Source organism: Lotus japonicus, chromosome 1 (assembly GCF_012489685.1).
Source record: "Lotus japonicus ecotype B-129 chromosome 1, LjGifu_v1.2".
In the NCBI taxonomy this organism is placed as follows: domain Eukaryota; kingdom Viridiplantae; phylum Streptophyta; class Magnoliopsida; order Fabales; family Fabaceae; genus Lotus; species Lotus japonicus.
The window spans coordinates 32096802-32168890 of NC_080041.1; the positions used below are offsets into that span (position 1 = coordinate 32096802).

Sequence of the window (72089 nt, forward strand, 5' to 3'; positions counted from 1 at the left end):
AAATTTACTATTTTTTAATTAACTAGTGTTTTTTACCCGCGCGTTGCACGGGGAATATGTCTATTATATTTGATACATCAATTAATCCCTTGATTATTAAAAATATATTAAACAACGGATGAAATAGAAGAGTCTGAAATGCTAAGTAAAGTGGACATAAAGACTTCTCTTCTAAGTTTGATTGAGATCAACAGGAACTCGTTTCACATTCTTCGTGAATATGAAGACAATAGCACAAATCATAGATATAAGGAATTACTAACATATTAATCTTAAAAAAAATGAATGTGATAGTAGCACAAATCAGGATTGTAAAAGATAAATCATAAAATATGACATTATTGTATTTATTCCAGGTCATCCAAGTTTGAGGTACCTACAAAATCAAATAATAACACAACTTGATATCTTTATAATATCATGATAATCAATACTCACTTGGTCATTGTTGTGGTCTTGCTCAGACAATCTAAATAAGACCACATATCCCCATAGGCCATAGCCCTGACCACCCACAAACTTCATTAGACACATCAACAATATCACTATCATACCATTTCAATGTTAATTTTAAATGAAAAGTTCATTGGTCTAGCTAAAATTAACAGTAAGTTTAAAGAGACACATTTGACTAAAATTATCGAAAATCGAGAAACCTCTTCCTCCACTTCCTTCTTCTTCCATCAGATATAAACATATTTTTTGTTGCTTTCAACTAATACATATTAAATCATCATGCCATATTATGTCTAAAAAAATATCAGCTACAAAGCCAACTATCCAACACTTCAAAACTGAGAATTTGTTTCAATTCAGAACAATCTTAAAGAATTCATTCTTGACATTTTTAGACAATTCAGTTTCATTACAGGAAGCTCCCCATCTTTGCCAAAATCTAAATCTAAAGGTCATTGTGACTCATACTCTTATATCTACATTCCACGTGTCATTCTCGTGTTAATTCTCATAAAAAAATACATTTTTTAATTTTAGATTTGATTAGGATTTAGGTTGTTTATTTCTTGATTTGATCTTAATTTATTTTTGATTTATTTTTAGAGTATTAATTAATTTTTATGGTATTTTTATTGAATTGTCGGATTTTTAATTAATTCAGGATTTTATGAGTTTTTATTGTGATTTGCTTGATTTTGGTAGTTTTTATCTATATTTATTTAGTACCTTTTTAAATTTTAGATTTGATTAGGATTTAGGTTGTTTATTTCATATGAATTTATCTTAATTTATCTTATTATTTATTTTTAGAGTATTAATTAAATTTTATGTTATTTTTATTGAATTTTCGAATTTTAATTTAATTAAGAATTTTATGAGTTTATATTGGGATTTAGTAGTTTTTAATTCAATAAAAATACCATAAAATGAGGAAAAAATTAAAAGGCTACACACAAGTGAAAATCCTCTTCTCTTTCATTGAGAATTTGTGATCTATGGAAAAGTCCTTCCTCTTTGCTTCCATTACCGTCGAGCAAGAGAGTTGACGTCTCTCCCCCTCCTCCCTACTTCCAATTGTAGAGCCAAACCAAATCATGGTGGTAACCATCAAAACCCCAATCTTTATTAGCCCTGACAAACACAAATTAAATCAACTCATAATCAGTTCATACTCCATGAAAATCTTGCTCCTTCAAGTTTTTCGGAATTTTTGATAAAAAAAAAAGTTTTCGGATTTTTGTTCTTCATGTCTTGCTCACTTGCCACACATTGAGGCATCACAAGTTCGTGGTATGTATATTAATATAACTATATTCTTTTAATTACTTCATATATATATATAGGCAATTGAAATCTTTTTTCTATTGTGAACATGTTCGGTTTCCGTGAACCCACTCAAAACAGATTCCAAACAGTTTGGTAAAGAATTTTACTTGTATTTTAAGGGGAAAATGTAAATCTGGTATGTATAAAGATTCAGGAATTTATTTCAAAAGCATTAGAAATTAAAAAAGTGACTTTTTGGAAAACCACTACATTTTTATCATCGTTAATGATAAGAAGACATAACCTTAAGCTAAATAGTGTGTCCATTCATTGAGAGAATAGGAAGATAGTGTGTTCACACATACTGGTTCCAACGACAGTGCTAGTACAACAAACTTACAAAGATAATTGAAGCTCTAATACTCATTCCCTTCAAATATTTGAAAACAGCCACGTTCTCCACGCAATATGCCTGTAATGGAAAAAACAGAGTGAAAGACTGACACTTTCTTTCCAACCAAGAGGATCAATGTAGCAATCCAAAATGTGAATCCTGCAAAATAACAGTTAATTTTAAAAAAAATTATAGTCTAATATTGTTGAATGTAAGCATATCCAAATTTGTTTAAACTAAAGAAACAAAAAGTAAAAAATTATGGCAATAACATACTACAGAACTACCCCAAAGCATCACTGCACAGTCCCAAACCGAAATCAGTTATATCGATTGTCAGAGTGATATCATGAGAAAGAATAAAAGGAGAAATTAAGTGATTCCTTTAAATATGCAGAAGCAAGTTGCATACTCGAGTGATCTTCCTCATTTTTCCTCCATGCCAACCGGTTCACATTAGAGGCATATAGGGGAGGAGATGGCTGATGTAGTATTAGTACGGAGTAATCTAGGAAAATCTTAGATAATTAAGGCAAATATTTTAAAATTTTATGAAAAGTTTCTCAGATTTAAAATTACCTTTAAAAAATCGGTTTCAATATTTGTTATGAGAATAAATTTTAGGTGAAGAATTTTTTTTTGTAATAATTAAATTATTTTTATTTTATTTCAGATTTTTATTTAATTAAGGATTTTATGAGTTTTTATTGTGATTTGCTAGTTTTTATTAATTAATTTTTATGGTATTTTTTATTGAATTTTTATTTATTATTTAATCTAGGTAAATCTTAGATAATTAGAGCTAATATTTTAAAATTTTATGATTTTTTTTCATATTTAAAATCATGAAATAAACAACCTAAATCCTAATCAAATCTAAAATTTAAAAAGGTACTAAATAAATATAGATAAAAACTATCAAAATCTACCAAATCACAATAAAAACTCATAAAATCCTGAATTAATTTAAAATCCGAAAATTCAATAAAAATACCATAAAAATTAATTAATACTCTAAAAATAAATCATAAATAAATTATGATAAAATCAAGAAATAAACAACCTAAATCCTAATCAAATATAAAATTTAAAAATGTATTTTTATTATGAGAAATAACCTAAGAATGACACGTGGAATTTTTTTTTATGAGAATTAACGTGAGAACGACACGTCACCAAGAATTAACGTGAGAACGACACGTCACCAAATCAGCATGATGAAAGTTCTTCTTTTCTAATATATATTGATATTGATTGATGGGTCTTATATTTTATTTCAAAACTCACTAAATAACATTCTTGAGCTCTTTTGAGAGAGTTTCGTAACAAATAACAGCTCTCTACATATTATAGATATAATACTTTATAAAAGTAGTAGTTTAAAATCTATATCTATATACTATAGAAAAGAATAACATTGTGATTAAAACACTTAACATTCCATGACTTACTCTCACCAAACCCCCTTCATTAGATGACAAGTGTCAACCTCTCCTTCATTCAGACCACCTCATTGAAGCCCATTTTTCTTGGACTTTTGTTTTGAGGTCTATCATTGACAACTCATCTATCTCAAATCATGAGAGAGAACCTAGAGAGAGAAAGAGAGAGAAAGGGGAGGCGAAGCGTGGGTGCAAATGCAGTATGGGCTAAGAGGGATGGAAGCGCCGATGCAGGGTGGCAGAGGGTTGTGGGAAGAAGACGGAGGAGTGTCACTTCTTATTTTTTCTCTCACTTTCCGGATAACTTCGATGCAAAAGCAATGCATGGAGTCTTTGGTAGGTATGGTAGGGTGAAGGAAGTGATTATCCCAGCGAAGAGGAGTAAGGAGGGGAGGAGATTTGGGTTTGTGAGATTTTGGGATGTGGTTGATCCTGTTGAACTGGGGAAGAAACTTGACCGTATACTTATCGGGTGTGAGAAAGTCTATGTAAATATCCCCAGGTTTAGAAAGGATGATGTTGGAGGGGTTGGTCCAAACTTCACGACTTTACAAGGGCAGAGGAAGGAAGTCAAAAGTGGGACTGGTAGACAGACAAAACAACTGAATGAGTCTGGTAACAACAAGGAGAACAAGGGAGCAAATTGTAGTACAGGGAGGTCCTACAAAGAGGTGCTGGCAGAAGGAAATAGAATCACCCGAAATGCCCAGACACTTGGAGAGAATGAGAGAATAATTGAAGTTGTAGATGAGGTGGCTCCATGGCTTAGGAACAGCATGGTTGGGAAACTGAAGAAGGTGGAATTGATGAACTCTCTTCAAGATATGTTTATACTTGAAGGACTCCAGTTCATTCGGGTCCATTATATGGGAGATAATTATGTCTTGTTAACAGGAGAGGAGGGGCTCAATATTAGGGAGGTCTGGAACCAAAATGAGAACTGGCTTAGTGAAACATTTGAAGCAATATATCCATGGTCCCCGGAAGTAATGCCTGAGCATAGACTTATTTGGCTCCGCTGTGAAGGTATTCCCCTACATGTATGGAATGAGAGTTTCTTCAAGGAAATGGTGAAGGAGGTGGGTGAGATATGCGATTGCGGGTGAAACAAGCGATTTTTCCAGGGTGGATGCTGCCAGACTTTGCATTCGTACTAACTCTATGGTACCTATCTTTCTGCATTACATGGTGAAATTGAAGGGTAAAACTTTTAACATTCGCTTAATGGAGGAACTGCCGAGCTTGGATTTCGGCCATGGACGCGGCTCGCCAGAATCTAGTGGCTTAGAAGAGAGTGATGTTCCTAGTTGGTTTGATGATGGTGAAGGCTCTCCGCCGGCGACTCCACACAGCTCCGGCGGGGGTGGCGGGGATAGATGAGTCGAGGAGGCAGCAATTTTGGGGAACGAACCGTTAGTTGAGAAGTCTTTATTGCAGCAGAAATTTCCCTCTAGGGTTGCGGAGAAGAACGACGGCAATCATGAGGAGTTATTGGAGGGTGAGGATACAAATGCAGTGGATAATGACCTGGCTCAAAATTCAAATGTTCAAGAAGTAGTGGGGACCACTGAGTTGTTAGTTAACACTCACGTGGGAAACAATGAGTTGTTATATAACACTCACGTAGGAAACAATAATCTGGTGGTGGGAAATATCCATTGTCCACATAATGGGCCTAATTCCTCTGATGGGTTAAGCCCAAATTCTTTTCACCATCCCAACCTTGTTGGGCCATTGGACAGCAACAGCTTTGCTGGAAACCCACATCTGTCGTTGAATCAAGATGAGGGTGGGGAAAATAGGGATGAGCATGTAGAGGGATTAGAGGAAGGAGAATTTAGATCCATCAACTATCACGAGGAGAGCAGATCGGGTATTCACCCATATCCAGAAACTGGAAACACCAACCAACAACATCTTGCATCCCCGTTGTCAGGTGAGGGCTATATTGAAGGCTCGTCAAACTGCAGGACTCCATTCGAATCAAGCCTGATGAGGAACTCAGAGGGCCTAGCAGTAGCAATTCGAAACACACCAGGGAGGTTGGGTACGGGTTCTTCTTCGAATGAATCAAGGATGAGCTCATTCACTGACTCAAAGTTCAGTATCTTGAGCGCAGCGGCGAGGAAGATGTTAAGACAAAAGATGTATTCTTTAGAAAATTCAGTGCATGACTCTGGAATGGAAAATTGCAATGGGCTTTTCTGGTTGAGACACAAAGAAGGAGAGACAAGGAGAATTTGGCAATTGGGAAAGACTTTGGGAGTTTGCTATCAAGGGGATGAAGAATCTATTGTCAACAGACTTATTACAATGGAAAATAGGGATGAGCAAGGCAACAGAGGTGATGCGATTCAGGCTAGGGGGAGACTACATCAGTGAATCAATGAAGTTGTTAACCTATAATACAAGGGGACTTGGGAGCAGGGCTAAAGGTCGTTCAATCAGGAACCTCATACAGAAGGAAAAAATCGATTTTGCCTGCTTTCAAGAAACAAAGTTGGAAGGGATGAGCCAGTCAGCATGTCAGTTAATTTGGGGGAATGAGGAAATAGAGTGGATTCATGTCCCGGCTGCTAACCTTGGGGGTGGACTACTCTGTATTTGGTGCAAAAATACTTTCATTGCTGAGGAGGTCACATGCAATCAGAGGTGGATTTGTATTAGAGGGAAGTGGAAAGATCGGGTAGAAGAATGGATGATTTTGAATGTTTATGCACCTTGTACTGTGGTTGGAAAACGCCAGCTTTGGGAGGAAATAATTGACTGGAAAAGGAGGAGTAATGTGCACCATTGGTGCGTGGTTGGCGATTTTAACTCAGTTCGCTGTGCTGAAGAGAGGAAAGGAATTGGGGCAGATTCTAATCAGTACAGGAGGGATTCAGAACTGTATAATGAATTTATTGAAGCAATGGAACTTGTTGATACCCCGTTGACAGGAAAGAAATTTACTTGGGTGAGGCCAAATGGATCGGCTATGAGTAGATTAGATCGCTGTTTGGTCTCTTTGGTTGTTCTTGATGTATGGCCACAATGTGTACAACAGGTTCTTGATAGAGAATTTTCCGACCACCGCCCTGTCTTGCTGAAGCAGTTAAATTATGAGTGGTAATCAATTGTTGGCAGAGTGATCCGCGTTTTGCCCCGTTTGTTAGAGATAGTTGGAAAGCAATTGATGTCCAAGGGCGGGGGATATTCGTCATGAAGGAGAAATTGAAGTTAATGAAAGCCAAACTGAAAAAATGGAATGCTGAGGAGTTTGGAAGCTTGAATGCTAAAAGGAGGGAGATTATAGACAACATGAATTTGCTGGATTCAAAAGCAGAGGAAGCTGATCTTTCACCACGAGAAGTCGAGGAGAGGAAGGAGCTTATGGGGGAATATTGGCGAATTTCAAATCTGAATGAGTCGTTATTATGCCAAAAATCAAGAGTTAGATGGCTGCGTGATGGGGGTGAAAATTCCAGTTTTTTTCATGGAATGGTGAAATGGCGACAGCGGGCAAATTCTATTAATGGACTCCATCTTAACGGTCATTGGGAGGAGGAACCAACAATTGTAAAAGAAGGGATCCGGCAGTTCTTGGAACTGTAAGACCCAAGTTTTTAAGCCTATGCTAAGTGAATAAAATCCTATTCACGATTAGGGTTGATGTATCGTGAAGGGAAACCTGAACTAGAGTTTACCAAACGGAAAAAATATATGAAGGAGAAAGTTCAGGAAAAGTCTGAGGATCGTACCGAAGTCGATAAAAGTTATAGCACGATCGTTATACGCTTAGACCTAGGTGAGAAACCCTAGTATATAGCTAGTTTTCACTTTTAGGCACGATGGAAGTTAATTCCAAAAATCTTCAGAGAAATGTTAGAACTTCTCTTTTTCCATATATCACAATCGTTTCGAGGCGAAACTCTAGGATCTACGAACGTCTGATTCCAATCATCGGAAGTTTGCCGAAACCGAAACCCTGGTATTTCAAAACCCTAGAAATACTCGACAATGAAGACTTTTTATATTCAGAGCTTCAAATGAATATTCTACACGCGTACACCCATTTCTCTTGATGATTTCAATCTTTCTTCCGAAGGAAATTTTCTATTCCGACATTCGATGCAAAAAGCAACTTATCGGGTAAAATAGTTTTACACCGACTATGCATTAGTTGCCAAAAATACAAGGAGACATCTTTTTAGTTTTGGAATTCTTTCGCCAAAACATATCTTAGAATTCATGGAGAATGACGCCGGAAAAATCAGATTCGCGAAACTTTCATTTTCCCGCGTTTTGCCAACCCTTATATATAGCAAAGAAAGGAAGAAAAAAATCAAAAAAACTACCAATTTCCCCACCCAAACCCGCGGCCACAAAGAAGAAGAAGGAGGAGAAGATTTTCTTCATCGCTTGCTTGATCGTCGATCAATCAGTTGCTGCTTCAAGGCTTCGAGGTATAGTCGCTAATCCTTACCTCCGATCGCTTTTTCCATAGCTTTTCTGTAGACTTTTCTGAGCTGATAGTTTTGAGGTTTTTGCAAAACTATCCTGAATATTTCATTTCTGATTCTAAACCTCTTCCTTATGTGCCCAAGATCACTTCTGCCGGGTTATATTTTCCGTTATGTCGCCGGAATTCCGCCGGAATCAATTTTAGCCTTAAATACCCATTTTTGGAGTTTTTGGAGTAAAGCTTCAACCTTTAGGCTAAAAACTATCGCCTTAGCTTAGTGCTAGTAGGATTAGTTGTCATAAACGTCGTCGGTGACGTCCCTGTCAAATTTGGTTTTTGGGATTTCAGTTTTGAAAATCCTAAGTTAAAAATCATGAACAAAATACCCCTGCGACAGTTTTTGATCCGATAATTTTTCCGAGTTCAGAATACCCTTAGTTACGGCTAATGATAGCATAGGAACCAAGTTTGATCGAAGAAAAATCGAGTCCCCTAATTACCTAAAGTGGCCGAACCTATTAAGGGGGGAGGAGGAAAATTTCCTTTTCCGAAAACTTGTCTTTCGCGCTAGATTATCGTACCTTAGAGTATAGATTACTTCGAGTAACCTTAGTAAGTATCGATAGCTTAGTTTCCGATAGATTCTGATAGTATTTCTGTGATTTTGTTTTAAAGGAACTTTTGAGGAATTTCCTGAGGAACAACACTTTGATTGTGAGGAAGAGTTGGAAGTCCATCCTGGAGAATCTACAGGTGAGGGCTTCTCACTGAATCTCTAGTTAATACTTAGGGTCGATGCTTTCGACATTGTTTACTGTTTATGCACTGGATTGTGTGTGATTGGAAAATGTTTTCTGAGGCTTCGGCTGACAATGTAGATGATGCATCTACTGAATGTTTTTGATGAGTGAATTTCATGCTAAGTGCTAATTGGGTAATTTAGGATGTGTGGTGCATGCCTTATATGCTAAGTGCTATGTGGTTATTGCTTAATATGTTGATATATGACATGTTGATTGGTTGTGCTGAGTTATTTATACTTATGCAATGAGATCTGAGATTCTGAATGGTGAGAATAGCGGGCAGGTCATGCCGATTTTATTTTGAGAGTTTTGAGAAAGTTTGATAGGACGAATGAGATTCGGACCTTCTAATGATGTGTATGGATCGAGACATTCTCTGGAGTCATTTGGGGATTAGGAGATCCCGAGAACTTATAGGAATTGCGATAAGACTAAAAAGGATATTATTTTGAAAAGAAAACTCATAAGACATTAAACAACCTCTAAATCTTCAAATAAGGATAATAAACTCGAAAGGAAGCTTCGGATGAAAATCTTAGTTTCGGAAAAATGAGAAGTGTCGTCGGATCCAAGTGTTGAGTATGTTGATGTTCTTGTGCTGTTGGAGCAGCTGTTGTTGTTGTGCTGTTGGAGCAGCGTTCGTTGTTGTGCTGTTGGAGCAGCTATGTTGTGGGGCTATCCTGGGGATAAGTCCTGGAAACCGTTAGTTTCCGAGAGTGTGATACTCTGTGCTCGTTGAGCAGTGTGACCATCGGATTGAGATGAGTCGGATGATTTGGAGATCATCATGAGTTATGTGTTGTTGTGAAGAAATGTCTTTTGTCGCAGAATCGACTGTTACCTTAGGGTAAGTTTTTAGAGACATTAATTTAGCTAGAACACGTGGCGACGTGTCGTGTGAGATTCGGAGACGTTGTTTGACTAATCATCTTGCATTCATGCAACATTAATGAGGTATTAACACAGGACGTACTTTGGACCTCGTCGGTTTCCAAAATGGTCATAAGACCCGGAATGCCGTGTAAGAGCGTTTGTAGACGACTCTTGTAGCAGACCGAAATGGCAGACCTACGGGTTTACTGCTGATCTGGCTACCTTGGTTTGGTGTAAGAGACACGCGGGCAGAAATGGTCCCACCGTTGCTGGTGCTAGGATTGACCCGTTGATGCCCATCCTAGAGGCACGCGAGCGGAAATGGTCCCACCATTGCTGGTGCTAGGATTGACTCGTTGTTGTCCATACCTTTGTTTGGTGTAAGAGGCACGCGGGCAGAAATGGTCCCACCGTTGCTGGTGCTAGGATTGATCCGTTTGATGTCCATCCGTTTCCGGATTGCATATTGGTTGACTGGGTTAACCTGCATATCATTTCATGCAACATGCATACTGACTTAGTTGATGAGTGTGTGTGATACTTGTTAGTTCTATTTGAGGCATGTTAACTGTGATTTACTGTCGTTTATGTTCATTGATAAATATGCAACCCTAGGATGTTATCCCTAGCTATAAGCCTAAGTGGCTATTTCCTTATCTGTATCTATCGGTGGTATTATTTATATAATTCTTTGGAGTTGACCCTCGCGTCTTCTGTGTGTGCTTTGGCGGACAAACGCCCATTGTCAGATGTCTTTGGCGGGCTAGTTCATGATGGTTCACCCTTCGGGGGGAACTAGGTTGGGATGCTGGAACAGGAGCACGCAGCGGTAGCGAGAGGATGACGGATGGTGTACATAGACTAGGTCGTTCTGGATTTCGAATTCGGACGACGATCATGCTAGCATGTAGGTTTTAGTGCTGGTGTGAGCTCCTCAAGATGAGATTAGTGTAGTAGTAGAGTCTTAGCTCTGAACATCATTTGTTTCTTTTGGGACAGGGTAGTTTCCCACCTATAGCTTTTTGTGTGGTTTCTTTACAGGAATCACAGAGAGTTGGTTGGACTTAGGAGGTCTTGCTTCAGGCCGATGGGCCAGCTGATTCTCAGTTTTGAGGGATGGTGTTGCGGATACTTCACCTTTACTTTCAGTCTGTACATATTGCCTTCGGGCGCTACACTTTTCTTTCCGTCACTGGAGGTTACTCGTGACGAGGTTGTTACTTACAGCGGGGGCTGTATTATATATTGTACATTAGTTCTGTTGCTTGTCGCTTTTGGGTTTGATTTAATTCAGTCTTGTCTTAGTTATTATCGAAAAAAAAAATATTCACGTTTTTCCGCATTAAGTTTACTTTTGGTTACTAAAGTGACACCACCAAAATCGGGGTGTTACATTGTGGTATCAGAGCACGGTCGAGTCTTTCGGGAGTTGTTGGGGAATAGGTCTTCTGTGCTAGGTTGTGTGACTCTGTAAAGAGTGAAAATTGATTGTCTGCAAGCGATTTTTCGCTTAGAATTGATTGAAGTTATTGCTTAATCATATTGTATAGTTATACTAGATGCTATCTATGATGAGTACTAACTGTTTGTTTAACATAACAGAACATGGTGAATACTAACCAGCTAGCTGCGATGATGGCCACTATGGCCCAAGCCGTGACAGCGCAAGCAAACGATAGTGCGATGAGGCGTGCTGCTGAGGAGGCACGTGAACAGCATCAGCGCCAGAGGGAAGTAACTCTGGACCAAAACAAAGGCCTCAATGATTTCAGGAGGCAAAACCCACCAAAGTTCTCTGGTGGTACTGACCCAGACAAAGCGGATCTCTGGATCCAGGAAATCGAGAAGATTTTCGGCGTTCTGCAAACTGTTGAGGGTGCCAAGGTGGGCATGGCGACTTATCTTCTGCTAGGAGATGCTGAGTACTGGTGGAAGGGCACCAGGGGAATCATGGAAGCCAACCATGAAGAGATTAACTGGAACTCGTTCCGGACCGCATTCTTGGAAAAGTATTTTCCAACAAGTGCTCGGGATGAGAGGGAGGCACAGTTTCTGACACTCCGTCAGGGAGGTATGTCTGTACCGGAATTTGCTTCGAAGCTGGAATCTTTGGCGAAGCATTTTCAAATTCTTCCATGATCACGTGAATGAGCGCTACATGTGCAAGCGCTTTGTAAATGGACTGAGGCCTGATATTGAGGACTCAGTGAGGCCGCTGGGAATCATGCGTTTCCAATCCTTGGTTGAGAAGGCCACGGAAGTGGAGCTGATGAAGAACCGGAGGTTGAACCGTACCGGAACTGGAGGGCCGATGAGATCAGGTTCTCAAAATTTTCAAGACAAGGGGAAGTTTCAGAGCAGGAAACCATATCAGCGTCCTGCTGGAGGAGGGATTACTTCAGGATCTTACAGACCCATGACGGGTACTGCTGGTGGTTCTGGAGATCGGACTTTGAACAGGGAGGTGACCTGTTTCAGATGTGAGAAGCCGGGGCACTATGCTAATGCTTGTCCCGACACGAGGCCCAAATGATTTAATTGTAACAGAATGGGGCATAATGCCGGTCAGTGCAGAGCACCCAAGACGGAGCCAACCGTGAACACTGCTCGTGGAAAACGTTCTGCTGCTAAAGCAAGAGTTTACACCATGGACGGTGAGAGAGCTGAAGGATTTGTCAGAGGAGAGCGCAAGAACGATGGTAACCTTCTAACCATTCTTTCTTATTCCAGTATAATATGTTCCATTCCTCTCGTAGTGTGTGCAAACACACCTATCTTGCTTATAACATTTAAGCTTTGACCTTATAGTTATTACGCCTATTAATACCTTACTTGACCGTAGCTCGTATTTTAGCTATAGAAGTTATACGAGGTTTAGAATGACACGCTAAACCTAGAAAGTAGTATTCTACCGATGCGTTTAAAAGGATGCTAGAAGCTGAAGAATGAATCTCATAGAGATTTCTTATGGAGTATACGTATGATGTTGAGGGCGTGTAGTTCCGTAGCGGAATCATTGAGGATTTAATATCAAGATATTTGTGACTATTGGATGATAGGAACTCATTGACTGTTCCAGTAGGCTTTTTCTAGATTTTCACCTTCGATGTGTTAGGCCTGATCAACTTAATATTGAGGGGGTGATATTCGGAATCACAGCTGGATATGGACTTTGATATAAGGACTGGTAAGATTAACTTGAGATGATCGAAGAGTAGTTGAGTTTGGGAGAAAAAAATTCTCATTAAGTATTTGTTTTCCTTGCGAAGGAGTTGTAGCCTTAAGAGATGAATATTCTTTTAGGAAATGTTGAAGAGTTACAGAGCATCAGAGATCCAAACTTGGAAAAGGTTTAGGTTTTAAGTCTATTAATTCTTGTCATAAGTGTGTAGGACTTGAAGTTTTGTCATAATTTGATTGGGAGATTAAGAAGTTTATCGACGAGATGGTAATCAAGTTACAAGAAGGAAAGTGTTAGTATTAAGATGAATACTTGAAGTTATCATATTTGGACAAGCTACTCAGAGTCTAATAGTGAATGGAACTTTGTTATGGATTTCGGTGATGCATGATAGAGTTAGCAAGTGAATTTTGCTCAGTTGAATAAGAATCCTATGATTAAGATTGACTTGGGGAATTGAAAATCATGTGTGAGTAAGGGATGTAGTGGTGATAGCAGTTACGATAGTAGTTAAACCTGAGAAGGTTTGAGGATCGGATGACGAAATGACTAGTTAAGTCCCTTGAGGTATAGTTATGATTTGATCTTCTAGAGGATAAATCTCGATTTATGCGAAGTGTTAGGGATTTCAGTAAGTTTGAGTTGGTTTCAGTGAGGAAGGTTTTGAGGACGAAGACGATAATAATGAATTGTTAGATATTAAGATGAAGGTTAGCTTATAAGTTGTTGATAAGTTAATGTTAAAGGGAATGAGTCTTGTGATGCACAAGGTATTAAGACTCAAGTTGAGCATTCACTCCGGAGCATAGAGATGTACCGAGTTTCTAATCAGTATTTTGGACGAACACAAGCAAAGGAGCAAGTGGTTAAGGTTGTGCGATTGCACGAATGCCAACAAGTACTATTTCCAACGGAGACCCGACGCAAGTGGTCAAACCGGATAACAGAGAGTTAGAAGACGATATGTCTTTTGAGACGCCGTCGGTCAGCATTGAGACTAAAAGAGTGAAACAATCGAAGGGAAAGAAGAGTGCTTTAGTGCAATTGTTTGGGACAAAGACACGGACGGTGCTATATGGGAGTTAGAGGAAAAGATCATGGAACAATATCTAGAACTTTTACTGACCCTAAGTTTCGAGGACGAAACTTTCTTTTTGGAGGGTAGTAATGTAAGACCCAAGTTTTTAAGCCTATGCTAAGTGAATAAAATCCTATTCACGATTAGGGTTGATGTATCGTGAAGGGAAACCTGAACTAGAGTTTACCAAACGGAAAAAATATATGAAGGAGAAAGTTCAGGAAAAGTCTGAGGATCGTACCGAAGTCGATAAAAGTTATAGCACGATCGTTATACGCTTAGACCTAGGTCAGAAACCCTAGTATATAGCTAGTTTTCACTTTTAGGCACGATGGAAGTTAATTCCAAAAATCTTCAGAGAAATGTTAGAACTTCTCTTTTTCCATATATCACAATCGTTTCGAGGCGAAACTCTAGGATCTACGAACGTCCGATTCCAATCATCGGAAGTTTGCCGAAACCGAAACCCTGGTATTTCAAAACCCTAGAAATACTCGACAATGAAGACTTTTTCTATTCAGAGCTTCAAATGAATATTCTACACGCGTACACCCATTTCTCTTGATGATTTCAATCTTTCTTCCGAAGGAAATTTTCAATTCCGACATTCGATGCAAAAAGCAACTTATCGGGTAAAATAGTTTTACACCGACTATGCATTAGTTGCCAAAAATACAAGGAGACATCTTTTTAGTTTTGGAATTCTTTCGCCAAAACATATCTTAGAATTCATGGAGAATGACGCCGGAAAAATCAGATTCGCGAAACTTTCATTTTCCCGCGTTTTGCCAACCCCTATATATAGCAAAGAAAGGAAGAAAAAATAAAAAAAAAATACCCAATTCCCCACCCAAACCCGCGGCCACAAAGAAGAAGAAGGAGGAGAAGATTTTCTTCATCGCTTGCTTGATCGTCGATCAATCAGTTGCTGCTTCAAGGCTTCGAGGTATAGTCGCTAATCCTTACCTCCGATCGCTTTTTCCATAGCTTTTCTGTAGACTTTTCTGAGCTGATAGTTTTGAGGTTTTTGCAAAACTATCCTGAATATTTCATTTCTGATTCTAAACCTCTTCCTTATGTGCCCAAGATCACTTCTGCCGGGTTAGATTTTCTGTTATGTCGCCGGAATTCCGCCGGAATCAATTTTAGCCTTAAATACCCATTTTTGGAGTTTTTGGAGTAAAGCTTCAACCTTTAGGCTAAAAACTATCGCCTTAGCTTAGTGCTAGTAGGATTAGTTGTCATAAACGTCGTCGGTGACGTCCCTGTCAAATTTGGTTTTTGGGATTTCAGTTTTGAAAATCCTAAGTTAAAAATCATGAACAAAATACCCCTGCGACAGTTTTTGATCCGATAATTTTTCCGAGTTCAGAATACCCTTAGTTACGGCTAATGATAGCATAGGAACCAAGTTTGATCGAAGAAAAATCGAGTCCCCTAATTACCTAAAGTGGCCGAACCTATTAAGGGGGGAGGAGGAAAATTTCCTTTTCCGAAAACTTGTCTTTCGCGCTAGATTATCGTACCTTAGAGTATAGATTACTTCGAGTAACCTTAGTAAGTATCGATAGCTTAGTTTCCGATAGATTCTGATAGTATTTCTGTGATTTTGTTTTAAAGGAACTTTTGAGGAATTTCCTGAGGAACAACACTTTGATTGTGAGGAAGAGTTGGAAGTCCATCCTGGAGAATCTACAGGTGAGGGCTTCTCACTGAATCTCTAGTTAATACTTAGGGTCGATGCTTTCGACATTGTTTACTGTTTATGCACTGGATTGTGTGTGATTGGAAAATGTTTTCTGAGGCTTCGGCTGACAATGTAGATGATGCATCTACTGAATGTTTTTGATGAGTGAATTTCATGCTAAGTGCTAATTGGGTAATTTAGGATGTGTGGTGCATGCCTTATATGCTAAGTGCTATGTGGTTATTGCTTAATATGTTGATATATGACATGTTGATTGGTTGTGCTGAGTTATTTATACTTATGCAATGAGATCTGAGATTCTGAATGGTGAGAATAGCGGGCAGGTCATGCCGATTTTATTTTGAGAGTTTTGAGAAAGTTTGATAGGACGAATGAGATTCGGACCTTCTAATGATGTGTATGGATCGAGACATTCTCTGGAGTCATTTGGGGATTAGGAGATCCCGAGAACTTATAGGAAATGCGATAAGACTAAAAAGGATATTATTTTGAAAAGAAAACTCATAAGACATTAAACAACCTCTAAATCTTCAAATAAGGATAATAAACTCGAAAGGAAGCTTCGGATGAAAATCTTAGTTTCGGAAAAACGAGAAGTGTCGTCGGATCCAAGTGTTGAGTATGTTGATGTTCTTGTGCTGTTGGAGCAGCTGTTGTTGTTGTGCTGTTGGAGCAGCGTTCGTTGTTGTGCTGTTGGAGCAGCTATGTTGTGGGGCTATCCTGGGGATAAGTCCTGGAAACCGTTAGTTTCCGAGAGTGTGATACTCTGTGCTCGTTGAGCAGTGTGACCATCGGATTGAGATGAGTCGGATGATTTGGAGATCATCATGAGTTATGTGTTGTTGTGAAGAAATGTCTTTTGTCGCAGAATCGACTGTTACCTTAGGGTAAGTTTTTATAGACATTAATTTAGCTAGAACACGTGGCGACGTGTCGTTTGAGATTCGGAGACGTTGTTTGACTAATCATCCTGCATTCATGCAACATTAATGAGGTATTAACACAGGACGTACTCTGGACCTCGTCGGTTTCCAAAATGGTCATAAGACCCGGAATGCCGTGTAAGAGCGTTTGTAGACGACTCTTGTAGCAGACCGAAATGGCTGACCTACGGGTTTACTGCTGATCTGGCTACCTTGGTTTGGTGTAAGAGACACGCGGGCATAAATGGTCCCACCGTTGCTGGTGCTAGGATTGACCCGTTGATGCCCATCCCAGAGGCACGCGAGCGGAAATGGTCCCACCGTTGCTGGTGCTAGGATTGACTCGTTGTTGTCCATACCTTTGTTTGGTGTAAGAGGCACGCGGGCAGAAATGGTCCCACCGTTGCTGGTGCTAGGATTGATCCGTTTGATGTCCATCCGTTTCCGGATTGCATATTGGTTGACTGGGTTAACCTGCATATCATTTCATGCAACATGTATACTGACTTAGTTGATGAGTGTGTGTGATACTTGTTAGTTCTATTTGAGGCATGTTAACTGTGATTTACTGTCGTTTATGTTCATTGAGAAATATGCAACCCTAGGATGTTATCCCTAGCTATAAGCCTAAGTGGCTATTTCCTTATCTGTATCTATCGGTGGCATTATTTATATAATTCTTTGGAGTTGACCCTCGCGTCTTCTGTGTGTGCTTTGGCGGACAAACGCCCATTGTCAGATGTCTTTGGCGGGCTAGTTCATGATGGTTCACCCTTCGAGGGGAACTAGGTTGGGATGCTGGAACATGAGCACGCAGCGGTAGCGAGAGGATGACGGATGGTGTACATAGACTAGGTCGTTCTGGATTTCGAATTCGGACGACGATCATGCTAGCATGTAGGTTTTAGTGCTGGTGTGAGCTCCTCAAGATGGGATTAGTGTAGGAGTAGAGTCTTAGCTCTGAACATCATTTGTTTCTTTTGGGACAGGGTAGTTTCCCACCTATAGCTTTTTGTGTGGTTTCTTTACAGGAATCACAGAGAGTTGGTTGGACTTAGGAGGTCTTGCTTCAGGCCGATGGGCCAGCTGATTCTCAGTTTTGAGGGATGGTGTTGCGGACACTTCACCTTTACTTTCAGTCTGTACATATTGCCTTCGGGCGCTACACTTTTCTTTCCGTCACTGGAGGTTACTCGTGACGAGGTTGTTACTTACAGCGGGGGCTGTATTATATATTGTACATTAGTTCTGTTGCTTGTCGCTTTTGGGTTTGATTTAATTCAGTCTTGTCTTAGTTATTATCGAAAAAAAAATATTCACGTTTTTCCGCATTAAGTTTACTTTTGGTTACTAAAGTGACGCCACCGAAATCGGGGTGTTACAGGAACAGAAATTTAAGGAGGATGAGGGTGATGATCCGAATTTGGATGGTATTCCTTTCAAGAAAATTTCTGCAAGTGACAATAAGATGCTAATGGCAGAGTTTAGTTCTGAAGAAATTAAGGATGCTGTTTGGGAGTGTGAAGGAAATAAAAGCCCCGGGCCCGATGGCTACAATTTTAGATTCCTCAAGGAGTTTTGGGAGATACTAAAGCATGATGTGAAGCTGATGTTTGATGATTTCTATCGATCAGGGAAATGGCCAAGAGGTATGAATAGCTCTTTTATTACTCTTATCCCAAAATGTGACTCCCCTCAAGGTTTGAATGACTTCAGGCCAATTTCACTGGTTGGGTGTATATATAAAATAATTACAAAAGTCCTAGCTGCTAGAATGAAGAAGGTTCTGCCCAAGGTAATTGATGAAAATCAGTTTGCTTTCCTTGGAGGGCGTGGGATGCTTGACAGTGTAGTTATAGCCAATGAGGTGTTGCATGAGGCAAAATATTCGAAGTCCCCATCTTTCATCTTCAAGGTGGACTTCGAAAAGGCTTACGATTCTGTCAAATGGAAACTCTTATTGTATATGCTCCGAAGGCTTAATTTTGGTGAGAGATGGATTAAATGGATTGAGGGTTGTCTAGATTCTTCCCAAGTTTCTGTTTTGGTGAATGGAAGCCCCACCGGCGAATTTAAAATGGAGAAACGAATTAGACAAGGGGACCCCATTGCCCTTTTTCCTTTTTTTAGTGGTGGCTGAGGGATTAAATGGGTTGCTCAAGCAGGCTATAGCAATAAGCAAATTCTTCCCTTTCAAGGTGGGTCATGGCGCGGGAGTAGATGTTGCCCTTCTTCAGTTTGCTGACGACGCTTTATTCATTGGGGAAGCCAGTATCCAAAATGTACTGACACTCAAATGTATACTGCGATGTTTTGAATTGGTCTCTGGGATGAAAGTTAACTTTCATAAGAGCAAGATAGCAGGTGTTTCTATTCCTGAGTCTGATACGAATAGGTTTGCAGCGCTGCTGAATTGCAAGACTATGTCGACTCCTTTCACCTTTCTGGGGTTGCCCGTGGTTGCCAACCCAAGAAGACTTGGCACCTGGGACCCTGTGGTATCTAAATTTAAACAGAAATTGTCTTCATGGAAAGGGAAACATCTCTCTTTTGGAGGTAGAATATGCTTATTAAAGAGTGTACTGACATCTCTCCCTCTATATTTTATCTCTTTTTTCAGGATGCCAAAAGGAGTTCTTAAAAAATGCCAACAAATCATGACGAGATTTCTTTGGGGTGGCTCTGAGGAGGAGAGAAAGGTTGCCTGGATTGCTTGGAACCAGGTTTGCAAGAGAAAGGAAGAAGGTGGATTAGGGGTGAGGGACCTTGAGAAATTTAACATTGCACTACTGGGGAAATGGAGGTGGCGAATTCTCTTTGAACGTGACAAAGTATGGTGCAAGGTTCTGTATGCCAAATATGGTAATAATCGAAATGCTAAGCACTCTGCCTGGTGGAAAGATCTAATTAAATCCTGTGTTGGAGCTGAGTCTGGCATGTGGTTTGAGGAAGGGATTTCTAGAAGAACTGGAGAGGGAGATAATACATACTTCTGGAGTGAGGATTGGCATGGGAAAGGTAAATTTGTGGAGACATTCCATGATTTATACTTGATTTCTGATCAGCAGGATAAAAATCTAAAGGATATGGGAGCTTGGATTAATGATAATTGGACTTGGGACCTACGTTGGAGGGAAGAGGTTGTGGGAGAGAATGTGTTGAAACTGGGGATGCTAAAACAAATTATTTCCTCAATTAGGCTAACCAGAGGGAGGAAAGACACATGGATTTGGGCTAAAGAAGGAACTGGCTGCTACTCTGTAAGGTCAGCCTATGAACTACTTATGGGTGTGGATGCTACATCAGAGGTGCCTGCATTCAAGTGCATTTGGAAGGCTTGTGCCCCATCAAATGCAGTGGCACTTGGCTGGAGGGTACTACATAACCGAATTCAAACAAAGGTAAACTTGTTCCGTAGGAATTTAAATCTCACTAATACCACTTGTCCGTTGTGTGACTCTGACGAAGAAACCACAGCTCATCTGATTTTTAATTGCAATTTTGCTTGGAGGATCTGGGCGTTGATGCTAAAGAAGGTGGGGATATATTTTGTAGTCTCTGAAGCTCCTTGTGATCAGCTTATTCAATTCTACAACTGTACATCTGGAAACACAAAGTCCAAATGCGGCCTTCTCTCAATCTGGCTTGCAATTGTTTGGCACATTTGGATTGCTAGGAATGTTAAAATCTTTAAGGAGGAGAGCTCTACATGTGAGGAAATTTTCGACCAAGCAAGAGTGAAGGCGTGGTACTGGCTGAGAGCCAGAAACAGAAGCTTTCAACATTCTTTATGGGAATGGTTTAATGAACCCTTGGCATGTCTCGAAGATATGTAAAATAGGTGCTTTAAGTCAATATGGTGAAGGATTTTGATTTTCCATTCTGTCAGCATTGGTGGTAGCAGGGTTTGTGGCTAGCTTGGTTTTTTGTTGCTCTGAAGGCTTGAGGAGGTGAAAGGATTTTGTAAATTTGTACCCTGGGTCTGTGCCTTATGGAGATTTCGTAGAAGGTGTGGTAACATTGCTGGAGGTGCTTATTTGTGATATTGTTGGAATTAAAGCAAAGTGCTTTAACAGTAGGAGGATGCAGAAAATTGATCTATCTCTTTGGGCCTTGTTTGCTTCTCAGCTAGTGGGATCTATTTGCAAGATTGACATTGCTGCTCAAATAGTTCCACAGCATGATTTCGTTGGTTGGTACACTAGCTTCTGGTGGCATGGCATTTAGGGTGGGTTATTAGACTTTTTGTAAACCCCCTTGAAAATTTCATTTTGACTTTGCAAATTGGGTACTCTTTTTCCTTTTTAGGTTTTCCCATGGGGGTTTTATCCTAGGAAGGTTTTAATGAGGTCTGTTTTGTTAAGTCTATTTTCAAGGGGGTATTAGGTGGGGTAGCTTCGGCATTGGTAGGATTTTACTTTCGCTCTTGTTCATTAGTTTTCTTTTCTTCTCTCTTCTTCTTATCATCTCTTGTATTGGGTTGAAGTACCCCTTGTACTTCTATTCAATATATGTCTAATTGCCTATAAAAAAAAATAACATTGTGAGACCCACTTAAAACACTTGGCATTCCATGACTTACTCTCACCAAACCCCCTTTATTAGATGACAAGTGTCAACCTCTCCTTCATTCAGACCACCTCATTGAAGCCCATTTTTCTTGGACTTTTGTTTTGAGGTCCATCATTGACAACTCATTTAATGATCATTATAAATTTCATTAATAATAGATTTTTAAAATCAAATCTCCCTTATGAATTAACCCTTTCTAAATTAAAGCAAGAATGCAAGATAGGCCAGAAATTTATAGTTTCGTTTTTTTTTCTCCCTTATGAATTAGTTTGCCTTTACTTTTTTCTACAAAGGTTTACCAATGAAAATCATTTATTTGACCTCTCTGTTTTTTCCGTTCAAAAAATTAAATATTAACCGTATTTAAATCATATTAATCCGGCACAGCCTAAGAGATGTAGTATCATAATTTTGTTTGACAGCTACTATACCATAATTACATACCATATCTATTTTCTAATTTTTATACAAATATTTTTCTTCTTATACTCAAATTCACCTATAATTAGTTTTCCCAATAAAAAAAACAAAGATTCACCTACAAATCTCACTATTATTTGTTTCAGGTTAAAAAAAATAAAAAAAATCTACATCGGAGCTTCATTAAGGAAAATCAATGTGTCAAGTTTTTTTAAAAAAAGTTTTATACCTGAGTATCACATTAAAAATACTACCATTTTTTAAAAATATTCCAAATTTGACATTGTCAAAATTTGGTGAGTCTGATTAGAAGGAAAAATTAAGGTTGAGTAAATGCATTTTCTTTCTCAAACGGAAAAAAATAAAAAATCAATATTTCTCATTTAATTTAATTTTCTTATTTAATTTATTTGTCTTATTTCATTTAATTTTGTTATTTGAGTTAATAGTGTATATTTTAACCCAACCCTCAATATTTTTTTTTTAAAAATTATGTGAAATATTGAGTGTATATATCTAATCATTATTAAATTATTCCCAAATTAATCATTGCATGAACTGATAAATGCTATTAATTTTCAGTTTTAATTTCGTTAAAAAATATATAGTGATATTCCATACATTTTTAAATGAAGTTATGAGCATTAATTATTTATTATGAGTAGCATCATTCTCTCCATTATCAAATATTTTTCAAACTTATAGATCAAAGAAAGCATTAAATGACTTTAAAAATAAATTAATACTAGAAGATTCATCTATATACTTTAGAAAAGAGGAAGGTTGTGAGCCCCACCTCCATGGTTTGGCACTCCAAGAATGACTCTCGCCCACCCCCTCTTTGCATGACAAGGGTCACCTTCTGATTGTTTTGGACCAAAATAGTAGAAGCCCATTTTAATTTCAGTTTTTTTATGGAGGCCCATTATTCAAAGTCATTTAATGATGATTTTGTTTTTATTTTTTTATAACCCCTAATTAATTGTTAACATAAAAGTTGTATACATATACCATTATACCATTTATTATCATTTTTCAAAAAAAATCGAATTTTTGGTAGGCATGAAAAAGGTAATTTAGTAAGGTGAAAACATTCTCAAATTCAACGTTCAGGCTGCAGAAACTTTTTTGTTTGAATCTGAATCTTCAAACTATTTTTAAAACGAATATTCACAGCCTTGAATTTGACATTCAGCACCTGCACTGAATGAAGAATTAATGGTGTTAATTATGTTAAGGAAATGAAGTCAAGAATTAAAAGGGTGTTAATTCTGCTGAGCAAGTCACGGGTTAATTTCTTTCAAGCATTCACACCATGTTAATGTTGCTTTACAAGTCAAACCTTAAAAACTTAATTTTGAGAACCATATTAATGACCCGTTCTTGAAAGAAATACACACTGCTTTTTTTTTGGTGCGAAAATAAAGAAATTAATTCTTGAAAGAAATTAATATGACTTGCAATAAAAGTCAAACCTTAAATACTGTAATAACACCATGTTAATCTTAATTCCTATTTTCCTTTAATTGCTCATCAGCATGAGTAATTCACGTGTAACACATGGTATTTGGTCCATAATAATTAATTTCAATAGTGAAAATTGACCTAGAAAAAAAAAATTACCTCCTTGCAATCAGATTTGTATTATCGTCCAACCTTTTTTTTTCTTTCCTTTTTTAACATTCATTGACCAGTAACCCTAATTCTCAAATTCATATATAAATCATCTCATGCTATTCTTTAACTTCATCATCCCTTCCCACCAACTATTAGCTTTGAAATATACTTTGTTCTAATGGCTATCGACGATCTCGCCACCATCGATGCCTCAAAGGAGAACTGGTCTGTTGTTGCAAAGGTGAACCAGTTGTGGCTTAGTCCGAGCTTATATGGCTCCAAGCTTCCATTTTCCATGTGTACTAGCATTGGGCTTACAACCTTTGTAATTTAGTGGGATGTCGAAGCAGGTAGAGAGTGAGACTTCAATTCTTTCTACTTTTTCTGGCAAAGGATTAGTTGTTTTCTCCTTCGCCCTCATTCTGATTATCATCTTCGCCCTTGTCATCATTTTCTTCTTCTTCTTCTTCTCTTTCTCCTTCTTCTTCTTCTTCAAAGTTGGGTATGATCAATTTTCCATCAATGATCCTGGCATAGGGATCAATGCCTTCAGTCTTAAGGGGTAGGTTGGGATTGAGGAATAAAATTTGTTTTTTGGCTTTGTCAAAGCCGGCTTCAAGTTGTGACAGAATGGAGAATTTCAGGGAGGCAACATCCGCAGAGAGGTCGGCAACCGACTTCTTCAGATTCTCATTTTCGGAGGCTAAAAGGCTCGCCTCCTCTTTCAGTTTTTGGGCTTCTTCTTCCTTCGCCTTCATCAAGGCTTGGTTCTCTTCGAATGTTTTCTTCAATTTTTCAAGTTCTAAAGCCAGGTGCTTGGCTTTCTTCTCATTAGCTTTGTTAGACTTTTCCATCAACTTCATCGCCGATTTTAGTTTGGTGTTCTCTTTCTCCCGATCTTCAAGTTTTTTGGCGGAAGGGAGTTCGTCAAAGCCGTTTGATTCAATCTCTATCATTTTGGAAATCGCAGCGATTTCCAAACTCTTGGTCATGACAGCTTGACATGCCTCTTGAAGGCCAATTTTTCTTATCTTCTCTCTGTCCGCCACAAACACAAGATTTGTGTCTACCAAGGAGTTGAAGTTAATCCTGGAGTCCCAAAGCGATGTGACTTCCTCTAAAGTCATGTCTTCGAATTCTTTAAGTTCATATTTCCAAGAAGGGGGTGGGGCGCTGGAAGACCCATGTTGATTTCCCCCCTTCGCCATAAATGCAGTGCCCATTGTAGATTGAATAACAATTTTTTCTGCAGGCTTCTCAATGCTCTGCTTCATTCTCTTTCTCATTGGGGGAGGGTTGTTTTCGGTTTCAGAGTGGCTTCCTTCAGGTTCAGTCAAGGTTTTGGTGGGCGTAGCTTTGTTCTTCAATGCCTGCTGTTCCCGGCGAAAGCGGAGGATATCATCTTCAGAGAGGCGAGACATCTTGGCTGAAAGATCACAGAATACAAATCAATGTTAGAATTTTCTTTTGAAGAAAAGTTATGAGTTGAGGGAGGACAATTCGTGATTCTTACCAACAAATTGTGCCAGTTTCTTTCTTGAAATGCAAGGTAAAAATCAGAGAGATTTAAGTGGATATTTGACAGAAAATCAACTTCGAATTTCTCATCGGCTGTTAATGAGGATTCGACCACTTTGTAAATAAGTTCGGGCTTATCAGTCCAATAGAAGGGAAAACGTGGGGTGCGATCGTCAAAATAGAAAATATCCTTGCAGTGCTCTGTTTCTTTCAATCTGAAAAATTCCTTTCCAGTGTTTGTAATTGCTCCTAAACAGAGTGAACAATCCACTTCCCCTAGCGGAAGAAAGGGAGATATATTCACCTTTCACTTTCATCCTGGAGGTTTCAACAAAGGAGAAAAACTTTTTGCAAGTTGGTACTATGTCTAGGCAGATGCACAATAACTCGAACGCCCTAAGGTAAGCCCAGCCGTTGGCAGAGAGTTCGGTTGGGGCGATGTTCATTAGAGATAGGCTAGAGCAGGTGAAGTCAGACAGGGGGAGTTTGTATTCTAGGTCAAAAAACAAGGTTTTGAAGAAATAAGTGTGATTTTTTCCATTGTTATCGGGTTTTCCGAAACAACAGGGCTTGTCTGGGGCACATGCAATTGTGTCTAAGTAAGTATCATCGCCATCAGCCCTAAAGGTGTACTCTGTTAGCAAATCCATCACCTTGGGGGTGGTGCAATAATCGCTGTATCTAGTAGCGATTTTCCGAGAGATCCAGAGAGAATCAGCAGCAGTCTATGAGGCACGGACACTGATACGGATACGGATACGATACGAACACGAATACGGCGATACGGCTAAAATAAAAAAAGTAGGATACGGGGATACGACATATATATATATATATATATATATATATAAACTCATAAAATAAAGAGAGCATGTCATATAATATATTATCAAAAGTAGGATACGGGAATACATTTTTTTTTCTAATAGTATAAGTGTCTTTTTTAAAAAAATATTGGAACATAAAATATGATTACATATAGCCACACTTTTTAAAATATATATATTAACTAAATATTATAGTTATTTTTTCTAAAAATATAAACAAGTTTAAAATATTTACCCGGTCATTGTTTTTTTGTTTACCCAATTTGAAAATGTTTTAAAAGAAACATCAGTCCACTTTAAAGTTGACGAGCCCAACTCTTTTTTTAGGAAAGCCCAAATACCAAACCCTAGTATCCTTTCTTTTACCTTCTGCCTCTCTACTGTTCATCCTCCACAGCCGTCAACTACAACTACCAGGTATACAGCGTAATTGCCTCTCTTTTTTTCTCCCTCTCCCACTCTCTTCTTTCTCCCTCCCCTGCTCCGCCACTGACGAGACGCGTATCCGCCGCTCCCCACCGTGTCCGATACGGCGCGCGCGACGTATCCATTATCGCCACCGTATCCGGAGCTGCCCTCACGTATCCGACACATTTCCCCGGCGTGTCGCACGCGTTCCCGTATTCGGGGCGTGTCGACACGCCGATACGGTGTTCTCAGGCCGTATCCGTGCTTCCCAAGGCAGCAGTAGGGTTCTTACGATTCCTAGGTGCTTTACGAGGATTTTTAGCAACCATTTTGACGGAAACCTTCCTGAAATTAAAAGGAAATGGGAACTATGAGGGTAGTGATTAGTGTGAGAAGCTTTTTTGGGTCATGAATTTTGGGGTGTGCTAAGTAGATCGACAGTCGGTTCTGGGTAAATCTTGGGTAATAAAGAGTTCAGTTCGATATTAAGATTTTGATTTGTAAAAAGGAATATGAACGAGGAAGAGATAGAGAAATTACCAGGAGTGTAAGTGCAAAGTTTTGGAGATGGAGAATGCGTTGCTTGTAAATCCCAGAAATGCTTCAAGTGTCGAGCGCCAGCACAGGTTGTGTTTCAAGTTTTAGAGAGGATTTTTGAAAAGTTTGGAAGTACTGAGAAGGAGTATGGGTGGTGTTTTTATAGGCGATGAGAGGAAGATGAAGAGGTAGAAATTAGGAATAAACGTGTGCTTCCACGCGTCGATTAGAGTTGTAAGCTTGGAAACGTGTCCTTTCGAGGGCCGGAAATTTGTTCTTCTTGAAACGTTTTTGGGGGGAACGGTCGTGTCTGTAGTTTTTGAATTGAATTCTTCGTATCTAGCGTGTGATGGAATTAAGTCAGTGGGTTTTAAATGCTGAGTGGAAGCAAGCATTGGGAATGGTCAGGCTTTGCTTCACCATGTGATAAAGTTGGTAGTTTCGAGTTTCAAAATATTTGCATATCTTGTTTATGACTGTGACAGGGACGTGACATTGAAATGACAAATAAAGATTTTGGCCAAGATTCTGCAAATGGAGGCAAGTGAAATAGTTTCATCCTATTTACATAGGCGAAGCTATGAAGTTATTGGCGAAGTTATTTCTCTGGTTATTTATTATAAGAATTAATGTAATGGTAGTGTAATCACTATGTTGAAGCCTGTGAGCTCATTTCAGATTTAGTGTTGTTACTTTTATGCTTTACAGGGCGAAGGAGTTATGATGTGGGCTCTGTTAAAAGACACACTACATCTTAAAAGGATTTTAAGATTAGGTGTCTTGTGGGCTTGTTTACTAGCATTGGGCTTACAGCCTTTGTAATTTAGTGGGCTCACCAACTTTGTAATATTGGGCCAGGCGACCCATGACTCGCACGGGTCAAAACCAGCATATAAATAAAGGACACCGCCCAAGCGGTGGGGGATCCAACACTTTTTTACTCATTTCTTACTTTGTCTTATTTTGTTACTGTCTTCTAATTGCTTAGCCCTGACCGGAAAGTTCTAGACCGGAACACCATGGACATGATTCTTATGGATGACAAGGTGTTCCGTGCTAGAACATACAATGGGAAGGTAGTACCCAAAATGTGAGGAAAGTGATATGAATGCTTAGAGAGAGAAACTCTAACCGCTTAGAGAGAGAACATGTAACTGAATTTCAATGCTATTATTTCTCAAATGAGCTAAAAGTCCCTTACAATTGGTATTCCCCTCCTATTTATAGAGGTGGAGTTGGGCTTTGGCGCCCTTAATCTATCTAAATGGGCCAGTTAGGCCTCGGGAAGGGAGGCCCAAGGTCCTGATGCGTCCCACGCCTAAGGTTGAGTCTCCTGGGCGAGGGACCCTGAGGTCTCGCCTAGTCCACAAGTCCACAAGACACTGAGCTCGAAGCATGAGAGCTAAGTGTGTCTTTAAGTAAGAACTAAGATGACAGCCCTAAGAAATCTAACTGAAACTTAGAACTTAAGATTCAGAAATGAGGAACAACGGCCAACATGGCCTAATAAACGAAGCTTTTACAATCAACACTTTGGACTTCCAGCTGCTTCCTCTTCTTCCGGGCGAACCAAGTCCACAGGCAGGCTCGCGACGATAGCATCTAGTCCGCCCGCTTCATCATAGTTATGCATGTGCCCTAAATCGTGACGTTTTGTCACGTGTTGCGTCCTTTCCACGCGTCACACCTTGAGGCGATGTTTGGATCCATAAATCCACAGAATCTCAACCGCCACCTTTGAAATGTCTTTTCGAATCATGTCAACACCTTGTCAATTTTAAATTTGAACCAACCAGCTTCAACCGCCACAGCTTTCCACTTAATGCGCTGCCCCTGCTCTCCGGAATCCACGTCACACCTTTTGTGTGATGGCCCCACCTTTACCATGATGATTTACCATGATGAGGCACGACTTTCCAACCTTTATCACACCCAACCCTTGAGTTCTTTTCCCTCACATCATTCATCATCTTCTATTAACTGCTCCCATATTCGCTCCCGACTCTCGCTCCGGTCTCCTTTGCTAATCTCACGAATCCCCACTCCGGCTCTCGCTCTTCTTCTCACAGTTCCCTTCCTGGTTAGTTTTCATCCCTTCCTTCTCCCCTTTCTGTCTTTTCTTTCTTTGATGTCTTTAACAGGGATCTTGTCCTCCATTGAGGAGATCAAAGCCCATCGCTTGGCGACCTTCGCCCCTCTGCCCTCCCCTATTTCAGAAGCCCCTGATCAAGGAGTTCTTGATCAACCATCGAAACTGTTAACTAGCAAATCCGTCTCTGACCTTGCTCGTAAGGTCGGTGGGCTCTGCCATTCTTTGTTATTAGAGGGCCTTCTCCGAACCACTGGACGTCGGGGACGGGACCGCCCCTGGCAGCATCGTGGGCTTAACGACCCCAAATATTCCCATTTTTCCTTTGCTTATGAATACCTATTTCTTGACCCGAGCATTAAACTTCCCTTCTCCTCCTTTCTTACTCAAATGTTGTGCGATATCTATTTTTCTCCTTGTCAACTCCATCCCCGCTCCTGGGCCTATCTGCGGTGTTTTGAGATTCTTTGCCATAGCGTTGACGTAGCGCCCTCTGCTACCCTTTTTTCCTTCTTTTTTGAAGTAGATTCTCGAACTCGAGGGTCTCGCGGCTGGGTTGCCCTGGCCCCTCGGCCAGGCCGAGAACGATTTGCTCCTTATCAAGTGGGGCCGTAATCTTATTTGGCTCGCCGGTATTTCCGGGTTCTTATTCATCCTGCGTATCCTTCCACGTTTACTCAGGAAGGGGGAGAAGCCTTCTTTCCGCTTTACTGGACGCTGTCCCCCAGATCCTTATCCGACTTCCCAAAAATATCTTTCTCCTCCAGAGAAAGCTTCGCCGTTGAGGTCTTATCTCGACTCCCACTTTTTAGTTGTATTGAACTGCTTGGTGTCTCCCCAGGATCCAAACTGCTTCCCCGACTAGGTCCTTTTTCTTACTCCTTCGTCGCACCCCCTTTTTTATATGATCTTCATCTCTAACGACTGCTCTCTCTTTTTCTTTTCAGGAAAAATGAATTTCTCTTCCGACGAACTGCTGAAGGCTTTCCTCTCCAGGGGCGTTAAAACTCCTCCCTTCGCTCATACTGGGGAGAAGAGACAAAGCTCGCCGTTGGACGACGGTGTTTCCAAGAAGAAAAAATTGGACGAGCTGAAAACACTTTTCGTCTCTTCAACCGTCCCTGGCGAGGGGGGCACTGCCTCTGGCTCTCCCGCCTCGGTTGGTGCGGGTGATTCTTCTAAACCTGTTCATCAGGTCGAGGCGAGCATTTCCCAGGCTGAGGGCCTTTCTCGCCCCCCAGTGTCACCAATGGACTAGTCCTCGCCAACTGCCGTTCATTCCCCAACTTCTGCCTCTGACTTGCCAGCTCCTGCTTCTCCCAAGGCTGTTGGTGAGGAAAAAGACACCTCTCTGAATCGTCCATAGAACCCCTCTGGTGAATCAAGCTTCGATCCTTTCTCCTTCCTGCTTTCTCACCCCTTCCTCGAGAAACTAAGGGAAACTCCCAACCGAAACCCGCAAGACGTTGCTCAAGAAGCTGTGTCAAACCTCCTCCGAGCTGGCTCCCTGTTCGCTCAAGTGGCTTGGGAGGCACGTCCCCTTACCGGAATTGCTGGACTCCGGCAGGAGGTGGAGAAACTACGCTCGTCCAACCTTCAATTCAATGAAACTTGCTCCAAGCTGTCCAAACAATTGGCCTCTGAAACGGAGAAGACAGCGACGATGCAGAAGAAACTCGATGAGGTGAAGCTTGCGCAAGCTGCGGCTGACAAGAAAGAGGAACAACTTGAAAACCAAATTGAAGAGCTCCGCAAAACTCTTGGTACCCAGGAGGCTACCCTTACTTCTCTGAAGGAAGACCTTTTGACCAAGAATGAGGAAATCGCCAAGTTACGCAAAGACTTGGCGGACAGGGGTAAAGCTCTTGTCGACGCTCGCTCTGATTTGGAGTCGAAACGCAAACTCTTGGCCGAACAAGACGCCCAGGCCCTCGCCTTGGAGGAGAAGATAAGGGGCGCAGCTGCTCACGCGGTGGCCAATGAGCGTATCCGTGGCTTTCTGATCGCCAAGGCTCAAGTCAAACACCTTCATCCCAACATCAACATGGGTCCCTTGGGAGTTTTTAAGAAGATTACACCCGCCGGGCTGGAAGGTGCTAAAGATCCACCGGGAGTCACTAACGTTGACCTTGGAGACGCTGTGGAGCAAAAATAAAGAGACAGATAAAACAATGTTTACTTCTTATTTTAATATTGGATTATTGTAATGTTAGTACTCTTTTTCTTTACTCATCGTATTTTAGTTTAAGACAGCTATTTTAGTTTTCACTATATTATTTCTCTCGCGCATTTTAGTGCTTTTCGATTTCCTCTCTCGCATCCTCCATAGTTTCTTTATTTTTGAATTACGTCTAACGACATTGATGGTGTGCTGGGTTCAACTAGGACTCGTTGCTCAGTTTTTGAACCGAGGCTTTCATTCACACACATATTTCCCGTAAGATCAGGTGTGGCCCCGCCAGCTGTAACACCCCGATTTTCGGGTGTCACTTTAGTAACTCAAAAATAAAATAAAGCGGAAAAGCAGGTATTTTTTTTGTTTTCTTTTTTTTTTAAATAAAAAGACTTGTCGAAATAAAGACTCAACTCATTCGCGATTAACAGCGACTAATATACAATAAAAGCACAGCCCTCGCTACAACCTAAATCATCGTCACGAGTGTCCTCAAGTGACGGAAAGTAACATCAAGTAACTAAAAGTATTGCCCAATGGCAAACAAGTGCGACCCATAGCCAGAGTCATAAGTTTTATAAATACAGCCCTCCAAGAAAGTAAGTCAGCCCAAAACGACCTCCAAAGGACCTCCTACGTCCGACAAACTCCCTGTGATCCTCATGGAAGAGAACCACACAAAAAGCTAATTGTCGGAGACCTACCCTGCCCCAAAATAAGAAATGAAAATCAGAGCTATGATAACGAAACCCGATATACTACACTCCTAACATCGACCCTCATCCGATCCTGCATGAAGTTCGGGTCCACGTCGAAGGCTCAGTAGTAGTCATTTCGCTCCGGGTCCTCCCCGAACGACGAACCATCACGAATCAGCTGTTGAACGTCTAGCAGCAGGCCGACCGCCCAAACATAAACATGAACACAAAGCCAAGGCGCGAGGGTCAACTCACAGAATATGATAGATAATACAAGCAACATGTGAAGAATAAGGGGGTATATATATATGTTGTATATATACATATAAGTTCTGCATTGCCTACCCTAAGGTATATACATGGCATGTTATCGAATCTCTAGTAACAACACAATATTCAATATCTCAACAATTCAACAAATAACATAACAATGTTCACCAATATCAAATCATCAAAATCTCAACATATGAAGTTAGGTGATAAGGTTAGTCAAACAATGTATCGTCCTCCCAACGCACAAGTGTCTAACTAAACAAATGTTCCCTGTCGTTTTCCCTAGGGTAAACGACGATGAAATCTCACGCTTTCATGAAGTCTAACGCTTCAATGGAGTCTTACGCTTTCACGAAGTCTCACGCTTCAGTGAAATCTCACACATTCACGAAGTCTCACGCTTCAGTGAAGTTTCACGCCTTCATGAAGTCTCCCGCTTCAATGAAGTTTCACACCTTCACGTAGTCTCACGCTTCAGTGAAGTTTCACGCCTCCGCAAAGTATCCCGCTTAAGCGAAGGTTCCCGTCTCCACGAGGTCTCCCGCCTCAGTGAAGTTTCTGCTTTCACGAAGTCTCACGCTTCAGTGAATTTGCACACTTTCACGAAGTCTCACGCTTTAGTGAAGTTCCATGCTTTCACGAAGTCTCACGCCTCAGTGAAGCTTCTCGGCTCATCCTTTGGATGGCTATATAAACTGCTCAAAGAGCGAAGGAGTACCAATGTACTTGGAAACTTATAGTTCCCCGGCTTATCCTTTAGATAGCCAAACAACAAACTGCTCATCGAGCGAAGAGTACCAACATACTCAGAAACTCATTAGTTTCCCCAAAACTTGGATTCGGCGACACTTCTCATTTTCCAAAACTAACATCCAAGCTCTAAGCTTTCATCTGACATTGTTATCATTATTTAAAGGGTTCAGAGGTTGTTTAGTGTATTATGAATTTTCCTTGTAAAATAGTTTCCATTTAGGTTGATCTCTAATCTTATAAGTTTAAAAGATCCCATCATCCCAAGTAATTCCCAGAGAAGGTCTCGATCCATTAAAACAATAACAAGGCCCGAACCTCCGTTCGTCTCGTCAAACTTTCCCAAAATCTCATGATAAATTTGACATAACTGCCCGTTATCCTCACTCTGACGTACAACATATATATGTGTAATTGCATAATCAAATTAGCACAATCCGAAAGTCATGGCACATATATCAACACATCCTAGATTAACCATTTAGCACATAGCATGTGAATCAATATCAACACATCCCAGATTAACCATTTAGCACATAGCATGTGAATCAATAGCAAAACAAATCCAGCGATAAATATTCAACATTGTCAGCCGAAGCCTCAGAAAACATTTCCCAGTCAATCACAATCAAGTGCATAAACAATAAATCAAGTCGAATTCGTCGACACCTAAAGCATTAGCTAGTAAGGTAAGTTGCCCTCACCTCTAGTTCCTTCAGAATCACGGTGTAAGTCACGCTCACAAGCTTGCTCAGTCAAGTCCAAGGTTTCCACAAACGAACCTTAGAGCAAACAAAGCAAAAATCAATCAAAATAAGTCGGTACAATCGAAACAATACTAACTAACGTTAGACAAAGCTCAAGAAGCTTCAGAGTACAACATTTAGGCACGAATGGAAAGGCTTTCCCCGAATGGATGAGTTTTGACTCGATTCAAGTTTTGTACAAAAACACTTTATTCGCTTAAACATCCATAACTCGAGCTACAGAACTCAGAATGACACGAAACCAAAGCCAAAATTTCGACAACGGAGAGAGCTACGCTATAACTCTGGTCATTTATACCCAAAAATTATTTTTGGACACGGTACCACACCAAATAAGTTTCGGCCACTATCAAAATAGGGTTTCCCGAACTTTTTCTCCGATCTAATTTAATTCCTAGGTATTCTTAGGCGATATCTAGGCCAGGGAAACTCTCAGAAAAATTATCGGGTCGAAAACTAACACAGGGGTATTTTGGTCAGTGTCTTTAGCCTGAAAACTCAAAGTCGGAATTTTGAGAAATAAATTTGATGAGCGTGTTCCTAACGACATTTATAACAACTAATCTTACTGACACTAAGCTCAGTCGAGAGTTTTTAATCCAAAGAACGAAGCTTTGGCCAAAAATGGGTTTTTCGAGCAGAATTGAAACTCGGCGGCAATTCGGCGAGATTCAGCAGAAAAGAACCGGATATTCATGTTCTTGGGAATGTAGGCAATAAGTTTAGACACTGAAATCAAGTTATTTGGACAGTTTTACAAAAAGCTCAAAACTTTGAGCACAGAAAGACATAGAGAAAAGCGACAAAATTGACGATCAGAAGTAAGGAATAGCATCTATACCTCGAGGTCTACGCGTAGCAACGAACAGTGCAACGATCACGCAAGAAACGGCGAAAATCTCTTCCTCTGCTTCCTTCCTCAAGCTCGCGGGTTTGGCTATGGTGGTGAGGATTTTTTTTTGATTTTTTTCAAGCTATTTATAGTTTATGGAAAATGCGGAAAAATGAAAATTTCGCGATTCCGATTTTTCCTGCGCGTTCCTCTGTGAATTCTAAGATAGGTTCTAGCGACAGAATTCCAGAACTCGAAACAGGTTTTTTGGAATTAAAGCAAACGATCCAAAGTCGGTGTGAATCGATTTAACCCGAAAAGTTACTTTTTGCAGTTGATGTCGGATGAGAAAACTTCTTTCTGAAGAAAGATTAGAAACATTGAAAGAAATGGGTGCACGCGTGTGGAATCTTCGTTTGAAGTTCCGAATAGAAAAAGTCTTCATCGACCGTTTATTTTAAGTTTCTTGAGTTATTAGGGATTTAGTTTCGGCATACCTCCGAGAATTGGAATCGGACGTTCGTATATCTCAGGGTTTCGTATCGAAACGCTTGTCATGGAAAGGATTAAGAGAAATTCTAACATTCCTCTGAAGATTTTTGGAATTAGTTCCTATAGTGCTTTAAGGGTAAATTAATCGTTTACTAACGCTCTTGCCCTAGGCGTAAGCGAATAAGACTCGCGTAACAACTTATATCGACTTTAATACTATTTTCAGCCTTTTCCTGAACTTTCTCCTTCATAAATTTATTCCATTTGATAACCACTTGTTCAGGTTTCCTTCACGATACATCGAAACCTAATCGTGAATATGAATTTAATTAATTTATTCTAAGCTTAAAAACTTGGGTCTCACACCAGCCCTATTAGGCGGGGACTTACAATTGCTCAGTGCCCAATGGCCATATGGGTTTACTCGAGACTTTTGAGCCTAGTTGAAAAATGTTCGCCCATATTTCGGGGAGATTACTAGGATAAGAAGCTTATCCGCACACATCGCCGAAGAGTGACGGTGAGCTGCGTCGGCTTCTCCGGAGCAATCCCCAGACATCAAGGTCGTGTTGGGATTGCCATCTTTAGGAAATTTTTCCCACCGAGCTCTCGCTGCAATTCAGTGTGATTGAAATTGCTGGATACAATTTTTGTATTTTCAATCAGACTAGATAGTCAACAAACTCCCGAGATGGAGAACAAGAACGTGTCTTTGTTTTTACCATTTTTGGGCGCTTTTGGCCAATAACTTCCCGGGATAAGTACAAAAGTATGTTTCTTCGTTTCGTTTTTAACTCTGCAGCCTACGTGAGGCGCACTGCCTATCTCCGCATCAGATCCAGCTCCTTTTTGCTTTATCAGCTGTATTAGTACTTTAGTTTTGCTGCGTTCAGGATCGTGGCACCCGTTTCCCATCCAAGCTTTCTAGGTGATAGGCTCCCCTTCCCAAAGCTTTTAAGATCCTGTAGGGTCCTTCCCAGATTGGGCTTAGTTTATTTCCGGTGACTCCTGTTCGCTTTTTAAGCCCCAAATCCCCTTCCTGCATCTCCCTTGGTTTTACCTTTGTGTCATACTTGGCCGCAGCTCGCTGCTTCATCGCGGCCTCCTTGAGGCGGGCCTCATTGTGTGTCTCCGACAGCAAGTCTAGTTCTACTGCCATGTTTGAAGAATTCTCGCCCTCGAACTTTGGTGTCGTTCGCCACGAACTGTTATCTATCTCAACAGGGAGCATGACGTCCGCCCCGTAAGTCATTCTGAACGGAGTTTTCCCTGTAGTTGAGTGTTGCGTTGTGTTATACGACCAAAATACAATTGGAAGTTCGTCTAACCAAGCCCCCTTGGCCTCCGAGAGTGGGCGCTTCAAACCTTGCTGGATGACTTTGTTCGCCGAATCTGCCTGACCGTTTGTCTGCGGATGTTCCACCGAAGAAAATCTCCTTTGAATGCCCATCTCTTCGCAGAACTCCTTGGTTTGATTACTTGCAAACTGCATCCCGTTATCCGAGACGATCGCTGATGACCCTGTTTTAGTAGTGTTTTTAGGGTCATTTCTTTGGTTGTTTTGAGTCTTTTTGTTGAGTCTCATGTAGTGTTTCATGCATTCTCATGCATTTTTATTCTTTTCTTTAGTATTTATTTTGTTTTGGTAATTTAGTAGTTTTATAGGTAGTTTTCTTGCATTTTAAGTAAAGTTTAGGACTTGCATGGTTTTGTTGTGTTTTATGAAGGACTTCTTGTGCTAATGAGCTCTTGGAGCTTCTAGAATCTTCCTTGACTTGTTGGTTAGGTTTGGAGAGCAGAAACTGAAGGAGAAAGAAGGCCAAGAAGCATGGAATTGATGAAGAACTTAAAGAGGATTGAAAAGAGGAGTTTCAGAAGCCAAAAAGTCCCTTTCAGGCGAGCTTAAGCGCCTAGGCGCTGGGAATGGGCGCCTAAGCCCCAATAGGGTCAGAGGCATGTTTTTTTTCAACATGCAATTGTCGCTCAGGCGCTCTGAATTGGCGCCTGAGCGCCCAGTTTCGTTCATTTTGCCTATAAATAAGGCTTAGGCCAATTTCTTTGATACATTTAGACATTTTACTCATTTTTGATCAAGTTTGAGAGCTGAGGAGAACTCTGGGGCCAAGGGAGGCTTCCAACTTGTATTTTTCTCAGGTTTTCTTTACATTTCCTGTATGAATTCCCTAGCCATAAGTGGCTAGTTTACTTTTTGCTTTGGGTTAAGAGATTCTATGAAATTTTAGTTTGTAAATCCTATCTCTATGCATGAGTCTTGATTCAATCTTGTATTTCAATTCCTTATTGCATGCTTAGCTCTGGTGCACCTTTGCTATAAGCTAGATTATAATCAAATGGAAATTTGTTATGATTTAGGGACATGAATTGGAATAGATCCTTCTATACTTGCTTCTAGGAATAGAGTGAGGGTAGGGTTTTGTTGGCCTGAACATACATGCTTATTTACCTCTTATGAATGTTTAAGTACACAAGGAATTGGGCTTATCTTTCAGTTTGAGAGAATTACTCTTGTGAGGAATCAACTAGTAAGTACATAGGCTATAACAACAAGAGATAAATCAAGATATCACATGCATAGGATAGGTGGACTAAAATGGATTAGATGATAAAAAACCCAAGGCAATTTTCCATCATTTGTTATTTACATCATTTTCAACATTGCTCTTTTGCAAACCTTTTGTCACAATCAACCAAAACCAATCTTTGAATTCTACTGTTTTAATGACTTGCAAACTTTAGGCTTAAATCAACAATTCTCACTCACAATCCCTGTGGTTCGATATTTTAAAACCTGGAGGTATTCGTACACTTGCGAATTGACCAACAAGTTTTTGGCGCCGTTGCCGGGGATTGTTTGTGGTTTTCGGTTTAAGTTAAAGAGTTTGTTTGTTTGTTTCACTAAGCATTGCATTGAATAGGTGTTACTAACCTTTTCTCTGTTTTTGTGATTTCAGTTTATGCACAGTAGGCTTGGCACGGATCCATTGCTGTTTGATCTGGAGCCTGAACGTACTCTTCGCCGTCGTCGAGCCCAACAAAGGCTCGAAGCCATGGCTGCTCAAATGACGGAAGAGGAGATGCAAGCCCACATTGAAGAAAGAGTGAATGAGGCTCTTGCTCAAAGACTTCAAGAGCAAGAATTGGAGAATGCCAATCGTTCTCTTATAGACCTCACCTCGGCTGCCATGAGCTACGATTATCCGGGCAGCATAGTTTCCCCCAATGGCACGGGAAACTTTGAGCTGAGGTCGGCATTCATCAACTTGGTGAGCCAAAATCAGTATGGTGGAGGTGCTCTTGAAGATCCTCATGCACACATGGAGCGGTTTATCCGCAATTGCAACACCTACAGAGTTCAGAATGTTTCAGCGGACACCATCCGCTTGAGTTTATTCCCTTTTTCATTGAGGGATACTGCTGAAGAGTGGTTGAATTTACAGCCCCAAGGTAGCATTACATCTTGGGAAGACTTGACTGAGAAGTTCACCACAAGGTTTGTTCCAAGAGCCCTCTTGAGGAAGCTTAAGAATGGCATCATGACTTTTACTCAATCCACCGATGAGAATCTCTATGAAGCTTGGGAGAGGTTCAAGAAGCTCTTAAGGAGGTGTCCTCAACATAACCTTACTCAAGCTGAGCAAGTAGCAAAGTTCTATGATGGTCTCCAATATTCTTCGAGGTTTGGTTTGGATGCGGCTTCAAGTGGAGAGTTCGATGCCTTACTTCCACAAGTGGGGTATGAGTTGATTGAAAAGATGGCTATAAGAGCCATGAACTCTAGTAATGATCGCCAAGCCCGAAGAGGAGTCCTTGAGGTTGAAGCTTATGATCAACTTATGGCCTCCAACAAGCATCTCTCCAAGCAAATGAATGAGATTCAAAATCAAATGAAGACTACCAAGATTGGTGGTCGAGTTGCCAAGGTGGAGTGTGTGACTTGTGGAGGGCCACATGACAGCGAAGAATGCACAGAGACTAGACCGGAGGAGGAAGTGAAGGCTATGGGTCAAGCTCGGAATGACCCATTTTCAAATACTTACAATCCAGGATGGAGGAATCACCCTAATTTTTCTTGGAGGCAAGGTAACAATGGGAAAGGAAGTGGTTTTCAAAGACAATTTCCTAGCCAAGGATTCCAAGGCCAAAGCTCAAGACAACCTCAAGAGCGAGGAGAAGGTGAAGGTAGTGGTTCCAAGAAGAGCTTAGAAGAGTTGGTGGAAACTTTCATCAACCGGACGGAGAATAATTACAAGAATCAAGAGGCAGCTATCAAGAATCTTGAGAATCAATTTGGCCAGCTGGCCAAGCAAATAGCCGAGAGACCTCAAGGTAAATTTCCTTCCGACACTATCCCCAATCCTAAGCAAGAAAATGCCTCTGTTGTAGCCACTAGAAGTGGGAGAGTGATGAGTGAATTGAAGAAAAAAACAGAGGGAGAAAAGAGAGAGGAGATAGTGGGAGGAGAAGTAGTTGTGCCTATTAAGGTGAGAGAGGAAGTTGATCTTACTCCTGAAACTAGCAAGGTTCCGTTTCCTAAAGCATTGGCTAAGAAGAGCTTAGATAAAAAGTTTTCAAAATTTGTTGATGTTTTCAAAAAGCTCCACATTAGTATTCCTTTTGCCGATGCTTTGGAACAAATGCCTATATATGCTAAGTTTATGAAGGATATTTTTCATAAGAGAAGAAGATTGAAGGGAGTAGATGAGACGGTGTTGATGACGGAAGAATGTAGTGCCATTTTGCAGCGGAAGATGCCTAAGAAAAGAAGGGACCCCGGAAGTTTCACTATTTCGGTAGAAATTGAAGGCATGGCAGATGTGGAAGCCTTGTGTGATCTTGGAGCGAGCATCAATTTGATGCCGCTCACCATGTTTGAGAGGCTTAACCTAGGAGAGGTTACTCCAACCATGCTCTCCTTGCAAATGGCAGATCGATCCCTCAAGACTCCATATGGAATTGTGGAGGATGTAATGGTGCGGGTGGACAAGTATGTGTTCCCCGTAGACTTTGTTGTGCTTGATATGGAGGAGGATGAGAAGATTCCTCTCATTCTTGGTCGACCTTTCTTAGCTACTGGTAGAGCTAAGATTGACGTTGACAAGGGTCACCTCATTCTCCGTGTTGGTAAGGAAAAGGTACGGTTTTCTGTTTTTAATCCTATGATTGAGACTAACCATGACAATGACTTTGTCTGTGATGTGATTAGAAGCAGGTCGAAGGTTTCGGAAGAGATCCCCAAAGTTAATGCCCAAATTGATGAGTTCCATCCGGCTCTCATCAAGCTTGTTAATGGTAACAAGTATGGGGGATCCAAGTACGAGAACTTGCATGCTCATATGGTGAAGTTTACCCAAGCTAGCACCCTTGCTAAGATTGAGGGTGTTTCAAGTGATGAAGTGAAGATTAAACTCTTCCCTCATTCTTTGACGAGGGAGGCTAGAGCTTGGTTTGATGAGCAAGAGGACATAGCCTCATGGGAGGATTTACTCCAGAGGTTTTGTGCAAGGTTTCTTCCTTGCACTTGTGGTAAGTTAATCAATGGAATGGAATTTCCTTCCTAACACCATCGGAAGGAGAGTCCACCTAGGACTATAACCTAGGGCTAATTGGGAGACAACCCATTTTTTTTATTTTATTATTTCTTTTTTTTAATTTTGTAGTATTTTAGGTGTTTAATTTCAAAAAAAAAAAGAAAAAAAAAATTTTGTGAAAAAACTGGGTTGAGCGCCTAGGCGCCAATTAGTGGCAGAGGCACTGCCTCTGTATCTGGCACGAGCGCCTGAGCGTTCCCCATGAGCGCTCGAGCGCTCCTATACGTTGTTTCTGCCAGATTGTGGGTTTCAAAACCCCAACCTTTCATTTTCCCACTCTTAACTCCCATTCTCCCATAAAAAACGCACCCCACTCTCTCCATACCCCATTTCCACTTCTCATTTCTCACTTGCACACACATTGGCTCTTCCTTTTACTTCAAAGTTCTGCATTGCATCAAGTCTTTTCCACTTGCACCCACTCACTCTCAAGTCAAGGTAAGTTCCATTTTCCACTTTCCTTCACCATAGTTCATGAGTTTTGCAATGCATGCTTCTTTTGGGTAAGGGTGAGTGAAATTGTGCTATTGCAAGTTGGGTTTGGGTTGTGTATGTTCATATTGGGGTGATTTGTGCTTAATTAGAAAGGGGTTGTGAGTTTGTGAGGAATGGGTAGTTAGGATTTTGTGGATTAGTTTAGTTTAGCTTTTGCTTATAAGGTGTTTGATAGAATGCCTCAATGGGTTCTCTTAGTCGATTTTTGGCAAGTGCTTGTGGTAATTTTTCTCTCTTTGCCAAAATCACTAAGAAACTTGTTGGGTGCTCTTAGGTTGTTCTATTTTTGTTTTTTTTGTACAAAGTTTCTTCTTTCTTTTCTTTTTATTTTTGAACTAACATTTCTAACATTTGTGGCTTGTGTATGGGCTAACAATTTTGCAGATGCCTGTAAAAAGAGCAAGAACCAACACAAGAGCTGCAGCTTCTTCCTCCACCTCCCGGAGTTTTGATCGCTCCCGCTTCCTATCAGCGATTAAGGAGGAGTTTTACCGAGCTCACCTAGCACACAAGGAGTGTGTGAAGGAGCGGGGAGTTTTGTATCGGGAGGGAAGGAGAGACCTCTTGGGCATGCAAGAAGCCATGGAGATTAGGAGGTGGAAGAATTGGGTCAACCCCATTCCGTTTGCTTGTGAAGTCATGGTTAGGGAGTTCTACGCGAACACCTACTGTGACAATCAAGAGGACAGGTCCAGGCCACCGGTGAATTCATCTTGGTTCAGGGGAGATGTGATTGACTACAATCCAGCAGTCATTCGCAGGCATCTTGGTCTCCTCACGGAGGACCAAGAGAAGGAGCTTTTCCCCGAGAAGTCCACTTATCATGAGCTCTTAGAGGAGAAGTCACTGGAGATCTTGGAAGACATGAAGGCAGTGATTGTTAGGCCTGGGTGGGACTGGGAAGCAGTTGAAGATGAGATCATTTTTGTGAGAAGGAAGGATATGACACCGCTGGCTAGAGTTTGGGCTGAATTTTTGCAGGATTCCCTCATTCCTAGCTCTAACAAATCTGAAGTTAGAGAGGTTACATTGGTTGCTATCTATTGCATCGTGAGAGGTCATCCTATGGACGTGGCCACCATCATTGCTGGTCGGATTTATTCCCTCTACAACAGGAGTAAAGACAAGCATCGGCCCATCTTTCCTCACTTGATTTGTTCTTTGATTCATGCGGTGAGGGACAGAGCTAGGAGGCCAGTCCATGTTATTGAGAAGAGGTTGCCTGTGGCACCTCTGCTCAGTAAGGAGAGGATCGCTCAACTTTATAAGGAATGGACAGCAAGGATGCCTCAAGAGGAGGAAGAGGAAGAGGATCCTGAGGAGCCAGCGGAGGAGGATGAAGAAGAAGAGGAAGAAGAAGAGGAGGAAGAAGAAGATGTTGAGGTGGTGAATGAGGTGGTTACTCCACCACGTGCTGACCCTTCTCCTGCTTGGATGGAGGCCGCTTTCGGGCGGATGTTTTTGAGGCAAGATCGCCTACACAGGGATCTTGACCTCCATTGGAGGGGAGGTAGCACATCAGACCCCAGGTACAATGGGCCCTTGGATTTTAATACCTTGGAGCAGGGGATGATAGACTTGAGCTTGATGCATGATGCCGGTGTTCATCCGGATTATGGCGATGGAAGGGGCGACCATGACCCCATGGAGTGAGTTTATTGAGGTATTTTTACCCTTAGTTTAGGTCATGCATCTTTGGCATATTTTTCAATTTGTAGTTTTTCTTTTTCTTTTTGTCATGCATTGTTAATTAGCTTTTTGTTTTTGGGTCTTTTACTTCCCTATACTCACATGCTTTTAGCTATAGTTTTGCTTCCCTACTAGTGCTGTTTTTGAAAATGCTTTTGTGAATACTTGTTGTTGTATCGGGGATGAGTAATTGCATGTTGGGGAAGAGAGGAGGAGACTTCGGTCTTCCGAGTGTGTCTTGAGAAGGGAGTCGAGGTGAGTCCATTAAGGGTCTATCTTTGACCCTTTACCATAAAAATTCCCTGGAGGATCCTGACTCATTTACAATTCTTGGTTCTGCGTTAATTTCACTCATAGCATGCTTAGTGAATTCTGTTTTATTCTTGAGACTTATAGGATTTCTTGAGATTCTGAGTTTGTGGTTGAACGTTACCTTTAGTTGCCCCATTTGAGCGTAATTGGAGAATTTTTTTGTAGCCAAAAGTTTGGGACGGATGTTTGGTTGGAATATTGGGGGAGTGATGGTCCTTGTTGTGTTGTATGGAGCTGGAAAAATGAGAAATATTCTCTTGCCCCAAGAAGAAAAAAAACAGTAAAAAAAAAGAAAGAAAAAGAACTCCTAACCAAAAGTTGGAGTTGAAAAAAGAAAAAAAAGTTTGAAAAGGTGGGTGCAAGAGACTTGTGCAAAGAAAAAAAGTGTTGTAAGCTCCGGGGTTATTAGAAGAGGACCACGCTCAATGTGCTTGAAAGCCTAGTTTTTCCTTAGGGACCAACCACCATCATGCTTTACCTAGCCAATGTTTCAACCCTTTTGGAAGTCTCTTTGAATATTTGCATATTTGATCTCTGTTGCTTTTGAGTGAATGACATTCAGGACCTATGAACTTGCCTGTGTGCTCAGTGCACTAAATGAACATCTCATCTTAGGATTTTTAGTTCTATATGCTTCTCATGAATGGACTCTACACTCTTCTCTTTTCAAAAGATGCATGAAGTAGGTTGTCGGGTCTTTCTCTTGGAACTAACTGTGATTACTTTGTCCCCCTGTTTTTGTGAAGTATTCCTTGTTGAGAGCACTTGTGTGGGAGCATTTCTTGCGCTTGAGGGCAAGCGAGTGTTATTTACGCTCGAGGACGAGCTGTCGTTGAGTATAGTGGTGTGATGACCCTGTTTTAGTAGTGTTTTTAGGGTCATTTCTTTGGTTGTTTTGAGTCTTTTTGTTGAGTCTCATGTAGTGTTTCATGCATTCTCATGCATTTTTATTCTTTTCTTTAGTATTTATTTTGTTTTGGTAATTTAGTAGTTTTATAGGTAGTTTTCTTGCATTTTAAGTAAAGTTTAGGACTTGCATGGTTTTGTTGTGTTTTATGAAGGACTTCTTGTGCTAATGAGCTCTTGGAGCTTCTAGAATCTTCCTTGACTTGTTGGTTAGGTTTGGAGAGCAGAAACTGAAGGAGAAAGAAGGCCAAGAAGCATGGAATTGATGAAGAACTTAAAGAGGATTGAAAAGAGGAGTTTCAGAAGCCAAAAAGACCCTTTCAGGCGAGCTTAAGCGCCTAGGCGCTGGGAATGGGCGCCTAGGCGCCAATAGGGTCAGAGGCATGTTTTTTTTCAACATGCAATTGGCGCTCAGGCGCTCTGAATTGGCGCCTGAGCGCCCAGTTTCGTTCATTTTGCCTTATAAATAAGGCTTAGGCCAATTTCTTTGATACATTTGGACATTTTACTCATTTTTGATCAAGTTTGAGAGCTGAGGAGAACTCTGGGGCCAAGGGAGGCTTCCAACTTGTATTTTTCTCAGGTTTTCTTTACATTTCCTGTATGAATTCCCTAGCCATAAGTGGCTAGTTCTCTTTTTTTTCTTTGGGTTAAGAGATTCTATGAAATTTTAGTTTGTAAATCCTATCTCTATGCATGAGTCTTGATTCAATCTTGTATTTCAATTCCTTATTGCATGCTTAGCTCTGGTGCACCTTTGCTATAGGCTAGATTATAATCAAATGGAAATTTGTTATGATTTAGGGACATGAATTGGAATAGATCCTTCTATACTTGCTTCTAGGAATAGAGTGAGGGTAGGGTTTTGTTGGCCTGAACATACATGCTTATTTACCTCTTATGAATGTTTAAGTACACAAGGAATTGGGCTTATCTTTCTGTTTGAGAGAATTACTTTTGTGAGGAATCAACTAGTAAGTACATAGGCTATAACAACAAGAGATAAATCAAGATATCACATGCATAGGATAGGTGGACTAAAATGGATTAGATGATCAAAAACCCAAGGCAATTTTCCATCATTTGTTATTTACATCATTTTCAACATTGCTCTTTTGCAAACCTTTTGTCACAATCAACCAAAACCAATCTTTGAATTCTACTGTTTTAATGACTTGCAAACTTTAGGCTTAAATCAACAATTCTCACTCACAATCCCTGTGGTTCGATATTTTAAAACCCGGAGGTATTCGTACACTTGCGAATTGACCAACAATCGCCCTCGGTACTCCGAACCGGCAGACGATTCTCTTCCAGTAAAAACTTATGATTTTGGCCGCCGTAATGCTCGCCAGAGGCTCAGCTTCCACCCATTTGGTGAAGTAGTCCACCGCCACAAGGATGAACTTCATTTGCGACCTAGCGGTGGGGAAGGGCCCGACGAGGTCGACTCCCCACATGGCGAAGGGCCATGGGGAACTGATTGTGACTAATTGCCCCGGCGGAGCTCTAGGTAGGTCTGTAAATACTTGACACTTCTTGCATTTCCTCACAAACTCTGCACATTCCTTCCTTATCGTAGGCCAATAGAAACCCGCTCTGAGGACTTTGCTCGCCAGCGACCTTCCTCCAATGTGGCTTGCACAAACCCCCTCATGAACCTCCGTCATAACAGCCTCGTATTTCTCAGGTGGAAGACATCTTAGGAGGGGTGAACTAAATCCTCGCCGAAAGAGTATCCCGTCGAGTAGCGTGTAGTGCCCCGCTTCTCTCCTTTGCGCCTTTGAGTATTTTACCACGTCACTTGGTTCTCCCGCCAGAATATCGATGATGGGATTCATCCAAGTTTCCTGGCGATCAACCGAAGCCACAAACTCCCCCTCTATGTTGGGATTAGCGAGCGTCTCTTGAATCACACTTCGGTTGTTTCCTGGCTTCCTAGTGCTTGCTAGCTTTGCTAGGGCGTCCGCCCTTTGGTTTTGTGCCCTCGGCACGAATTCAACTACCACTTGTTGCAAACGACCCATGAGCAGCCGCACGCGCTCCACATACTTTATCAAGGCCAGCTCCTTTACCTGAAACTCCCCGTTGACTTGGTTTGCCACTAGCGGCGAGTCAGTTCTTACCGGCAGACTGTCGATTTGCACCTCAATTGCCAGCTTTAAGCCAGCAATAAGAGCCTCATATTCTGCTTGGTTATTGCTGGTTTTGAACTGGAATCTGAGGGACTGTTCCAACACCAACTCCCCGGGCCCCTGCAGCGTGACCCCAGCCTCGCTTCCGTTGTCGTTTGACGACCCATCGACAAACAATATCCATTGCGTGCTCACCTTTTCCCCTTCTTCCGGCGTCAATTCCACCAAAAAAATCTGCTAAGGTATGTGCGTCGACCTTCCCCCTTTTGTCATACTGCAATCCATATTTCGACAACTCCACTGATCACGCGATGAGCCTTCCTGAAAAGTCTGGCTTCTGCAACACCTGTCTCAAAGGAAGGTCAGTTCTTATTTTTACCTAAAAGCTTTAAAAATACGGTCGTAGGCGTCTGGCGGTGACGAGGACGGCGAGCACCGTTTTTTCTATCTTCTGATACCTGACCTCCGCCCCCTGAAGTGATAGCTAACAAAATAGACTATCTTTTGCTCTCCATCCACCTCCTGAAGGATCACCGAGCTTATTGCATGATCACCGACAGAGAAGTATAAATGCAAAGGAAGGCCTTGGACAGGTTTCGAAAGGACTGGTGGTGCGGACAACATCTCCTTGAGGCGGGTGAAGGCTTCCTCGCACTCTGAATTCCACTCAAATGTCGTGTTCTTCTTGAGGCATTTGATGAACGGGGCCGACTTGTCACCCGAGTGAAGGAGAAAACGGGATAAGGCCGTGATCCGCCCGATTAGTCTCTGCACCTCCTTCACATTGCTCGGGCTTTTCATCTCCTGGATTGCCTTACACTTATCTGGATTGATTTCGATTCTTCTTGATGTAATCAAGAAGCCTAAAAACTTCCCACCCCGTATGCCGAAAGAACACTTTTCTGGATTAAGCCTCATGTTATGCTTCTGAATCCTACCGAAGGCCTCCATCAAATCCTCATGATGGTTTGATCCCAAAACCGACTTAACGATCATATCGTCAACGTATACCTCCATGTTCCTTCCTACTTGGCCTTCAAACACCCTATCCATCAACCGTTGATACGTGGCCCCCGCATTCTTTAACCCGAAAGGCATAGTCTGGTAACAGTAGTTTACCCTTGCGGTCATAAAAGTTGTTTTGTCTTCGTCCGACTGATGCATCTTGATTTGGTGATATCCTGAATAAGCATCCATTAAACTCAGAAGTTCATTCCCTAAAGCTCCGTCTACCAGCTTATCTATGCTCGGCAAGGGATAGGAATCTTTTGGGCATGTCTTGTTCAAGTCTGTATAATCCACGCACATTCGCCACTTCCCGTTCGCCTTCTTGACTATCACCACATTTACCAACCAGGTAGGGTACTTGATTTCCCGTATGAAGTCTGCTGCTAGCAACTTGTTTACCTCTTGCTGGATGGCCTTCTCTTTTTCATTTCCCATTCTCCGGCGAGTTTGGGTTATAGGCTCAACCCCTGGATTCAATGCCAGCCTATGGCAAATGAAGTTTGGGTCTATACCTGGCATGTATTTGTGACTCCAGGCGAAAAGATCTAAATTGTCGCCTAACAACTTTGATATTCTTTGTTCTTGTTCCTCACTTAACTTGGTTCCTATCTTGAGTATCTTCTCGCCGAACTTCAGGTCTTTGGTTTCTTCTATCGGCGTGGGCCTGTTAACACGTCCCTCGCCCCTCGGGTCCAAACTTTCTTCTGGCGTCTCAACTTCGCTGCAACGGTGCCCGACTGAAGCGTTCTTCTTCCCATACCGATCCACAGCATTACAGTAGCATTCCCTTGCGATCCTTTGATCCACAACAATTCCCCCAATATGCCCATTCGACAGCGGATACTTCACCGCCAGTTGGGCTGTTGAGATCACGGCGCACAGACGGTTTAAGGTGATTCGCCCGATGATCATGTTGTATGACCCTTCCGTCTCAAGGATTAGATATTTAACGTTGAGCGTCCTAGCGTTCTCTTCCTCGCCAAACGTGGTGTCAAGGTCGAGGGCGTCCTTCACCCATACTTGCTCGCCCTGCGTCGTGGTTGATTTCCCTGCCATAATCAGCTTTACCACCGCGCGTTGCAGAGCTCGACATTTTCCAGTATCGTGACCTGAGATTCGGTGATAGGCACACCATTATGCTTCTACCTGTCCTTGAGAGAAAGGAGACTCCATTCGTTGTATGGAATCTCGGTAGTGTTGTCTGTATGAGGCATCAAGCTCCAGCGTTGTGTCTGTTACGCTCGTTTCCGCATCATGTCGTTCTAGGCGATTAATGAAGTCGTGAATCAGTCATCGCCAACCCGCTCCATCACTCGGTTCTTGAGGTTGAAGTTGCGCATCTCTTTTGTCCCTCGAGAAGGAAGCCAAAGACTTTGCTTGCTCATCGTGCTGTTGCGGCGGATCGTGTGCTCGCTCCAACCTTTCTCCATGTGATAGACGATGCTACGCCATCGAGCCTTGCTGGTTTATCTAGGTGCACAAACGAAAGATCTTGAAAACTCAGAATCAAGGAATTTCTCCTCCCAATCACGGTCCACGAAGAAAACTTCAAAAAATCGCTCAGAAAAACGAGCTTCACTCCTCTGAATCACGATCCACGTAGTCCGGGAATAGAAATCTACCGTTCCCACAGACGGCGCCAATGTTCCGTGCTAGAACATAGAATGGGAAGGTAGTACCCAAAATGTGAGGAAAGTGATATGAATGCTTCGAGAGAGAAACTCTAACCGCTTAGAGAGAGAACATGTAACTGAATTTCAATGCTATTATTTCTCAAATGAGCTAAAAGTCTCTTACAATTGGTATTCCCCTCCTATTTATAGAGGTGGAGTTGGGCTTTGGCGCCCTTAATCTATCTAAATGGGCCAGTTGGGCCTCGGGAAGGGAGGCCCAAGGTCCTGATGCGTCCCACGCCTAAGGTTGAGTCTCCTGGGCGAGGGACCCTGGGGTCTCGCCCAATCCACAAGGTAAATCACTTTTTCACATAATAACCATGTATTACGTTCTTTTTTTTTTTAACTATAAATCTCAAATTTCCTCATTTTATTGAATTTCAAGGTTGTAAGATTCATGCTACGGTTAGGAAGACTCTTATATACCGATTCCAATCTTTGCTAAGTGAAGGACGTGTATATCAGATTTTGCCGTGATTTCCGTCCAACCTCGCACCCATTCAAGACCAACTTTCATATTCATACATTTGTGCGCTTGGTTCCCAACAAGGCCATCAACTTAAGCCCTTACAATTTTGTGTCAATATCTGATATAATGTTTAAGGACCTTTATACGTCTTTTCTTATAGGTACATACTCTTTTTTAGTCTTTTGATTTTTAAATTACTGTTCTGGGTTTTGGATTAACGTTTCTATGATTTTGCAGATGTGATTGGAATTCTCACTGGTGCAAGTGCTGAAACTGAGTTTGAGAAAGATGGAACAAAGCAGAAAAGAATCACTGTTGAACTTGACCAAGATGGGTAATGCTTATTCATATTTTTTCCATCTTTGATTATTATGAGTAAGGTTTTATAATTTCTCAATTTTCTTAATAGGGTTTGGGTTGAATGCGCCTTTTTTGGAAAGTATGTTGCTGAAGTCGTTGGTTATTCTCTTTATTGTTGACAGCATAAAAAAGATAACAAGCAGTTTATTGATCATCTAATTTGAAGGTGTACTGACGTTTCTTTAAGGTTAGTTTAACACTTTCAAATTATACACAATTTATATTTGTATTGGCACTGATAATTTTTTTTTCCTTTCTAGGTTCTATAGCTCAAATATGCTTGATTGACAACAAGCCCGATTATGAAGTCTTTATCATTAATCATGTACTACAATTTTTGAATAAGGGTTCATGTTGCTGTCATTGTTATGTTTATCTTATTTCAATTTCAATGTAATGCATTACTTAAAAACTTGGCCTTTATTACTATTCAAGTGTTGACACTGTGAGGTATCTACAACCTCATCAAATTAATATATTTACTGTGGTCCATTCATCTACATGTTTGTAACATATGTTCAGTTTCATATCTTTTATACTTACTAAAAAGAGTCTAAACTAAATTAAAACACATTACTACTAATTCATCTTTACAGTAAATTTAATCGCCGTGCAACGCACGGGTAAAGAATACTAATTTTAAAGAAGTTATTATAGTCTAAATATACAAAGAACAAGATAACAAAAAGGCCTCAGTCAATGGTTAGAAAGTCGACTCAGTCATATATATATATATATGTGTGGTTGATCTGGTAGTAATAAAATAATAATTTTAAATAACATGTTAACTAAATTCAACAACAAAATATGACATCTATCACAATAAAAAAAAAAAGTAAAGTACACTCACCCCCCTCAAGTTTTGTTAGAATAACACTCCACCCCATTCTTATCTAAAATCTACACCCCACCCCATTTTATATAGAGGCAAATTTAGTGACGAAAAATATTCTTCATTAATAATTAGTTATTATTTAAATTGTTAATCAATAATTTCAAAAAATATTTTCAATATAATCCAATAAATATAAAAATGAAATCATCACAGTCCTCCTCATTCTCTCAATCGCGTTCTTCCTCCGTAAATTCACAATGCAAATTCTGCAATAGCACACATGACCGGTTGACAAACCATATCTCGAACATAGTGAAACATGCTTGTGTTTTCATATTTGGTAATAATTCAATTTTAATCAAAATAATCTATTTATACGTCCAATTTTTAAAATTGGATTGTATCCGAATAACGCTTGCATCCTCTGTCTTACCGCGGCTGCTGGCACAGAGTTAGCCGATGCTTATTCCCCGGATACCATCATTGCTTCTTCTCCTGGAAAAGAAGTTCACGACCCGTAGGCCCTCTACCTCCACGCGGCATTGTTCCGTCAGGCTTTCGCCCATTGCGGAAAATTCCCCACTGCTGCCTCCCGTTCCAAAAAGCAACACAAATGGGTGGTGAAGAAAATAGAGAAACAAAATTAAGAAATATGAAGTGGATCGGAGGTCATTAGAACCCAACGATGCGGTGGAGCACCGTTTTTAACAAAATCCACAACATCTTAAACCAACAAAGTGTTCGCTCACAACTTAAAGGGGTGAAGTACACAACAAGTAGTTGAACAAGTGGCTTTGGGGATGTGCGATTCACGTTATGGGGTTCAGGTCGCAACAAAACTTTGAGACATGGTGGTGCCATGAGGTTTCACATTCTGGGATGGTTGTCGTCGTGTTAAAGGGAGCAAAGGTTTGGTGGTGACCGTTTGTGGTGAGAGATACGATTTGGAGATAGATGAGACGTGGACTTAACAGGCAGAGTGGATGGTTTTTTTAAATTTAATTCAGTAAAATTATTTTCATAAATTGATGTATGATAGTGTATATGCATTTAATTTATTTAAATTTTAACTAATTAGTAATTATTTTTTATTAGTGACGAATTTGTTTTCGTCACTAAATTTTGCCTTTATAAAAAATGGGGTGGAGTGTAGATTTTAAAAAACAATGGGGTGGCGTGTCATTCTTACAAACCTTGAGGGGGGTGAGTGTATTTTACTCAAAAAAAAAAAACAAAATATGACATCTATAACTATACAACATTAAAACTCATGAGAAAAAAACATTCAAATCCCAGTAAACTAATTATTTGTTGTTTCAAAAAAAAAAGGTAATTGTTTGTTCACCCAAAAAGAATCCTCTCGGTATAGTACATTTTTTGCCTACATAAAAAAAAACTACTTTTTGTTATCGCAACATTGACAAATTATACTCCTACTTTTTACTACTTTTTTTTGACAGAGTACTTTTTACTACTTACAACCTAATAGAAATTGTTTTTTACAAAATTAGTTTTGATATAAGTGATTAATAGTAATAGTATTTCTTAATAATTACAAGACTGAATAAAAACATAACTAACAATGCAATTAAGTTAATTGTTTAATTCTATTAAATAAATGTCAATTATGTGAAAGAAACTTAATTCATTAATTAGTATAAGATTTTTAAAAAATGAAAATTTTATTTTATGTTTTTCATTTTATTAAATTTATCATATATATGAATAAAATAATATAAATCTAATTAATTTTTAAGTGAATTTTATACACGTCTATGTAAAGGTGATGATGGTACCGTTCACCCTTGTGGTGATGGTCCTCCTTGTTTCCATCCTGGCACAGTCATAGAATTCATGTACCAAGGGAAAATGCACAGCTTTCTGAGCAACAGTGTATACGGTTTGTCGATACCAGTAAGTTTGACATGAATGTAGAGTTCCAGGTCAATGTACCGAAGAGTGACTACTTCACGATCTCCCAACTTCTCCACAATTTGGGCTACAATTTCTCCAAGTTGAGCGCGTGTTTGAGCAGCAAAGTGTTCCACTCTGGCACTGATGATTACCATTTCTTCTCTAGATCTTTTGGAAGAGGTTTCAGTCTAAGTATTCTTATTTGTAGAGGATCTGGTCCATTGTGAAGTGAAAAACTCAAGAGGAGTTGAAGGGATTTTTTAGTTGGAGAAGAAAATTTTCAGGTTGTGAAGAGGTTAAGTAGTTGAGAAGTTGAAATGGCTATCAATACCTTGCCTTTCTCAAGATAAAGATAAGTTGTAAGGTTTTAATGCAGAGACAAGGTAGCACATGCGTCACAAAAGCTGCTTCAGCGTTCATAAAGGTGTGACTTCTTGCTTTCTTCCAGACAACTCTCGATAACTGAAGAGATTGGTAATGATGTCGTCACTGTTTACTCTTGATAAGGTCAGACGATCAGAGTGCAACAGTTCCGGTAGGATTGCTCCTAGATGATGCTACATTTGAGGCTATAGTTGAGTGAGCTTGGATGGCCTTTTATGAACTGTTCCTGCATCATTTGATTAGTCTGATAATGTATATGTTAAAAGGTAAATAGTATACCAATACTTGTATTCTTGAGAGTAAGAAAGTCTCTCAAGAGGGAGATTTCTTAATGTCTGGTGCCGAACAACGCTCGCTATTCAAGGTAATGATTGTGGGACTTCGAGCATTATTTCTTCTTCTTCCACGGTCTTCTGCTATGTCTTATGGCTGTGAACTTTTCAATGCTTGGTGACGACGTCTCCTTCGAATGGTTATCTGTGGATTCTTCTTGCTTGAGGCTTTGTGTAGAGGAGGCAAAGCATGAGCCCATTGACGATCCACACCAGTTAGGGTGTCAATCTTGCTCTGATACCAATTGAAGTTGATCAGAGTAGCACAAGAAGGGGGGTTTGAATTGTGCTAACAAAAAACTTGGATTTCCAAACAATATAAAGATTCATCATCTTCGTTGGTATCTTTTAGTGTAGCGGAAATATGTATCCGGGAAGTAGACGATGCACACCAACAATTTTCTTCTGGTTCACCCCCAGAACGATAGGGCGACATCAAGTCCTTTGATACACCAAGATTTCACTAAGCTCAAGTATCAAGGACTTCCCCATACTAGTATTATTTGGACCCTGCCTCTTCAGGAAACTTGTGTAACGCCCCAATTTATAAACCGGGGATTACATTAGTAATCCAACAAATATGGGGACTAACTCGGATTTTTTTTTTCAAACGGTGATATTTCGAAAACAACAAAAAGCCCATCATCACCCAAGAAATGGCCCGAGAAGTTCCCAGGTAAGCTGGCCGGGCACAATGCCTCATTGAAAGCCCTTCTTGCCTTAGACAGAACAACCTGAGTTCTTACTTGAACTCAAATGAGGTTTTTCGATAATATTTTCAAATCATTTCCAAAACAATTCAATTATCCATTAAGTTCAAAATCCGGTTGATTAGATTATCTCAATTTTCAAAATTTGAACCTTTAATCGTTTGATTTTCAAACTTTAGCAAAAGATAATATCTAAGCATAACTTTAATAACCATATAGAGATAATAAGATAAACTAATTAAAATCCTAAGTAACCGCTAGCGTAATTTAAAATCCAACAAAATATCGACATTTGGCGAGATTAAAATTCAAGTTTAAAGATAACAATTTTTCAAAAAATGCCCGCTTTGAAAGTCTTTCTTCTATGCCGCTCCAAAGCCTCGTTGCCTAGCCCTAGTCGTCGCCCAACTCCTTGTCATCACAAAAATCAGACTTCACCACACGACGGCTCATCAACTAAAGCGTTAAGCGCCCAAGTAGAAACATTTCATACACATTAAGGGTTATTCTCAATAACAAACAACAACCCTTCGAAATTCGAAAATAAGATAAGATAATGGAGTTCAACTTTGAAATAAAAGATGAGATAAGATTAGAGACAACGACAATTCAAAATTTTATCTTGAACAAAAACTTTAAGATAACAACAAAAACATCTTATCAAGAATAACAAAAAAGTCACACGAATTATCAAGAGAGGTAGGTTAGTCCTAATGCCTACATGCTTCTACAAGATGGATCGATCGAAAGCCTCACAAGGCTAGACAACCACGTTGTCGAGTAATTCAAGGCATCTCCTCGAGGTAGGACAACCTCGTGGAACAATTACCACCACGCCGCCACTTCAAAATTTCAAACCCTAGATGCTCTTGTTAGCAATCAAGGCCCACAACCATAAACAACAAGGGTAGTTTTTCCAAAATTTCAACAGTTCAATGACTTTTATCCAATTTATGACATAAACCATATATCCAACAATTACCATGCATAATCATGTGAGAAGCAATCAATAGCACAAAGCATACAACGAAAATCGCAACGCCTTTAACAAATTCATCTCACATATCATGCAAAGAAAATAAAAGCAAGCATACTCACGCACTAATTCAAGAGACTACTCACCCTTACTTTCGTAGATTATAGTGCATGTGCCAAAAGACCTTGAAGAATTGGAGAATGGAAGATTGTTATCAACCACTAAGAGAGAGAGAGCGCCTCGGTCAACACTAGGCAGAAAACTCTAGATTTTAGAAGTTCAAAGGTCTAGGGAAGCAACTACTGAGTGTGTGGTTTTTGTCTTCTGTCTGAGGTTATATTTATAGGAGAGGCTATCACCCAACCCTAGCCACCAAAAACTCGGCTAAACACATCCAAAGGGGGAGGAATTTTCTCATTTCAACCCCCTTTACCCCTTCCTCAAGTCTTGGTTCATCCACTCACCCTTTCTTTTGAATTTTAAGATCAAATCTCAACAAATTTCTTTCCAGAATTTCCTAAATTAATCATTTTAAATCTTTATCAAATAAAACTGATCAACATTCAGTTTTTTATGATTTTTCTCCTAATTTAAAACCTCCTCTAAAAATTTGAACCCAAGATAGCTTAGTTTTCTTGTTTTACAAGCTATTTCAACTTTAATTTGTTTAATTAAAATAGAAATAGCCAAAATTCCGAAAATTAATTATTCTCGGATAATTTTTCATTATTTTTATGACATCTTTTAATTTTTTTTTTTTTAAAAAATCTCTCCAAGATTTAGTTTCCAAACTACCTTTTTAACAATTAATCAAAATAATTCCAAATCACTCTAGAATTTATTTATTTTTAACAAAAATAACTATTTTAAATCATATTCAGATATAACATCATTTATATTTCAATTTATCATCTTCTCTTTAATTTTTGAAAGACTAGTTTTATACCCGTGCCTTGCACGGGGGAATTTATTCTCGATTATTTTTATTAAAAATTTGTTGAACAAATTTTTTAATGTTAATTTATTAAATAGAGTTATGTTCTTTGTTTTTTTAATAGAATTTTGGGTGTTATTTTGTTAGTTTAATGTATAGGTTTATTGTACTAAAAAATGAGCACTTGTTCTGTAGTTGTTTCATATCAATTTGTTTTTGGGTGAATAACACTTATATATTACTCTGCACGAAGATTTTCAAACAAACAGTGATTTATTGAAAAATTGACAATCGTGGTAAATATATGAAATATTAAAAATTGTCAAAATGAATCAAATTGACCACCGAGGTCAATATACCCAAAAAAGTAAAAATTCTCAATGTGGATAAAGAAATACAAAGCAAAGTTTAGCAGAAAAGGATATCTATGCGTAAGCAACATTAAAGGAATGGTACTACATCTTCTCCACCTTAATCTTCTTCATCATATGTGCACTTGTAAATTGGATTTGAATTTTGAAATAATTTGTGGGTCCATGCAAAATTTCAGTCCATTAACTGCTGATTTAAACCACTTTCCGAATCTATCTTTTCCTTCGACCTTGAAAAGAAATTCCTTGTGCACCAAATCAATAATTTCTTTTGGTGGGTGTTCTATGCGGCCGTTCTAGAATTTATTTAAAATAAAAAATTAAATAAATTAATATATTATGAATTAATTTTTCAATGTAAAAGTGCTTAATTTTAATTGTATTTTCCTTTTTCCATTTCATCCAAAATTTCGTTGTTTTTTTGTTGATCAGATGACAACCATCACCATAAAAAATTGTCAAAGTTGTAGATCCAGTATTATCAGCAACATGCATCAACAACTTGTACATTAGGTAAACCTCCATAATTAAATCAAATGTAATGTTTATTGAACAAAATAATTTATTTATTCAAAGTGGAGTTTACCGTATGGTAGGAGTGATGTGCTTGTTATACTTTGTCTAAAAATATAGTGCCCCATCAGAGTATGTTGCTGTGACATTTGCAATCATGATAATACCAATCATCTGTGCTCACAATTTTCTCAATCGCAGCATACACAATGAATATTGTGCGCTGTTGTAATGAATACTTGATTTAGAATTTTGTTGTATTAACAACTGTTTGTAATATTAATAATGATAATAACATATGTATATTTAATAAATATAAATGTACCTACCTAATGACATGTTTTTTTAAATATGTATGTACTATAGTAGTATTTGTTGCTATTATTTAGCTAAAATTTTATTTGTAAAAAAAACATTAAATATGTTTACTAATAAACTTTTTTTCATAAAAGTAATGGAATTTTGTTCTTAATGTTATTATCATTTAATAAATGAGGAGGGCTCAATTTACTCCAGGAGTAACTCTTCAAACTTACTCCGCATCCTAGCCCTTCATTTTAGGAAAACTCAACGGTTGTGATTAACATATAATTCTTCATCACGTGACATGTTCTTCTCATATCTTGCAATTGCTCCCTGTTTTGTTTCTCCAAATTGTCACCTTTATTCACACAGTGATGACAAAGAAAGTTTTCTTAGTTTCGCTTAGATTCGATCTCTGGTGAGAAAACCCTCCATTTACTATCCAATTTGATAATTCCACTAATGAGATTTTGACAGGGTTCGATTTTCTTCTCATCATTGCTTTTGTAAATTTGTGTTCTTTTAATCCATTGTTTGTCCTACAAAGCTTCATCAGCAAATAATTTTTTAAACTGTCTCATTCTTCTTTTTGAGCGATCTGTATAATTATAATTCTATAGCCCAGCCCCCAGATCCTTTTACCTTCCATGTGAGATGTTTTTGATATAAAAAATTATGGAAAAACACACATCTGCAGCATAATTGCAAGGAGTGATACATATGATAGACAAAGTTAATATAGTAATTGGGCGGAGTGGATGGCAACTTGAAGAGATCTGTGCAGCATAAAGCTTTTTGTGATCAAATTAGGGTAATGAATTCCAAAATAGGAATAAAATGAAAATCACGTGAGACTTAATTAGATGTTAATCACAACCGTTAAATTTTACTAAAATGAAAGGCTAGGATGAGGAGTAAATTTAAAGAGTTACTCCTGGAGTAAATGGAGCCCTCCTCTAAATGAATATATTAGGAGTTAAATACGCAATTAACTCTACCAATTTTTTTTTAAAGTAATGCAGATGTAATTATTTTTATAAAATTATTACTAATATATGTATTTAAAAACTGTCAAATAGCAAATATTAACAATGTTTCCGTTAAATAGGAGAGGAATATAGCATTTTTTAATTGATTAAAATTTAATGTATTTAAAAACCAGTAAATGTAAAAAAATACGCTTTTTTTTTAAGAATGGCAAAAAAAATACGTTTTGTTCTATACAAAAGGAAACATGCTCGGGTTTTTTTTTTAAATTTATATTTTTATAAATACCACTAAAATTATTTAAGGGCTTAAGTGTGAAAAACATACCGATCTGCATGCAACCAAATTTCCAATGTTTGTGCGTGGAAATAGTTTTAGAAACTCATCTTCTTCAGTAACTTTGAAGCTTTTAAGCAGGACATTCATAACTTGAGTAGGGACTATGTCACACTGAAATAACCGGTGAATAAAGATTATTAGTTGGAATTGTCATTAAAAGTTTTTGAAACGATTATTCAATATTTTGACAAATTTGTCTCTTTAGCACTCCGCTTCATGAATGTTAGGATTGAACATGACTTTTGTGCATTTTAACCCAATAGTTAACTGATATCCCCCTTTAAATTTTTTTATTGGTCAGATGTTATTTACATATTAAACATGTTACTGTTTTATAGAGAAGATTAATTAAGAAATTAGATCAAAATTATAAAATGTACCTTGATGCCTTGTTACTGCTCCCAGTAATATGATAACAACAACATATTTGTTATCTTCTCCACTTAGAACTTTATCTAAATTGTTGGCAAATTCGCCGTATAACAAACATTTAAATTTTTTCCTGCAAAAATAATAAATTAATCGCGCTTAATGTTTTTGATCGATAGGTAATATTCTTTTTTTTTCTCGGTTTTTTATGATAAAAGCTAATAACTTACCATTGAAATTCGATTTCAATGTCTCTAATATCACTCGCCACCCCGTTCCACTCATATCCTTGATAGTTTGTGACATGCGTAATTTCCCCCATGACATCTATTTTCATGTTAATGTAAATGCTTGAAAGTGATAACTTACGTGAATTTATTTGAATCAATTGATTTACCTACCAACCAAGTATTTCTCATCGAAGTCATCGTTAAGAACATCATGCACGTTGTCAAATTTCAACTCACGCAAAGGAACCATACTTTCATCATATTTAAATATCATTGTTCTATTCAGCAAGTGTATCTTATATTGGTGTCTTTATGAACTTAAGCCTTGAAAGTTATGCGATACGAAAAAATATTCAAAGTTGTAATCTAATTCTTCATTGATTCTTTTTGCATGACGTTCTGAACTGCTTAGCCAACATTCTGCATGTATTGTTTGACCCTACAAATGGTGAAGGTTCATACCGATGTAAGTTTCTGAAGTAAATTAAACGATATTAGGACAATTAATAAAAAAGTCGGTGTTCTTTGGTACTAACCTTACGATCCATCAGTAACAGATTATAGGTTGATGTTGGATTCCCTTCTTCTTCCGCTTCTGTATTCCACACCCTGATGACTCTGACAACAGTTTTCCAGTTTTTTGTTGTAGGATTTATTTGGTTATGATTACTGACATGAGGATTCATGATGTAATTTCTTAGAAGAAAATGAAAAAATACTTGTGTTGTAATGGAGGAGACTTTCGTGCTATGATATGAGTAAGGAGGTACATATATATAGATGTTCGCTCAAATGATGCTATCCAATCAGCCTATTTTTTGTTGTTTTATTTTTCTTTTTTGAATGTTATCACACGAAATTTATTTTGAGTTATTTTTATTTTTTAAAAATTATAAGGAGGAAATTAGGGTTTTCTCATTAAATTTGAGTATTTACTTTTAAACAATAAATGACTGTACGTTTTGCATTAAATTTGGTATATTTAATTTTAAATAAAATGATGAATGTAATGTTTCTTTATTTGAAACTGATGAAATATTTTAAATGTTTGACTTAAAATTGATTGATATAAATTTATTTTAATTCATTTGACTTAAATGTATGCTGTAAAAGGCAACAAAACGTGATTGATTTTTTTTATTACTAATTATTACTGAATTAAATTTTGTATAACGTTTTTTTAAAAATTAAGTCAACAAATTAAATTTTATTAATATTTGAATTGTTTGACTTAGAATTAATTGGTAGTAAATTCTTTTCAATTCATTTGACTTAAATGTTTGGTTTGTAAGGTAGAAAAGGTGATTGCATTTTTTTAATAGTAATTATTATTGAATATCAGTATTTATCACTTTTTTTTAATTAAGTCAGAGATTAAATGTATTAATTTGTGATTTGTTTGACTTGGAATTAATTGGTAATAAATTTATTTTAAATGTATGTTGTAAAAGGAAAAAAAAACGTGTTTAATTTTTTTTAAAAGTAAATATTATTGAATTAAATGTTGTACTACGTTTATTTTTTAAAATTAAGTCAATGAATTAAATGTATTAATTTTTGAATGATTACTAATGTAATTAAATGATGGTAATCATGACATTTAAAATATTTTGTAAATTTACAATAATTAAAATAAATGATGGTAACTAACGTATTTAAACTATTTAAGTAATGGAGAAAATTATGATTATTTATATTAAATGATCGGAATTCATTTTGATATTCATTAATGATCTTAAAATATGGAAGGTATTTTATTTCACAATTAATCAATGATCTTAAAAAATGTTTATTTGACAGCAATATATTAAAAAACATTAATTGCGTGTTAAAAAATGTTCACTTTAGTATATCATAGAATGCGCTATCAAACGTGCAATATCATAATGCTAATATCATAGTATATATATAGTATTTCTAAAATTTAACATCTTTTTAATTTAAATTCATAATCAAATAATTAAAAAGGATTTGTATTTTACTAACTTTTTTAAACAAAGGTTGTTTGAATTTTTTTTTTCAATTAGATCTCTTTTTAAGTGTTTGATAAAAAATCGAGTTTGAATTCTGAAGTTTTTTTTTTTCTTGCTTTCTGAAAATTTATCTTTTTTTTTTGAAGTTTCAATTATTATCTATATTTAAAATGTGTAAAAGTTTTGTTTGACATTAAAATTTCGGTTTTATTTAGAATACTTAAATTATCATTATTGATTTTTTGTTTCTAAATTCAAATTTTAATTTAATATGTCACTAAATTGTTTGATTATTCCAATTTCCAAATTGGAAGTCTAATATTATGCCTTTTTTATGAAAATCGTAATGAATGACATTAAATAATTTAATTTTTATGCATAAATTAATTAATGCATTAAACTTCTTTTATCCCATGAAATTGGCTGCACATTATACGCAATAATTTTATGCACTAAATATTCTTTTTTTGACAATAATTTTTTTTTTGACAATATATTTTCAAAGTTATTTGGAATACCTAATTTGTCATTATGTATTGATTTCATTTTTTGAAAATGCAAGATTATTTTAATTTTTATAGCATGAAGACTTTATTAGTATTAATTTTAGGTTAATTTCGTATGCACATTTAAAGGCTATTTTTTTGGTTTAATGCGTATGTGATTATGCTGACTTTTATAGATTGATAGCATTAATTTTAATTTGATTGTATTTTTGCTGAGTTTAATGGTTGTGCACTGTTAGTGTAAAACGTTTTTACACAGACATCCAATAACTGAATGACAAGTGTTCAAATGCATTTATGATACTTTTTATTTTAATTAAATTAAATGCTCACTTTCTGATTTGACAACCTATCATTGGTTGTATGTGTAAAAAATATTTACACTGTCGGTGCATTTCCATTAAATTCTTAGTTTATTAAAAGACATTTTTTTAGTTTCCATTGTCTTTGTTATACGTGAGTTTACCTAAATTATTCAATTTTAATTTTTTTTCCTATTTGAGTTTTTTTTTTTTGAACGTGGCTATTTGAGTTAGTTGGAGATAGGATTAATAATGGTTCAATTCTTTTTTTTTATTATATATTTTCGTATTCTGTAAATCACGGAACAAATGGTGAAATAAAATTGAATAACACCAATATGTAATTTATTATGCTGCTGAAATTAAAAAAAAAATTGATTACATACTTTTAAAAAATAAAATACATATTTCATATATTTTCAAATACTTCTCGGTAAACTACGTTCTTTGTAGTGTTTGTCATTTTTTCTTCCTCATCCAGCACTAATAATTTGAGTCATTTCCTTGATCTTACCCTGGAGAGAGCAACGTAAAGCTAACCATGTGTGGAGACAGGGCGAGAAAGATATAGGCCAACGTGGGACAATGACCGACCTTGACTTTTATTTATAGTCATTGCAAAGCACAAACTGATCGGAAACTGACGTCTTTTAAACTTAAACAGGTAACTTGAGTCAGATGGAACCATGTCCATTCTTGGAATGGAAATGTCATCTCCAATGTTGGTTCCGGTTATTACAGTGGCTTGTATTTATTCCAAGATCGACCACTATTAGTCGCGTTCCATTGCATAAACCGGATGCTTGAACTATATTTCTCAAAAGCATTATCAAAGCACCTTCCTTTTTCTGTTATTTTGTGATTTGGTATATCAGAGCATGTAATATCATTTAAGAACTCTGTAGTAAACCATTATGACTGTAGTTCGGTGTCTTCATCATATTTGCAAGTGGACTTCTAACACACCCCCTCACGTCCAGGATTTGAACAGACTGGAACGTGGGAACAACAACGGGTGGCCCAAATATGGGAGGTCTCCACACAACAAATGGATCTAGGATAGGCTCTGATACCATATTAGAAATTAGGAGGCCTATACTCAACCACAAAAGCTAGCTCAAGAGTTGAGGTTTGCACAACCCTTATAAACACTTGATTGGCCTTATCTCTAGCCAATGTGGGACTTCTAACTCAGCATAATATCAAGCAAAGGTAGAGAAGATGTTCTTCTTGAGAGTGAATTCATCATACTTTACTGGGTTGATTGACTACATCAAAAGATCGCAAATTTTCAAACATTAGTTAGTGACATTAACATAAAAAATCAAAGCTAAAAGTTTATATGCCAATTCATAAGAGAACGCTTGCAATTGAAAATTATTTCTTTGCTTTTCGTAGGCCAAACCATTGATTGTTTTTTGCTAATTGATTTACTAACACTGTTTAGACATATCACCATCACTCAGACTCTTACCTTCAAAATATACTAAACAGATTCATAATTTGAAATATCTACATTGTATAGTAGAAAATATCTTCACTGATAAGATGGTGTTCTTGTTTGATGTTCAGTACAGTTAGCATATTAGCTACTTATATATTTATCATATTAAACATGAAAGATGTAATAAACTACCTTCTCAAGCACATTAATCTCTATAAAATGGAAGTAAAATCATTATATAACCCCCCTAACTCTCTTCCATTCTCTTCCTTATCCCTTTTGTTTCTCTGTTTTCATTCAATCCGTAGTTTGTTTGGAAACCAAAGCATACATTTAACAGAGCACAAAAGGATTGTGCTAGTGTGTATGTGAAACCGAGACAGACTCGTGGAAGTCTTCAGATGCATCACAGTATAATGAAGATTAAATGACAGTATGAAAGAAGAGCAACACAAATGAAAGTTGAATATAACATAATCAAGGTAAAGATAATTACTGTATCTTCATATGGAAACCCATAGATTGATTGAAAAAAAGTTAATGCTAATTAGCATTTTTTATGGCACATTGATTCAGGAAGGAACATTTAATATACCTCAATAAGCCAGTCAATCAGTATTGCCCTCACCCTTTCATTAATGTCACATTGTTGTGCCATATAATTTGGTGAGACACAGCCAGTACTTTGCAAGTAGTAAAAACCTTGAGTTACCAAAATTTGATAGGAAAGCATTCTCATATTAGTTGACATTCTGAAATCAATTTTGATTTCCAAAATCATAGACAGTGAACTGTGCTAATTCATAGCAAGTCTAAGCTAATTCAATAAATTGAATATTGTTTTTGCAAGTTATAATGGGGTAAATAATAGTTGGTGGATCTTAATTCCCAATGTACCACAATTTTTCTGTAGTAGGAATAAAGACCTTCAATATAATCAGTAACTGCAAGAGGATTATTCGCATCTCCGACATCGATGTCCACAATAGGCTCTTCGACAGACTACAATAATATCCTCCATCTCCACTTCCTCCTAACAGACCAATTAATTCACAGTCACCAACTAAATTCTGAGATAAGAAATACATAAATATAAATGAAAGAGATGTTAAAAGAAATACCATTTGATCAGATTCACTATGCACTGTTTGCTCCAGAGACATAGGCACTGGCTGATCTTCTGCCTTGAGTTCATCATCAACAAATATATACTCCCCAAATCCATTCGAATTTGCAACTGTCAAGTTTGACTTCTTGGTTTCCTGTTCAAAATTGATCCCAACCTAATCTTAGTTCCAATAGTTCAAGATCTATGCAGTGCAGCAAATTTCAGCAAAAAGAAAAATAAAAGACTCTACCTCAGCTTGAGATTGCTGAGTGCTGCTAGCAATTTTTGCAGCAAACCTCCCAAGAGCGATGGTCAAAGACAAAGAGATAGGGAAGAATTAGTGTTAGCTGTAAGCAAGGTTCTAAATATCGGTCGCGGTCACGGTCACGGTCGCGTTGCGGATTTCGCGATAACGGATATCACAGTTGCTGCGGTAGGTGTTGCGCCGGTTGCGGTGTGAATGGTTCCCAGATTTTCACAAATTATGTTTAAATTCATAAATTATGTGAAAGTATATATATTATTATATAACTTATATTATACATCATAATAGTAACTTCTAAACTAGACAAAAACTCATAACATATACTTTAAATCTTCATTAGATCTCAAAAAAGTAAAGAAAATAGAGAAACCCATAGAAGCACAATATCTATAGTTTAATGGAAAATGAAAATAGTGAAAAGAAAATTGTGGTGCTGCCGTGTTTGTCATTCAATAGAAAATAGTACATGTTTTATCCATAGAAACCCATATCACCCATTGGGACAAAAGAGATCTTTATCACCCACACAGATCAGTATCCAAGGGTCTCAATAACATCTCACTAACATAAATCCAATGGTCAATATCAATTACCAATTTCTGATTTCAAACAACTTTCCTCTCTCTCATTTCACACCAATCACGACTGATAACAACAGCTTCCATGGAGTGCCTCATACCCACAACTAGTTTGGCCATGGCTTGGTCTTCTCTCTCCTTCTCGACCTAGATCTCTCGTTCTCTCCTCATCATAACCAACAGACCATCGACCTGGCATAAACAAGTCGATTAAAGGGTGCGTTATGGGATACTTCCCCTGATCTCAGGGTCGGAGACTGTTCTAGGAATGAACATTGAAGAGAGGCATAGTACCTAGAGGTAGAGGGATTGTGTCAAGAGAGAGTGAGAATGAGAGAGAGTGCTGAATTTCAAGTGTTATTTCATCCAATGAGCCAAAAGTCCCTTACAATTGATAACTACCTCCTATTTATAGAGCTTGGGTACTACCTATTGGGCCAATTGGGCCTCCAAGAACAGGGCCCATCTGAAGGCCAGGGCCCCGCCTCAAGGGCGGGATATACGCTGGGCGTTGCCCCTCTAGGGGCTCGCCCAGTCCACTAGTCCACAAGACACCGAGCTCGAGGTACGAGAGCTAAGGGTGTCTTTTAAATGCTGTCACATGTCTTATTGTACACCGGAATCTACACTGCCAACATGGCTTGAAAAAAGAGAAGTTAACTATATCGCCAACATGGCGTGAGCAAAAGGAAACTAGCGTTTTCAGTTACCCAGTCCACTGACTTGACGAGTAAACCAAGCTGGCAAGTCCACAAGTCCGCAAGCGGCGAGGACGACTACTTTGTATTGGTGACAAGTTGGAGCAGGTGTATGATCGCTCGCCGGCGGGAAAGGTGGCAGGCATGGGTCATGTGCTGATCATTCAGTCATTGACTGGCGGTGACCCCGGCGAGCGACTGAACTTCGTTGTTGGTGTCAATCGTCAGGCGATGGCGTTTGATCCCTATAGTGGCGAGGCTTTTCGCGCTTTCCCTTATTTTTAAACCCTTTCAAATTTCTATCTGCCTCACGTGGCTGCCCCACGTGATGTGTTGGTTACATCAATTTCCCTCTTTCTCCGGAACCGTCACTTCACCTTTCATAACCGTCCCATCGTGCGCAGTAACTCCCCTTTGCACGCGACCCACCTCCCCAAAACCATCATGACTTCCAACCTCCCACACGCGTCCAACACGCGTCACCCTTCCAGCTTCTCCCCTTCTCCTATAAAAACCCTTCTTCCCCACTGTCATCCCTTTCCGAGACCCCTCTTCACTTCCCTAATCGCTTACCAAACTCCTTCTGCCCACTTCCGCTCCGGAGCCGTCGCTTATCACCCTTTCCGCTACCCACTCTTCACATCTTACTCCGGTGAGTCCCACTGTCTTTATCTTTACATCGCACACATACTGATCTTTTCTTTTCTTTCACCTCACTGTCTTCTAAAAATGGCTTCAAACCCTACCTCCCCTAATCACTCTTCTTCCTCCTCCGAAAGCGACCCTGACTCCACCGCTGCCGGCGGCCTCCGTTTAGAGGTTCCGGAGATCCCAGCTCACCGATTAAAAACCTACGCCACCCTGCCCCTTCCAGTCCAAGTAGCCCCCAAACACGAGGCTATAGATCAACCTTCCATCTACCAAGATAGCGATCCCATTGTGCAATTCGTGAACTCCCTGGGTGGCTTGTCCAATGATGATGAGTTTAACGCCAAACTCAGGATCTGGGTTTGCAGTCCCGGGGATCGCCCCTGGCTTCACAAGCCAGACGGCGACGTAAAGAGATCCCATTTTTTCTTTGCGTACGAATACATGTTTGGCGAGCTTGGAATCAGGCTTCCTTTCTCGCCCTTTGTCCAAACCGTCCTCCGCGACATCAACGTGGCTCCCTGTCAACTCCACCCTAACGCCTGGGCCTTCATTCGATGTTTTGAAATCCTAAGCGCCGCTGTCGGCATCGCCCCGTCCCCCACCAGTTTCTTCTACCTTTACGACGTCGACCCCAAGTCCATCAAAAACAAAGGATGGATTTCCTTGAAGGCCCGATCCGGCCGGAAGTGTTTGCATCCCCCACAAAAGTAACGCGAAGTCCTCCTTCGCACGAAAGTACTTCCGTGTGGCGGTTCATCCCGCCTACCCAGAGGCATTCACCCTCAGAGACGGGACCGCCCTCTTCCCTCTTTACTGGACAGAGAAGCCCAACGGGATCACCGATCCTTCAGAGGATTCCTTGTCCGCCAACGATAAAGCCTTTCTTAATCTCCTTGCCCCACTTCCCATCCTTGACTGCACAACAGTCCTTGAGGGCGCTGACCTCTCAAGAACTCCCAAATACTTAGGTTGCTCATAGCTCACTTTTATTATTGACATTTTCTTTCTCGACTCCTATGTTATCACTGATCGTTTTTTTTTATTGTTACAGAAGATATGAATTTCACGAACGCCGAGCTCCTGAAGGCCCGCGAGAGGAGAATGGCTCGCTTCTCCCCAAAATTCAACACTGAGGGCGACGCGAAAAAACGGGGCGGTGCTGAAAACCAAGCCGAGAGCACCAAAGCTCCCAAGAGGAGAAGATTGACCAAAGCCTCCTCCGACGCCGGCACATCCAAACCTGGCGCTCAGCCCACCACTGCTCCTGCTGCGCCTAAAGGCAAAAATGTCGCTGAAGCCTCTGTCGCCGCAGCTACCGAGCCAACCGCCGTACCAGCTTCTTCTCCCTCTGTCGCCGCAGCTACTGAGCCAACCGCCGTACCAGCTTCTTCTCCCGCTTCCGCCGGTGCGACCGCTGCTTTTGCCGCTGAGTCCTCTATTGGCGCCACAGCCGCCTCCGCCGGCGTTAACGCCACAAAAGCTGCTACGTCTTCCGACACTCCTATTGGAGATAAGGAAAAAGAAAATGAAACCCCAAAGTCTCCCCCTCGCCAAGATGAGCCTCCTAGCTCGCCCTCAACACATGATGCGGGCCCCATGCCTTCCCCGCCTCATCAAGGGGAAAAATCCTATCCTGGCGCTGCCACTACCTCTGAAGCAGCTCAAATTGAACAAGCCCCTGCTCCTGAGGTCGGTTCTTCAAGCTATTATAATATGCTCCCCAACGCCATTGAACCTTCAGAATTCTTACTTGCTGGTCTCAACCGTGACGTTATAGAAAAAGAAGTTTTGAGTCAGGGCCTGAATGTCACCAAGGAGGAGACTCTTGCTTGCCTCCTACGCGCTGGGTGCATCTTTGCTCACACGTTTGAGAAGTTCAATGCCGCCAACGTTGAAGCTGAGCGGTTGAAGGCCGAAAGTGCTAAGCATCAAGAAGCCGCCGCTGCTTGGGAAAAACGTTTCGACAAGCTGGCGACGCAGGCAGGAAAAGACAAAGTCTATGCCGACAAGATGATTGGCACGGCGGGGATTAAAATCGGCGAGCTGGAGGATCAGCTGGCGCTGATGAAGGAAGAAGCAGATGAGCTTGATGCAAGCCTTCAAGCTTGCAAGAAGGAAAAAGAGCAAGCTGAGAAGGACTTGATCGCCCGAGGCGAGGCGCTGATTGCTAAGGAATCAGAGCTTGCCATACTGTGCGCTGAGCTGGAGTTAGTGAAAAAGGCGTTGGCGGAGCAAGAGAAAAAGTCTGCGGAGTCCTTGGCCTTGGCGAAATCTGACATGGAGGCAGTGATGCAGGCTACGTCCGAGGAGATCAAGAAAGCGACCGAAACTCATGCCGAGGCCCTCGCCACGAAAGATGCCGAGATTGCTTCCCAACTAGCAAAGATCAAAAGTCTAGAGGACGAGCTGGCGACGGAGAAGGCCAAAGCCATTGAGGCGAGGGAACAAGCCGCTGACATCGCCCTTGACAACCGCGAGCGCGGTTTCTACCTCGCCAATGATCAGGCCCAACATTTGTACCCGAACTTTGACTTTAGCGCCATGGGAGTAATGAAAGAGATAACCGCCGCAGGACTGGTTGGTCCCGACGATCCTCCCCTGATTGACCAAAACCTCTGGACAGCAACTGAAGAAGAAGAGGAAGAAGAAGAACAGGAGAAAGAAAATAATGAATAATGTAATTTTTAACATTACTTTTATCTTCTACTGTCACCTTGTAGTGCATTTTTCCGCCATTCGTCTATGTTTAAGCAACCCTTCGCCATAGCTTTTTATATCGCCGTTGGACATTTTGTAAGTCATATTGGAATGCTTTCGCCGTACACTACTCGCCTTCCCTCCTATTCATTCGCCGACCTTATATCTTGCGCTATTTTTCACGCGTCATATGATTGAATTACGCCTAACGATTTCGTGCGTTAATTTTAACTAGGACTTGTTGCTTGGTATTCCACCACCAAGACTTTAGACGTTTTTTCCCTAATAGGAAGAAACGGCCTCCATTCTCGAGGACTTCGCCCGGGGCTTTGCCCGCTCGGGGCTTACAATGCTTGGATCCCAATGGCCATTTGGGGGTCCCAAGACTTTTGCCTAGTTAACGGCGCTCGTCGTATTCTGGCGAGACTTACCCAGCACATCGTTTACGGGACCGGCGATCACGTCAGACTTTCCGGAGGGTGATTCCCAGGCGTCAAAGGCCATTTGTGGAATCGCCACAACCTTCAGGGTTCCAGCAAGCCCCTTTGGGGATCAAGCTTGTCCCACTTAGTGATCGCCGTAATTCTTTATGTCGATCGGCAATTCTGATCGTCAGGGAATCCCTGGAATTTTTTGGACACGAATTTCGTGAATTTTCGTCTTATTTTATTGATTTGTCGTTGCAGTACATTGGACAATTTGAGAACACTTCAGAAAATATTAAAGATATCTGGCTCCGGCGATTCCGACTTGTTCATTCTCTCGCCTGCAATCAACTATAAAAGTAGCGCAAGCTCAAACCATTGAACGATCGAGGTAACCGCCTCCCATCAAGCTCTTCTAAGTGATAGGCCCCATTACCAAGAACTTTAACAATGCGGTAGGGCCCTTCCCAGTTGGGAGTAAGCTTGTTCCCCGGGGCTCCCGATCGCCACTTGAGGACCAGGTCGCCAACCTGCATATCTCGGACGCGAACCCTGCTGTTGAACTTTGCCGCCACGCGCTGCTTCATCGCTGTTTCCCGAATGTGCGCCTCGTCGCGCGTTTCCGACAAAAGGTCCAGCTCCACCGCCATGTTGGCCTGATTTTCCTCTTCAAAACCTGGTCGAGTCCGCCATGTAAAGTTGTCAATCTCCACCGGCAACATGGCATCTACCCCGTAGGTCATTCTAAAGGGGGTTTCCCTTGTAGTAGATTGCTCGGTGGTGTTGTACGACCACAGCACCGCCGGAAGTTCATCCAACCAAGCTCCCTTAGCCTCCGCGAGCCGTCGTCTTAGTCCTCGTAGGATTACCCTGTTTGCAGATTCCACCTGGCCGTTCGTCTGCGGATGCTCAACAGAGGCGAACCTCATCTGTATGCCCATTTCCTTGCAGAACTCCCTTGTTTGACTGCTTGAAAACTGGGTCCCATTGTCAGATACGATCGCCCTTGGGATCCCGAACCTGCAAACAATACGCTTCCAGTAGAAATTGACTATCTTTGCAGAAGTAATCTTGGCCAAGGGTTCAGCCTCAATCCACTTAGTGAAGTAGTCCACCGCCACCAATATAAACTTCATTTGTGCCCTGGCGGTCGGGAAAGGTCCAACTAGGTCCACACCCCACATGGCGAAAGGCCACGGGGCGCTCATCGTTACCAACTCTTTTGGCGGTGCCTTAGACAAATCCGCGAACACTTGACACTCCTTGTACTGCTTCACGAAGTCCATACAATCTTTCCTGAGGGTGGGCCAGTAAAAACCCGCCCTCAACACTTTGCAAGCCAAAGACCTTCCCCCGATGTGGCTCGCGCACACTCCTTCATGTACTTCAGACATTATCGCTTCGTACTTCTCTGGCGATACACATTTCAACAATGGCGTCGAGAAACCACGGCGATACAAATGTCCGTCAATGAGAGCATAGTGACTCGCCTCCCGCTGCTGCTCCTTCGTGCATTGCTCCACTTCTGCCGGGTCCCCCGCCAAGATAGATATTATGGGATCCATCCATGTTCTCCCTCTGTTTACGCAGGACATGAGCTCGCCTTCGATGCTTGGGTACGCCAGCGTTTCCTGAATCACACTTTTGTTATTGCCGGGCTTCCGCGTGCTCGCCAGTTTGGCTAACGCGTCCGCCCGCTGATTTTCTGCCCGAGGAACGTACTCCACCACGACCTTTTGAAAGAGTGTCATCAAATACCGTACCCGCTCAAGGTACTTGATCAGATTAGGATCTTTGACCTGGAAAGTTCCCTTCACTTGATTCTCCACCAATTGTGAGTCCGTTCTTATCAACAAACTCCTGATCTTCACTTCCCGCGCCAACTTCAATCCGGCGATGAGAGCTTCATATTCTGCTTGGTTGTTCGTTGCTTTGAACTCGAATTTCAGGGATTGCTCCAGCACTAGTTCCCCCGGCCCTTCTAACGTTACTCCCGCGCCGCTGCCACTACTATTGGAGGATCCATCCACAAAGAGAGTCCACTGAGTGTCCACTCTTTCAAACCGATCTGGAGTCAACTCGACCACAAAGTCAGCTAGTGACTGCGCACCAACCGTGCCCCGCTTATCGTATTGCAAACCATACTCTGACAATTCAACCGACCAGGCGACCAATCTACCTGATAAATCCGGTTTTTGTAATACTTGCCTCAAGGGCAAATCCGTCCGCACCTTCACGGGAAAACTCTGAAAATAAGGTCTCAACCGCCGGGCGGTGACGAGGACCGCCAGCGCCGCCTTCTCAATTTTCTGATATCTGACCTCCGCGCCCTGGAGTGTGTGACTAACAAAATAAACAATTCGATGCTCGCCATCTATCTCCTGCAACATCACAGAACTCAGAGCACTATCGCTCACAGCAAAATACAAATGCAGCGGGTGTCCCTGTATTGGTTTCGACAAGATCGGCGGTGACGATAGGAGTTCCTTGAGGCGAACGAAAGCTTCCTCACACTCCGCCGTCCACTCGAATGCGACATTCTTGCGAAGACACTTGAAAAAAGGAAAAGATCTGTCACCAGACTTGGGAAGAAACCGAGATAAAGCTGCTATTCGCCCCGTCAAACGTTGGACTTCTTTCACATTGGAAGGGCTTTTCATCTGCTGAATAGCCTTGCATTTTTCTGGGTTTATCTCGATTCCTCTGGATGTGATCATGAATCCCAAAAACTTACCCCCCTGAACACCAAAAGAGCATTTCTCCGGATTGAGGCGCATACTGTGCTTCCTAATTTCGCCAAATGCTTCCTCCAGATCTTGATGATGGTCTAAACCTCGTACTGATTTAACAATCATGTCATCAACGTAAACCTCCATGTTTCTTCCCACCTGCCCAGCAAAAACCCTATCCATCAATCTTTGGTAGGTAGCCCCAGCGTTCTTTAGTCCAAACGGCATGGTGCGATAGCAATAATTGACTCTGGCAGTCATAAAAGCCGTTTTGTCCTCGTCTGCCGGGTGCATGCGGATTTGATGATAGCCAGAATAA

General features: G+C 40.0%; 1 protein-coding gene and 1 non-coding gene across 35 annotated transcripts in view; both read right to left on the reverse strand.

Moving 5' to 3' along the window:
- Positions 1-38077: 38077 nt before the first annotated feature.
- Positions 38078-38184, reverse strand: LOC130734814 (small nucleolar RNA R71). Its single transcript, XR_009018155.1, has one exon. It is a non-coding gene; the product is annotated as a small nucleolar RNA R71 (small nucleolar RNA).
- Positions 38185-61961: 23777 nt separating this feature from the next.
- Positions 61962-72089, reverse strand: part of LOC130734418 (uncharacterized) — a 16817-nt gene continuing 6689 nt past the window's right edge. For 31 of the 34 annotated variants that reach the window (XM_057586837.1, XM_057586834.1, XM_057586836.1 and 28 more), the window contains 3 exons: positions 63978-72089; positions 63741-63881; positions 63312-63652 (listed from right to left, as the gene is read on the reverse strand). The exon at positions 63978-72089 is cut by the window's right edge. In XM_057586837.1, coding sequence (XP_057442820.1) covers positions 69389-72089 — 2701 coding nt within the window. In that variant the 3' untranslated portion in view covers positions 63312-63652; positions 63741-63881; positions 63978-69388. Of the gene's footprint in view, positions 62444-63214; positions 63653-63740; positions 63882-63977 lie in introns of those variants that run through there. The other 3 variants (XR_009017942.1, XR_009017943.1, XM_057586811.1) reach the window with 2 other exon arrangements.